General features: G+C 37.6%; 2 protein-coding genes across 2 annotated transcripts; one reads left to right on the top strand and one right to left on the bottom strand.

Moving 5' to 3' along the window:
- Positions 1 to 14605: 14605 nt before the first annotated feature.
- Positions 14606 to 19388, bottom strand: LOC113277576 (3-isopropylmalate dehydrogenase, chloroplastic-like). Its single transcript, XM_026526636.1, has 10 exons — positions 19146 to 19388; positions 18765 to 19006; positions 18519 to 18594; positions 18332 to 18420; positions 17249 to 17335; positions 16817 to 16933; positions 16438 to 16545; positions 16222 to 16275; positions 15815 to 15967; positions 14606 to 14859 (listed from the first exon to the last, which is right to left on the bottom strand). The coding sequence occupies exons 2-10, from the start codon at positions 18981 to 18983 to the stop codon at positions 14785 to 14787; spliced, it is 978 nt and encodes a 325-aa protein (XP_026382421.1). The 5' UTR covers positions 18984 to 19006; positions 19146 to 19388; the 3' UTR covers positions 14606 to 14784.
- A 22105-nt stretch (positions 19389 to 41493) lies between these two features.
- LOC113277575 lies at positions 41494 to 71115 on the top strand. Its single transcript, XM_026526635.1, has 4 exons — positions 41494 to 42270; positions 70127 to 70194; positions 70280 to 70343; positions 70420 to 71115. The coding sequence occupies exons 1-4, from the start codon at positions 42172 to 42174 to the stop codon at positions 70660 to 70662; spliced, it is 474 nt and encodes a 157-aa protein (XP_026382420.1). The 5' UTR covers positions 41494 to 42171; the 3' UTR covers positions 70663 to 71115.
- The last annotated feature ends 974 nt before the right edge of the window (positions 71116 to 72089 follow it).

Here is a 72089-nt window from a genome sequence, read left to right as displayed (position 1 = left end):
TGTGATTTTGGTGAAAACAAAATTTCATATTTAATATGAAAGTGGCCTACTTAAGCATTCCATCTCTCCACTCTTCCTGATCTTTTAGAATTCTTCATCACTGATTCAATCGGTACTTTTGTTAATCCCTTTACCTTGTGTGCTTGAAAGTATATGCGAAGCTTAAACGATGCGTAAACTAATGCTAAGATTAATTTTTCAATCTTTGAGTAATTCTTCTCAGCAGTATTAAAAGTTTTGCTAATGTAATAAATGGGTTTTTCCACTGCTGCGTCTACTCGCTGTAATACATCACTTAATGCATGCGACGTCGTCGCAAGATAGATCAATAATTCTTCTCCTGATTCTGCCTTTTGTAAAATAGTTGTATTCATAAGATGTTCTTTAATTCCTTGAAAAGCTTTTTCACATTCATCAGTCCATTTAAATTTCGCACCCTTCTTGAGTATATCGAAAAAATATTTGCATTTGTCTGATGATCGTGAAATAAATCTCCCCAGCGAAGCTAGAATCCCATTCAACTTCTATACATCTTTTATTGTTGCTGGTGTTGGCATGTCACGAACTGCTTGCACTTTTTCTGGATCAACTTGTATTCCTTCTTTTGATACAATGTAGCCTAAAAATTTTCCCGATGCAACTCCAATAGTACACTTCTCTGGATTCAATTTAATGTTATATTGCCGCATTTGCTCAAAAATCTCCCTCAGGTCTTGTACATGGTCTTTAGATTCTTTACTCTTTACTAACATGTCATCCACGTATACTTTTAATGTTTTGTGTATCCATTTTGCGAACACCTTATCTACCATTCTTTGGTATGTCGCTCTTGCGTTTCGCAAACCAAATGGCATTTTCGTGTAACAATATAAACCTCTAGGAGCAAAGAAAGCAGTATGTTCTTGATCTTCTTCAGCGAGAGGGATTTGGTTATACCCTTTGTATCTATCTAAAGATGACACCCTATCATTTCCCGCTGCGGATTCCACCATTTGAGGAATATCTGGTAACGGAAAACTATCTTTGGGGCAAGCTTTGTTTAAATCAGTGAAATCTATGCAAATGCTGATTCCTTTGTTTTTCTTTGGGACAATGACCATATTCGCGATCCATTCTGGGTATTTAGATTCTCTTATAATTCCTCCCTCAAGCATTTTCTGTAGTTCTTCTTCTATTTGGGAATGGTAAGTTGTTGCAATTTTTCTTATTCTCTGTTTAAATGGTCTCACATTTTTGTTAATCTCCAATTTGTGGCATGTAATTGATGGATCTATTCCTGGTATCTCATCCATGTTTCCTGCGAAAACATCTTTATATTCTCGCAACAAGTTAACAGTTCTTTCTTCTTCTTCCATATCCATTTTGGTTCCAATTCTCAATATTAGAGGTTCTTCTATATTCCCAACGTTTATTTCTTTTGTTGGTTCTGCGGCAGTGTAAGTGGGTTTAGGTTCTCCCATTGGTGTTGGTTATTTTATTGTTTTTATGGGTCCTTTTCCTTCTTCCGAAATTTCGCTGGGTATTCCTTTGCCTTCTTTTTCCCTTATCATATATACTCTAAATTCTTCTTCCTTCTTTGCTTCCTTTGCCAACTTTCTGCGAAATTGTTTCTTTTTTGCTTGTCCTTCATAATGTTTGACTTCAATTTGATGACATAATTTCGCATTGTCAACATCTCCTATGATTTCACCTATTCCATTTGGAGTAAGGAATTTAATACATTGATGCAACGTTGATACTACAACTTTTATCTCATGTATCCATGATCTTCCTAATAACATATTATATGGCGATTCCATATCCACCACGCACAATGTTACATGTGTTTCGATTTCTCCAAGTGGAATTCGTACCACTATCTCTCCTTCAAGCTTTGTTGTGGATTTTCCAAAACCGTGAACAAAGTATGTTGAACTGGACATTTCTTCATCTTTAAATCCCATTCCCGGAATGCGTGACAAAATATTATATCAACTGAACTTCCTGTATCGATTAAAGTTCTGTTCAACATCCATTCTCTTGTGGATTTTATTGTTGTCTCATTCTCTTTTCGTTTAATTGGCACTGTGATGACCAACGGAGATGTGTGGTTCAAATTTTCTTTTGGTATTTCTTCCGCCATGAATGCAATTTTTTGATTTTCCCAATCTTTCAAGGGTGATGTTTTTTCTACCGCCATAACTTTCCTTCCTTCAAAATTTCGTTTATGTATTCTTCCTTTGATGTTTTCATGGAATTCATTAATCATCGTTTTCATATCACACTCCAATCTTTTGCAATTTTCACTAATTCTATTCATCTTTCTTCTAACTGATTCACTGATTTGTTTAATCACTTTCTTGACTTGGATATTATCAATCAACAATCTTCAACTTTCTGATCTTCAAGTCCCTGTTTCTAGCGTCATTATGTAGTTGCAGGAAATCGTACACTACACCCCTCGTATGGCATGCTTTGGCGCGGTTTGGCGTGGCCAAAATTAGGGTTTGGGGCCAAAGGTTACCATGCGTTGTTTGGCGACCTTGGACGGCTAGGATTTGCATCTAGGATTGAAGGGTGGTCGTTGGTCGTTGCACGCCTTCGTTTTTGGTAGCCGCATAGGGAAGGCCGGCATGGTATGGCGCGGCAAGGTGGTTGGCATGCCATTGGCACATGCAGCATGGCATGCCTTGGCGCGGTTTGGTGTGGCCAAAACTAGGGTTTTGGTCCAAAGGTTACCATGCGTTGTTTAGCGACCTTGGACGGCTAGGATTTGCATCTAGGATTGAAGGATGGCCGTTGATCGTCGTACTCCTTCGTTTTTGGTAGCCGCATAGGGAAGGACGGCATGGTATAGCGCGGCAAGGTGGTGGGAATGCCATTGGTACATGTGGCATGGCATGCGCGGTTTGGCGTGGCCAAAACTAGGGTTTTGGGCCAAAGGTTACCATGCGTTGTTTGGCGACCTTGGACGGCTAGGATTTGCATCTAGGATTGAAGGGTGGTCGTTGATCGTCGCACGCCTTCATTTTGGTAGCCGCATAGGGAAGGCCGGCATGGCGGGGCCAAGGCAAATGGCGCGGACGGCTTGGCATAATGGGGCCAAGGGTGTGGCACGGGCGGCTTGGCATGGTGGGGCCAAGGGTTTGGCATGCCATTGGCGTCTGGTGCGGCTAGCATGGTTGGGGCCAAGGAAAGGTGCGGTTGGCTTGGCATGGTGGGGCCTGTAGTTGCAGGAAATCCTACACTACACCCCACGTATGATTTCATTGTTGTTCAACTCATTTTTAGGTTTACACTCTTAATTTTATTGATAAATCTTTGAATGTTCTTACAAGAAAGATAAAGAAGTCAAGAATGATCTCTGCTCTCAACTTTCTCTCTCCTATTTACTTGTTTCTTACTCAAAAAAGATCTCTCTCCTTCCTTTACAACTGAACGACTATTTATAGGGAAGTACATAGTGGATGACAGCTAATATGTCCTTTATTTTCGAATATGACTTGCGACATTCTCGCAACCATATAAATGTTAATCTCGCAAACTCTCTAATTTTCGCAGGACCATCACGTCTTTCTCATGATTTTAGCTGACGTCATTTATTATATCATTTCTGAAATTGTTTTGCGACGCTGTTGTTGTAATGTCATTGATGATTTCGCTGAAACGTTGTCGTTGCGAGATTCTGATCCTACAGGGCCAAGGATTTGGCATGCCATTGGCGCGGTAGACGTGGCTGGCATGTCTTGGCGCGGTAGACGTGGATGGCATGGTGCGACTTAGCATGGTTGGCATGTCTTGGCGCGGTAGACGTGGCTGGCATGGTTTGCCATTGGCACAGTGGTGCGGCTGACATGTTTGGCATGCCTTGGCGCAGAGATGTGGCTGGCATGGTTTTCCATCAGCACAGTGGTGCGGCTGGCATTGGCATGCCTTGGCGCGGAGATGTGGCTGGCATGGTTTGCCATTGGCACAATGGTGCGGCTGGCATGGTCGGCATGCCTTGGCGCGGAGATGTGGCTGGCATGGTTTGCCATTGGCACAGTGGTGCGGCTGGCATGGTCGACATTCCTTGGCGCGGAGATGTGGCTGGCATGGTTTTCCATTGGCACAGTGGTGTGGCTGGCATGGTCGACATGCCTTGGCGTGGAGATGTGGCTGGCATGGTTTGCCATTGGCACAGTGGTGCGGCTGGCATGGTTGGCATGCCTTGGCGCGGTAGCTTGAGAATTATGGTTTGGCATAGATGATGTCAGTCAGTGTTAAGGGTTTTTCCGTGGAACATGACACAAAAAAAGGTACCATGGTAATTCTTACGTAGGCATGCTGATTGGTTCAATAAATGTGCTAATGGTCATAGTGACGTCATGTCAGTTGTACAGTTTTACGATTTTAACCCTAAGCTAAAAACTACCATCAACATTAAGTCCCCTGCTTAGCTCGGAACAGGAGAATTGTTGCGAGATAAGCATAAGATGGTGACGGGCAAGGACAAAAATCGAAACACCAAGTCGTGGAAAGATGGTCAGGAGAGTTCCTGATTCTCGTGTTGGAGGCCTTGCATAGATTCTACTTGTGGTGTTGCTGGATAGACCGTGAAGTGGTGGGATGTAGATTGTCAGCTTGGAATGGGAGCCGCAGGCATTGGTCGGCTTGGAATGAGAGCCGCAGGGCGTTGGTCGGCTTGGAATGGGAGCCGCAGGCGTCAGTTGGATTGGAATGGGAGCCGCAGGCGTCGGTACGCTTGGAATGGGAGTGCACGCGTTGGTCGGCTTGGAACGGGAGCCCCAGGCGTCAGTCGGCTTGGAGTGGGAGTCGCAGGCGTCGGTCGGCTTGGAATGGGAGTCGCAGGCGTAGGTCGGCTTGGAATGGGAGCCGCACGCGTTGGTCGGCTTGGAATGGGAGACGCAGGCATCGGTCGGCTTGGAATGGGAGGAAACTGGCTTCGGTCCGCGAAATGGTGGAAACTGTCTTCAGTCCACAGAATGGTGTAAAATGGTTTCAGAACTTCGTCTACCAAGCGATAGTGATGATGCTGGAACTTCGGTTATCAAATGATAGTGATGGCGCCTGGCAACTTTGTCTAAATTAGGGTTTGGGATGCCGAAACCCTAATTAGCGCTCCTTACTAAAATCGTTGTAGAATTCTCGTACGAACTCGGATTTTGATGGTCCACCCCTCCATCTGACTGGAAAAGGATCTACGAGGGAATATTTAGATTTTGAGCTCGTTTAGGAGGTGAAAACGTCCCGACAGTGAAACTCAGGAAGAATTCAGGAGGGATGTTGCGGGCTCGGGGTAACATAGTCGCGCCGAGTCATCTATTCCCGTTCATGGAGCAAGAAGGAAACTTTATTCTGTGCGAACTCTAGAAACTCCGTCCATATGAAAAGAGGTATTGACCTTCTTCTTTTTTCTGTCGCTCGTCCGGACCTGTGCTTTCGTCTGCAGTGTCTCTCTAGTGGATTCCAAAATTTACCAAACTCCATTGCATTCTTGGGACGGATGAATGTGGTTGCGTTGTCGGTCCATCCTTAATTTTTAGTTGTTCAGTCCTGAACCTTATGATCCGATGACAGTATGTTGTGGATGCTTGTATGGTCGAAATCTTCCGGAGCCACTGGATGAAATAGATGAGTTGGGAGGCGTTTCGTTACCGACGTGCTGCTATCAAGTCCTCAAGAACTTTGTTCCAAGAGACATCCTTCGAACCATCTTCTGAATCTTGGACTATCGTATGGAATGAGATGCGGTGAGCAGTCCCCAATTATATTTCTGTTAGATCCGATGGCACAGACGAACATGTGAATGTATGTCTGTGGCGTGCTTCTGGAGTCTTTGATGCATATGTACAGCTTTGTGTTGGGAAATTCCCATGGCTCGTAAAACTTCGACAGTGATAATGTTGAAATCAGAAATAATCTGGTTGAGAGGAGTGAAAGCGTCTCATGCTGGTATTCCCCATGTGTAGCCTACTTTCATTGCATCGTCTTGACTCCACGTCCACGGGGTTTCATACAAGCTTATTGTATTCTTTTGGATGCGACGCTGGGATGCTCAGAATATCACATGGACGAAATATTCTGGATAGCGAAGAGGTACAAATGAGAGATTTATGTTGTTTATCGTGGCTTCCTCTATTTCTTCAAGAAAATGTTTCAGTCGCGTCTCTGGAGTTATCTCATGAGTTTTTGATGGTCGTCGAGTGCGATGAGCAGTCCCCAGTCGCATTTTTCTTTAGTTTCTGAAGTTGTTTTCCTCTAAGCAGGCTTGGGATCCTCCGCGGCCTCGCAAAGTGTTGAAGGCGTCTTCTAGACAGAGAGGTGATGATATTATTGCGCTGCACCCTTAAAGAATAGATGACCTTGTTGTGGCTATGGCTTTTTGGTTGACTGTATCTTCTGAGCTTTGACAGTGAAGGGATTATGTGTATATCCTCAGTCCCCAAGTATGGTTTACATGTTTTTATCTTTGTAGCGATTGCTGCTGTGGTGAAGCTCTGGCTGGTATCAACAAATGAGTGGTAACAGTTCTTGGTATCATATGTAATCAGAAGAGACTACATTGTCGTGGTAATAAAGTAGGTTGGTTGGAATTGTATGGGGATCCATGGAAGTAAAAGGATTGGCTGGATGCATAAGCGAGCAAACTGTCCATGATCATGAGTTTTGGCGGGATGGATCAAAAGGAGGTCATGACTACGAAGATTGGCTGGCTACGATCATGATCCTTGACATGGGGAGCGTGGATGTACGACCCTTTGCAGGATGGAGTAGCGGCCCCGGTACGATCCTTGGCAGGAGGAACCGGTGTTGAGGCGTCTTCGGCTCTTGGAGAGGATGTTGAAACTTAAGAAGACAAACTCTGAAGCTTCGACTTCGATCCTGGAGCAGCTTATGGAGAGAATGCTGAAGCGGAGCGGCTGCTGAAGGGAACGTTGAAGCGGAGCCGCTGCTAGAGGACGTTGAAGCAGAGAGGATGCGTCAATCAGTGTGCTGTCAAACTGGACACCCTTCAAGCGAACAGTGGTTAGGAGTTCCCAGTTCCATCTATCGTGCTTTCCAAGAGAGGTATGGGTTTGGGAACGGCTTCTTGGCTGAAAATAGATGTTTTCCTGACACAGCGCGGTTGAGGGCTGCAAACATGTCTTGACGTTGCGCCTTGGTAAAATATAAAATCTCTCATAAATATTCCACCATAGACTGCACAATTTTGTGGGCGAAGTCCCCTGAAATCATGCATCTCCTGATGGGAAGAGAGTCTTTGTGAACTCACGGGGGTTGTTGATCTCCTTGCATCGATTTTGGAGAAGTCGTTCCTGATCTATACGTGTGATGAAATTGGATTGTTGATTCCCTTCTACTGAGCGTTCAAGAGCAACGCTGGAAGGATGCAAGCTGCTGGCGCTGGGAAGATGCAAGCTGCTGGCGCTGGGAAGATGCAAGCTGTTAGCGCTGGAAGGATGCAAGCTGTCAGCGCTGGAAGAGATGCAAGCTGCTGGTGCTGGAAAGATGAAAGTTATTAGCGCTGGATGGATGCAAGATGTTAGCGCTAGATCGGCTTGGAATGGGCGCTGGCTTGGCGTGGACGCTGGCTTGGCGTGGACGCTGGCTTGGCAAGGCGCTAACTTGGCATGGCGCGGTAGCAATAAAGTGGGAAAGCATATTCCAGGTATGTACTCTAGCGTTTCTCTTTCAATTTGTTTTCTTGTTTTTCTTGTGTTGGTGCAAACCTTAGCCATAAGTATGCCTTCCATAAATCTGTAGAAATATTGTTCTTCTGAACTGGTGTAAACCCTAGCCGTAGGGATGCCTTTCATAAACTTGTAGAAATAATTCATCGTAAACAATTCCTCTTTGAATATCACTATAGTAGCGTCGGCTACCTCATGAATAGTGACGGGTAATCAGTATTATGCAAAGTGGGTACGTATGGACTGATTCCACGAAGAACCGAGCGTTAGGGTTTTCCTCTTCTTCTTTTTTGTTGTAAGTCAAACAAAGCGCCTGGTTTATGGTTTGATTTTCTGGATTTTGGGTTGATAGACAAGTGTTACCTATGAGGGTTTTGGATTAATATTCGGGATGAACTGTTTTAGGATGATGCCGTTTTTGGTTATGATTGTAACTAACACAAACATCACAGGGAAGACATGGAACTGTGAACGTTGTGTGTCGGTAGATGACATGGGATGAAATATAACAGGCTATCGATTTTATCATTCCCGTGAAAACTTGAAATAGTAAACCATGTATTTTGTCTAGGAAAGACTTACTCGATTTTTTGAATCTACTAACGAAAAATGAGTCAGGTGCAAGTCCGAGTTTTGTGGGAAGCACCGCGATAATGGAAAGTCCTCAGTCGTCCCTGAGTCACTTGATAATCGAGTCGTCGATCCCTAGGGATCGTTTGCTTTTAACCTCTGGGAAGTCCCCAGTCGCCCCTTGCGGTGTCATGACTGGTAATCGGGTCGTCTGGTAATTGAGTCGTCGATCCCTGAGCGGATCGTATCGGGCCGTCTGGTAGCTGAGTCGTCGATCCCTGAGCGGATCGTTTGCCTCTACCGTCCTGACGTCTAGGTTGAAGTATGAGATCGAGGATTGAAAATTGAAATTGTAACCGAAAGATCAATCTCCCACTGTGGTCGTCAATTGTTTGAGGGTGAAACGGTTTCTGCCGATTTTGGTAATTTCGGGTGTGTGGGTGAGAAACGAATTTAAACCCTAAACAATGTACTGCAAGGGAGTATTTTATATTCGAGAGATCAATCTATACAAATCCGGCCTAAACCAAGAAATGGTCGTTCCAACTTGCTTCGGTCACAAAGTGAAGAAGAAGGGTTGGTTTTGGGGAGGGAAGCGAAGTAAGTGTTGAGACCAGAATAGTTGATTCTGGAAGAGTAGTTGTTTTCTACGACTTGTATCAGAAAATGGGAAGCAAACAGATGAAAATCTAGCAAATGTTTTCTGAGTGTTGTATGCTCCTGACCTGAACATGTTGTTCGGTGGAAATAGGTAATGCCTATTTATACAAGTCGAAGTGAAACGTACTCTGGTCTCATTAAGAAATGGAAAACGGGTGAGTAAATGGGAGGAGGTGGTAACCGGTAACGCCTGGAATTGATGTTCTATAAAAGAAAGTGTTTCACCATTACTCCCTGTATTTACTAACCGCCTCATCCTTATGACACTTTCTTATAACGGGCGTAGTGTACGCCGCACGTTGTAAACCGCCAAACCAATACCCAATAAGCATCCCCCAGTTTGTGACATGCGTTGATGTCTCGAGTGTTTTCATGGAAAACATGTAGCACGTTGTTGTTGTCTGAAAAGTTGAGCTTGGGAGACTTGCCAGCTCGGTGGTGACCTTCGACGGTCGAGATTTTGCATCTTAAGAGGAAAGGTAGCTGTTGACTATTGCAACCCTTCGTTTGGTAGCCAGTGGCATGAAAGCATGATCAGTATGGCTTTAATATGGCCTAGTTTAGGCGCGGCCAAAAGTTAGGGTTTTGGATTTGTTTAGGCGCGACCAAACTAGGGCCAAAGGTTGCCATGCGTTAGTTGGTAACCTTGGACGGCTAAGATCTACACCTTAGATGAAAAAGTGGTCGTTGATTGTTGCAGGGCTTCGTTTTGGTAACCGCATAGGGAAGGCCGGTATGGCGTGGCATGGCGAGGTGGTTGGCATGTCATTGGCACATGTGGCATGATATGCCTTGGCGCGGTTTTGCGTGGCCAAAACTAGGGTTTGGGGGCAAAGGTTACCATGCGTTGTTTGGCAACCTTGGATGGATAGGATTCGCATCTAGGATGGAAGGGTGGCCGTTGATCGTCGCACGCCTTCGTTTTTGGTAGCCGCATAGGGAAAGCCGGCATGGTATGGTGCGTCAAGGTGGTTGTCATGCCATTGGCACATGTGGCATGGCATGCTTTGGCGCGGTTTGGCGTGGCCAAAACTAGGGTTTTGGACCAAAGGTTACCATGCGTTGTTTGGAGACCTTCTAGGATTTGCATCTAGGATTGAAGGGTGGCCGTTGATCGCCGCACGCCTTCGTTTTTGGTAGCCGCATAGGGAAGGCCGGCATGGTATGGCGCCGCAAGGTGGTGGGCATGCCATTGGCACATGTGGCATGGCATGCCTTGGCGCAGTTTGGCGTGGCCAAAACTAGGGTTTTGGGCCAAAGGTTACCATGCATTGTTTGGCGACCTTGGACGACTAGGATTTGCATCTAGGATTGAAGGGTGGTCGTTGATCGTCGCACGACTTCGTTTTGGTAGCCGCATAGGGAAGGCCGGCATGGTGGGGCCAAGGCAAATGGCGCGGACGGCTTGGCATAGCGGGACCAAGGGTTTGGCACGGGCGGCTTGGCATGGTGGGGCCAAGGCAAGGTGCGGTTGGCTTGGCATGGTGGGGCCAAGGGTTTGGCATGCCATTGGCGCATGGTGCAGCTAACATGGTTTGGGTCAAGGAAAGGTGTAGTTGGCTTGGCATGGTGGGGCCAAGGCAAGGTGCGGTTGGCTTGGCATGGTGAGGCCAAGGGTTTGGCATGCCATTGGCGCATGGTGCATCTAGCATGGTTGGGGTCAAGGAAAGGTGCAGTTGGCTTGGCATGGTGGGGCCAAGGGTTTGGCATGCCATTGGCGCATGGTGCGGCTTAACATGGTTGGCATGCCTTGGCGCGGAGATGTGGCTGGCATGGTTTGCCATTGGCACAGTGGTGCGGCTGGCATGGTCGGCATGCCTTGGCGCGGAGATGTGGCTGGCATGGTTTTCCATTGGCACAGTGGTGCGGCTGGCATGGTCGGCATGCCTTGGCGCGGAGATGTGGCTGGCATGGTTTGCCATTGGCACAGTGGTGCGGCTGGCATGGTCGGCATGCCTTGGCGCGGTAGCATGAGAATTAGGGTTTGGCATAGATGATGTCAGTCAGTGTTAAGGGTTCTTCCGTGGAACATGATACAAAAAAAGGATACCCTAATAATTCTTACGTAGGCATGCTGATCGGTTCAATAAATGTGCTAATGGTCATAGTGACGTCATGTCAGTTGTACAGTTTTACGATTTTAACCCTAAGCTAAAAACCACCATCAACAGTAGCTAAATAGTTTCTTCACCACATCTTAAAGTTACATGGTATTCCCTTTCAACGATGTCTGATGAGGACAAAATATTTGTCAGTCAGTTTTGGCAGGAGCTATTCAAGTCCTCGGGTACCACATTAAACCTCAACATATCTTACCATCCCCAAATTGATTACCAAACAGAAAGAACTAATTCTTTCCTTGAGTAATACTTAATATGCATGACATGTACTACTCCTAAGCTCTGGGCTAAACGATTTTCACTTTAAGAATGGTTGTTTAACACCAACTATAATATCAGTCTCAATATGACACCATTTCAAGCTTTGTACGGCTACATTCCTTCATATATAGTTTTCCTGTGCATATTACCACTTCTGTTGCTTATGTGCAAGAATATCTACAAGAGAGAGATCACATGTTGCAGCTCCTCAAGGAAACTTAGACAAAGCACAAGCCCAAATTAAAAAAAAATTGCTGATAAATTTAGGATCTTTGTCAGTTGGTGATCAAGTATTTTTGAAGTTGCAACCATATAGATAGTCTTCTGGGTTTGACAAAGAATTTCAAACTCTCCTCCGAGTACTTTGGATCTTTTGAAGTTCTACAGAAGATTGGAGTTGCGACTTATCGATTGAAACTACTTGGTGGTTCCAGGATTCACCCTGTTTTCTAGGATTCAAACTCTTAGCTGCCACGCCTTTCCCTTGGTGGGTCATAATGTGCCTTTGGTGTTGAACATGTTGTTGTTTTGGCTTCCTGAGTGGCTCTGCATGCTGATGTTTTTGTTCCTCAAGTACTCATTCAATGGGCAAGCTCTCAGCCAGAAGATGCAACTAGGAAAGATACTTCTCATGTTATAGCTCATTTTCCAAATTTCATCCTTAAGGACAAAAAAATTTAAAAGGGGAGGGTCCGGAGGGTATTGTTATCTACCTATGGCCTTGGTTCTAGGATGTTGGGAATGTTTTACTTATGTTTACTTTTAAGTGTCATTTCTTTTGTTAGTAAGGACTTTTTAGTGAGAAGAGGAAAATAACTCTACTTATGGTAGTTTTTCATCCAACGACCAAATGTGGTGCTTGGGTGGATAAGTGAGATACGAGGAGAGCTTTCCTGAAAATGGTTGTAAGGATTTAAATAGGAAAGAAAATAAATTATTAAGCTCTTCCTTATTCATGAGAGAAGGTTTATTTCTCATGAGTTAATCGATCATCTTGTCGATTCACGACAACGATACCTAATTTTATGAGAGGGTTATGAATTAAGAAGTTGTAGTTAAATAGTTGGTAAATAAGGCTATACATGCTAAGTGGGTATGGAGGTATACTAATTAATAACAAGTTTTGTGAAGAAAAATAATGAACCAGAAATTTGGTGGTGCGACTGCTGCTCTTTTTCTAATCATACTAACAGATCCGTGTGTTACAGCTTGTGGACAGGTATATTGAAGGTCAATGATTTTGGGGGAAAGATGACTGTTTTGTCCTGAAAAATGACGAGAGCATTCTTCTTCTTTTTTTTGGCATGGCACTTGGCCAGTAATCATCATTTCTTAAAATAGCTTTTCCAACTCTCTTTAACTTTTCAAAGAAAAAAATGGCACTGATGAATGATTTCTCCTAATGTTGCTTCAGATTTTGGTTTTTCAAAAAACCTGAATGAGCAAGAACTATTAGAAGTGGCTCAATTTTTTGCTGATAATCGGTGAGCCAACCATAGATAATGAAGAAAATAATATGAAACAGAGATACAAAGATAATTTTTTTGTAGCAAATACTTTAAAGATGAAAGGCTTTTTATCTTTTCCGAACAAGCAACTGTGAAACCCTAAGGTCCCATTAAGGTTTCTTTTTTGGTGTGGATAGTTTGTTATAATAGAGACGATGGGATTGGAAGTGGTCATGGTCAATATATGGTAAAGGGTGGAATTGGAGACGAAGGGGATCAAGGTGAGACGAATTTTCCAGCCAATGTTGTTTGAAGCCGTGAATACCCTTACACAACCGATTTCTTTCTTCAGCTTATTTCTCATGATAGGATAATGACGATGGATAAACTTTTAAAATAACATCCCGGCTGTTATATGGTAGTGCATATGGAAAGAGCGAAATGCAACAATCTTCAATAACAAAAATAAACTTTGGTGAGTCTCGTTAGAGATATCAAATTACAAGCGTTCTTTTGGACGGAATCGAACACAAAAATGCTAAGGCTTACGGCAAATATGGTGATTTATTTATAGAATTCCTTATACCGGAGTCCGTATTTTTTTGTTTCTTTTCTTGAGTAGCCAAATCCTCTTTTCGTTCCCCTTTTTTCTTCGGTTGTAATCATTGGATTGAGGTAGCCCTCTTAAATGCCTATTTTTAATGAATTTTCTACTTGACCGATAAAAAAAAAAGTTTGTTATAATATAGCTTCAACTCTTGATTACCTTTATAAAGATCCCAACTGTTTGTTCTTGCATTGTGCTACTTATTCTAAGGTTTGGTTGTACTTTCTAAATAGCTTTAGGATCAAGCGAAGAATGTAAGAAACACCTGATAGGAACTGGGTGTTAAGAAGGGTAAGGTCAGGATCCAAAAGGATTTGAGCTTATTGCCTTTTTCCATATGGTGGACTTTGTGGAGAGAAAGGAATGACGGGTATGGCTATCCTCCCGAGTTACATGATGGCTTTTCAAGAAGCAGTAAACAATTAAATCATATTGACTTTGTGGAAGTTGCAAGCACCTCAACTACTGAGCCCGCTATCCCCCGGGTTTCGAATCCCTTAACAAGTTTCATGGTTTTGAAGAAGAAGAAGTAGTAGAAGATGAAGGGGAAGGAGAAGAAGAAGGAGGAGATGAGGTGGTCACTTCCCAGTTAGCTCAGAAAGATCCAAAAGCAAGTACCGCAAAGCGTCTTTGCCAAGCCAATTATAGGTATTGGTATGAAGTTGAGTATGAAATCTAAAGGTACAGGTATGTTTTCAAATGATACTCTTTCAAGTTTATAAAAGAAAAAGCCTCCTCTATCTAAAGCTCCTAACAAAGTATCCGCGGATAAACTCGTGGAGTTTGGTTCTTCACGGGGATTAGAATTTCCACCTTTGAAAACTAATCGTGAAGAAATGTTTAGCGATCTTGAAAAAACCCATGATGATTTAATTATAAAAGATGTTGACATATCTGCTAAATGACTTTAAGCAATGGTCCTCATTGCGGTCTGCAGGTTGCTCTTTGTTTTTTAGGTTTCACAAGTTGTGTCTTCTTTTGTTAACACTCTTTGTTCTCTTAAAAATTTCTTTGTATTCTTAGAAATCTGTCACTCTTTTGTGGGCTTTTCCCTCTTAGTTTTTGTATTCGCCCGCACACGGCTTGTGTGCATTTTAATCTATTTTCTGATCGATCAAAAACAAAAAAAAAACAAAAAACTGTTGTACAATTGGGCTCTTAATTCTATTTTTTTTTCTGGTTTTAACTTATCAACTCTAATTTATAATTGGGATGTTCAAGTCACCTCTTTTGTAACTTGATTTGCTCAAGTCACCTCTTTTGTGACACATCTTTATGAAAATTTCCCTTTTCTTGTCAAAAAAAAATAATTAAAAGTCCTGACAACATATAACCCTTTTGCTCTTCAGACTGTTTGGCAGTTCCAAGAGGAAGATATACACCCAGAGGAAACTAGCACCAATCTACAAAAATGAGAACTAGTATTCTTATATTTTCTTCAATGACTAAACTGCAGCGAGTCGCTGAGAATCAATTGACTTCAACACTTCTTCACCCATCTCCTTGCACCCCACCAATCTCTGAGGAGAAAGAAAAAAATGGAAAAACTTCACTGCTCTATCAAACCATAAAGATACATGAACTTCAACTAGCATTTGTCATGCAAAGATGTGAAACTTCCCACATAATTATTAAACGCAAATTCTATTATCTAGTGTAGTAGATACATCAGATTAAACACGGTTCAACCAAAAAGTGCTAGTATGTCCAGAGACTAGGATCGATAACCCCAATATTAAGATCATGGCATCAATCCTACCTATTATGAAGATTTATATACATCATCACATCTAGCTCATATAGTTGTTACTAGTCCTGAAGGATTTGTATGGCTTGTAGATAGTCTGTCAGGCGGTTTTACGTTCTTAACTACCAGAGAATCTTCAGCAAGGGAATATAACATTTATGACTCTTGATTTGCGGTGAAAGCAACTAAAAGCATCATCATCTATTAACCATTATGAATTTATGAAAAAGTAAGAGCCACTAAATCAGTGTCAGATGCTAACAAGCACATGATAGGTCCAAACTAACTAGCAAAAGATTTCCTACTTCAGCACAGGGACGAAAATTGGAAATTATCTGATTATTGGTCCGGCCAATCAACATGCCTTATGTAAGGTTATAGGTTCCTTTGCAGTAATGTACAAGCTACCACAAATTATTTGGTTTGTCAATTGTCACATATATCTTGGGAGTAAGTTATTCATATTGCTTCTCAATGAAAAAGAAAAAGCTCTTTCCTTTCCTAATTAATCTGGATGATTCAGCTAGATTATTCTGACAGAATCCTTCTAGTTATTTGGAGGATTATCATGATCATATAACCAGCTAATTCTGACTGACATCAATAAGTTTCTTTCTCTCAATCACGACTTTCAATTTTTATCATCCAGAAATTGTTTTATTCTTCTAACTTATTCTACTTTTTAACATAATCCTAACGTATCGTTCCATTTAAGGTAGGATGCATACCATTCCCATCGAGAATAAATCACCCGTTCGAAACCCTTTATCCAGAGTCTCCAAAACTGCATTCTCGATTCTTTTTGCAGCAGCTTCTTCTTGTAATCCATATTTTAAAAGCATCGCAACACTCAGCACTGTCGCTAATGGATTTCCCTTGTCCTGCGAAGAGGAAAGAAGAACTAAGGTCTAAATAACCAAGTCACACTTTACACTAACATAAAGTAAGCAACAAAAACAATAGAAGGTGTCTGAAACTGTTGTTGAGCTTATCAATCTAGAAAACAAAAAGGGAATGATCCATTTCATCGTCAACCAAGTAAGCATTAGCTTGCAGAAATATCAGTTACTGTTGCACTGTACAGAAGCTTTTAGAATTAAGAGCGTGAAAGAAATCATTGTGTTTTAATCTTTACCTGCCCAGCAATATCAGGAGCAGAACCGTGGATAGGTTCATACAGTCCTGGCCCCTGCAGGAAAAAATAGAAAGGAAGCAAAAAAACAGTTATAGAAACTTATAGACACTACACACATTAGTTTAGAGGATAGATATTATAGGGGCTTGGGTGTCTTTTCCAGTTCCCAAACCAATATACAAAAAAGTTGTCACGGGATCTATGTTTTTAAAATACCGAGTCACCAATTGAAGCCGACGGAAGCATCCCTATACTTCCAGTAAGCATTGAAGCCTCATCGGACAGAATATCGCCAAAGATGTTGTTTGTCACAATAGTATCGAACTGTGCCATGCAAAATTTCAGAAATGAGTAAAACTTATAGTAAAAGAGCAAGAACCTGGAAAGATACATATCATGTAAGAAGAAAACAAATTGACATCCCCCAAAACAGTTGACAAAACTAACACTCTCTTAGATGAATCAACTGTGCTTGAATCAAAGGCAAAAGCAATTGCAAGGTTATTTATGACGAACGCTGCATTCCTTAGAGGTATACTTCACCAACGTAATAAGCAGAAAGTCATTCGGACTACGCAGTAGGGACAAAACGCACCTGCTTAGGATCACGAATAAGTTGCATTGCTGCATTGTCAACATACATGTGGGTGAGCTCGACATCAGGGTATTCTGAGGCCATCATTGTAACTCTTTTTCTCCATAACATTGATGCCTGAAAATTTTTAGAGAATGATAAAAGAATTACATTATTATGTTTAGGATGGGAAAGAATGAGCTGACCAAGTCCACATGCCAAGTACCAGAAATTACCCTGGAATTGGATGCCACAAGCACTATGAGTTTGTTAAGATATTACTTAAAAACTAATTCCCTACAGCATGTTGATACCTACTCTGCAACTAAGCATATGCAAAACATCACAATGTTTAAATGTTGGGGTTTAACACCTTTTCCACGATTTGAAGTACAACATATCAAAATAAAACTAAAATAACAAACGAGAGTATCTCAAGTAATGAAGAGGTACCTCTAGTACATTTGCTTTGTCCACAGAACATAGTTTGCCCCTACGTTTCCGAGCAGTCTCAAAAGCAACACGAGCAATACGGTCTATCTGAATAACATTTCTCACTTTGGTAAGCGAAAAGGTGTTGATGTAAAAATGACGAAAAAGTAAACAGAAGATACACAAGGTATCTGATAAATATGAAGTCAGCAACACAATGGAATGACTAAACATCCAAATTTGCATGTTCTGAGGCTGCAAAGAAATAAATCTAGCTTCTTTCTGTTGCCTTGATGTGAGCATGCAAGGTAAAGGAGATAACTAATATTTGATCTGCTAAAAACTAGGGTAAATCAAATGTCTAACCTTGGACGTTGAATAAGTTGTGGTTACAGACACTCCATGAAACACCATATTACAAAATCTAAAACTCTTTTCGATGATAATTATATGATTTGAGAAGAGAGGAAGAAAAAAAAAAGGAGAGAGAAAGAAGAGAAAGAGCTTTGAACTTCCCCTGATGGTCCTAATTCAGAATTAAGTCAAATTATGGATGACTTATTACTTATTAGCTTTTGGTTACTTGGGGCTAAAGTTCTCAATTTTGAAGAGTAACATACAGTAAATGCTTCACTCTACATCTATATATCAGTTCAATTTACAGGTTCATCTGTATCTTATGCTAAACAGTACAGATACAACCTCTTATATCTAACTTTTTCTAGTCCAAGCAATGGTGAGAACTTTCAGACTTCAGCAGGCTCACTGGATTGCCGAGTTTTTGGTGGTTCTACAAATCAACCCAAAGATTCCTACCAGAAATAAATTACACCAAAATATGTATCTATTAACTATTATAGATGCTCAGAAAATTTTGAAAGCGTCATATCTTATGATTCATTTCTCTTTTGTTGTGTAATTAGCTTCATCTAACTCCTGCAGGCCACTTCAACCGAGCATGGCAATATATAAGTAACGTAGAATCAAAATGAGAACATAAAAAGATCGCATTATAACATAATACCAATTAAGTGTCAGAGTGTGGCCACAAATTCCATTTGTATTCTAATCTGTCAAGATGATGAGAGACAGAAGTTACATTACCTCATATGTAGCATACACCTCTGTGTTAAAACCAATCTCGTCACCATTTTCATTTTTAGCAAAACCTCGTTGTTTTCCAAAATATATACCTAATCAAAAGAAGGAACATCAAGTACCAAACCAGCAAGTATGAAAATCAATACTACTGATTTTCACTCTATCAAAGGCAATGACTATGAAACCTAACCTCCGGTAAGCTCCCTTACAACCATTAGGTCAACCCCTTGAGCAACTTCTCTTTTTAGAGTGGAAGAATCAATTAACTGGTAACAGAGAACAAGAGAGAAAAAAAAAGTTACAGTCTCATCATAATCTTATATCAAATTGCTAAAACAGTAAATCAAATCCAACTGAATCGGGTCTCTTATGGCCAGTTATGTGTAAGGTGTTAATTTCAACTCTAGCCAACCAAATGGGTGAATAAATTCATTACCTGTGGCAAAACAGTAGCTGGTCTCAAATTGGCAAATACTCCAAGACCTTCCCTAAGCTGAAGCAACCCAGTTTCCGGCTTCAAATGTTTCTCATTAGCATCCCATGTGTACCCACCAATAGCTCCAAGAAGAATGGCATCAGATTGTTTAGCAACTGAAAGGGTTTCTTCAGGTAATGGAACACCAGTTAAATCCAATGCAGCTCCACCAACGGGCATCTCTTGATACTGGAATTCAATACCTAAACAATAAAAAATTCAAAAAATTGGAATAAAATCCTAAATGCAAAAACCCAAAAAATCTATTATTACTAAACAGCACAAAACCCTAAATTCCAAGATAAAAAAGGAACAAACTTTAAAAATGTTTGGTTTTTTTACCTTCAAGAGAGGCTGTTCAATTAAGAACTTGTTTGGCAACAGAGACAACCTCAGGACCAATGCCATCACCAGGAAGCAGAGTAATGTTATAACTTTTCTTTTTTGTGGAAGATGCAGAACACTGAATTTTTCCCCATTTTGGAGTAGAAGAAGAAGAAGTGTATTTAATGGGGGTTAGAATTTTGAAGGGTTTTAAGTTGAGTTGGGGAGAAGCCATTGTTATGTTTGTGTGAGAAGGTGGAGTTTGAAGTTGTTGAGGGGGACTAGTTTTTGTTATTTATTTATGGACCAAAAGAATGAAATGAATGATTCACCTACTCCTAAAACCCTATAAAAATTCTTTCCTGTTTAAAGCCTCTGATTTCTTGTTTTAATTATTTGTCTCTTAGTTTCGATCAATTAAAAGAGCGAATTTTAGCCAAAGTATAAAGTAATTAAACAATCAGGACTCAAAAGAAAATCACAAGAGAATACTTATGAACCCAGATTTTATTTATTTTTATTTTTATTTTCAGGAAAACCAGATAATCGCCCAAGCCGCACAGATACTCAGCAGTTACAGAACCAACTATTGGATTGCCATCAGCACCGAACATTGGCCAAACAAGATTTGAGTTCTCTAAAATATCAGAGTTTATCCCTACGGATTGAATTTGATTTAGCAAATACATAACATTTGTTCCTTTCCAATTGAAATTATGTAAATCTGTAGAGTTAAAAAGCTAAAACTATGAAGTATAATTGCGTTGGAATTCTGTTGTCTAGTTATTTTGATCGTCTTTCCCAGAACAAAAAAGACGGCTTCAAAATTTCCATCCCGCATTTGATGGTATTTCTGGTTAAATCTTTCTTGCACTCTTGTTTGGTATATTGCTTGAATTTTTGCTAGAGTTGTATCATCTTCTGTCTGAAAATCAACATTGGATCTCTGCAACTCTTTAGCCCAATCAATGGCTAGCTCAACTCCTCTTCTAGTTCTTCCGACTCCAAAGGTTGTGTCTTTGGCGTTCCTTTCTCCCGCGCATGTGCCTGCTAATTCATGGCAATTAGACCAAAGTTAGTATAAAAAATAATTCATGGCAATTAGAGCAAAGTTAGTATATGAGCTTGGTTAATTCTGGAATAGTGTAGTCAATTTGGTCTCTATCTTGTCTCGACAGGGACCGAGGTGCCTAGATAACTTTATCTCGGTGAAATTTTGGAGTTTTTGTTTTTAAATTTTATACCCTTTATATGTATATCGAGTAATTTGCACACTTTACATATGTTAAGATTGTGTAGATTGAAATAAACAATACCAATTTTTAGGATTATAAAATTAATAAATAACTGTTTTAGAATTGAATTGGATTTGTTTTTTATTACTAAATTTCCATACCATCAAAGAAATAATAGAAAAAAAATTAAAATGGATCAATATCTTTTTCGAAACAAACAAAAAGAAACAAACGATGATGGATAAATAATGGATTAATTAAGACATTAACACTATGCCTCATAAAATCTAAATCCTTACCGGATTATGTCAAAATGGTGATGTTTCAAAAGTATCATACGATTTTTCCCTTATTTCAGTTGTACTCCAAATCATGTATGGTTAAGACTTTTCACATCCTGACTCAACCTACAAAAAAGAGAAACTCAATTACCATGTCAAAATTCTTCGAACAAATATGTTACAAGTGATTCATGAGTCGAGGCTTACAAAATTTAGTTCTTACTTTCACTCCAGATCCTTTAATGCCTCCCGACTTGTTCAAGGTTCATTCTAAGAAAATTTAGATATGGCATAACTAGTACCTTGCAACCAAAACAGTTGACAAAAAAACTGAGCAACTGAAACTTTGAAATCTGTATTGCCATTTTCTTGCTCATTTTCATAAGAAAACTAGTAAAGGTTATTTATCAAGGCATCATACATTTTTCATGGATACTAACGGTGCATGTTTTATGCTTCTGCATCAAGTTAGTATAAAAACAAAAGACCTAGATATCTTTGAAATCAATTTCTTGACTAAAACAAAAGTACAAACGAAATATGAGGGTGGGAGAAAGTTCAGACGATCTCTTAACCGGACTCATATTTGAATCATTTGTTATGAGTACTCGCGTAGTTAGCCTAATATTCCCCTAGCATTTCTCATAGCACTTTACAATCATTCTTTGAAGTACCCATTATTGGTTATACATATGAAATTCATGGTAAATATAGTAATTTATACTACCCGTACCAAATCAAAGAATAATGAAACCTTGATTCTTAATGGTATATCCATAAAACCTCGTTTTTGGCGCCCACAATCTCTCTGAAATACACTCATTTTCTTCCTCTCCCCCGGTTTTGATTTTTTGTCTTAATACTCTTTTTCAACACCATTTATTTTTCAATGGATTCTCAATTGTTTTCATTACTCATCATCAACACCAATGATTATGTTTTCATCCCCATGTGAATCATCATCAACGAGTATTCTAGTCTCAATTGTGCTTTACCAGCATGAGTTCTGTTATTATTATCGTCGTCGGTAAAGGATGGTACCATGGAAGAAGACAACCCATCTGTTTCCTCGAACGATGAAAAGAATAACTCGTTTTTGGTTAGGGAAACACACGATGGTAACATGAGCATACATGTTTACTCAGTTACGACACACATGTTAGAGGGTGATATTATTCCAACATACCCAAGACGAATACCAGAAAAAAATAATTAAAACTCACGTATTGGGTATCTTTAATCCACTTTATCAACATTACTGGTAGAAATATGATAATCAATAAATACAGATACGAAAAACAAAATAATTATATACATCATATTGAAAAAGTGGGGGTACAACAACCACACCCAATATTTCTCTTAGCAATCTGTATGGACAAACTCCAATATACTTTTTAGAGAATCAACTAGACAATCAGACTCAATCTAGATAAAAAGTATATCAAAGAGTTTATATCTCAATCTCTCGATTTGATATATACTCAAGCAAATAGAAATCTGCGAGTCTTTATCAAATATTAGAGAGATAACTTGGATGGTACCAAAGCCCAATATCCAAGTGTCAATTAAATCAACAACCAAAAGGTCGGATATTCTAATTGATTGAACAACGCACAACCTGTGATATTTCAATTATATAACAAAACATAATGCGGAAAAGAAATAACACAAACACCATATTTTTGTTAACGAGGAAACCGCAAATGCAGAAAAACCCCGGGACCTAGTCCAGATTGAACACACACTGTATTAAGCCGCTACAGACACTAGCCTACTCCAAATTAACTTCGTTCTGGACTGTAGTTGAACCTCAATCAATCTCACACTGATCCAAGGTACAGTTATGCTCCTACGTCTCTGATCCCAGCAGGATACTACGTACTTGATTCCTTCAGCTGATCTCACCCACAACTAAGAGTTGCTACGACCCAAAGTGAAAGACTTTAATAAAGCAAATCTGTATCACACAGAAAAGTCTACGGTAATAGATAAATCCGTCTCCCATGAATATACCTACGAGTTTTGTTCCGGATTTTGATAAATCAAGGTGAACAGAAACCAATTGATAAACCGGACTTATATTCCCGAAGAACAACCTAATATTATCAATCACCTCACAATAATCCTAATCGACGCAGCGAAAAAAGATATTGTGGAATCACAAACGATGAGACGAAGTGTTTGTGATTTCTTTTATATCTTGCCTATCAGAGATATCAATCTCAAGCCAATTATTACAATTGTACTCGTACGATAGAAACAACAAGATCAGATAACACAACTACGAGAAAGTATTATCGGTCTGGCTTCACAATTCCAATGAAGTCTTTAAGTCGTTAACCTGGTTTAGAAGAAGAAACCAAAGGTTAAAGGAGAATCGACTCTAGCTCAGCACAACTAGTATCACACAAAAGGTGTGGGGATTAGGTTTCCCAGTTGCTAGAGTTCTCCCTTATATAGTCTTTCAAATTAGGGTTTGCAATCAATGTTAGCTTGGTAATAAAGCATTCAATATTCACCGTTAGATGAAAACCTGATTTAGATTCAAGCTAATATCTTTCAACTGTTAGATCGAAAACTAGCTTGTTACACACAAATGAAATGCACGTTTTTAGGCTTGTGTAACCGTACCCAAACTTTTACATTTGTTGGTTCAACGATAGTCAACCAAATGGTTATCCATATGATCACTTTCATATCAACCATATTCTTCTTCACCGTAACTAGTTCAAGTGACTAAAATGAACTAGTTAGAGAGTTGTTCAATTGCAAGGAAATCTTATGTAACTACACAAGACACAATCGGAGAAAAAATGATTTGATTCACTCGAATCGGTTCATGAACTATATAGCCACGGTTTGCATTTACATTCCTTAGTTTATATAAAAATAAGTTCACAAACATCGTTTTTAGATATAACCTACTCAAGTTCGCGGACTGGGTTCGCAGACTTAAGTTCCCGAACGGAGTTCACAAATACCAGCAGAAATTCTCGGGACAAGAACTTCCGCCAGTTCGCGTACTGAGTTCGCCGACTGAGTTCGCGGACTTGGCTCACGCCACCATGCCGGTTCTCTTGATCAACAAAGTTCGCAAACTTCGGTTCAAGGAATAAGGACTTATACATATATGTGTTTCCACAACAATGTTTATATCCTCCAATGGTTATATAATCTAAACTCTCATTTCAATCATTGGAACATTCTTAGAGGACGTTGATATTCTATAGTTGTTATTCACAAACTATTTTTCGTCAAAGTAAAGATTGAAACTTGTCATGACTTTCGTCACTAGGTAAAGATGAACTTGGTTAAAGCAAAAGCTTACCAACACATATTTCGAGAAATAGATAAGCGAGATAAACTCGGCTCGAAATAGCAAATGTGTATAATCTAAGTCTATATAGCAAAACGACTTTTGTCTCAAGATAGGAGATAAATAGACTTTTGAGTGATAGATAAGTTCAAGTCTCCACATACCTTTTAGTCGATGAAGATCCACCGGTTCCTTGAGTAGTCCTTCGTCTTGTATGATGATTGTCATGGAGTTCTTGAGCTCAACTACACTTTTTATCCTAGTCCGAGACCTTATTTATAGTAGACTAGAAATCAAGACTTATAGTTTTGATCACTAACATTGACAAACATGATTGAGATACCAACGCATGCGAGTTCGACCAAGCAACGCTCTAACACATATGATTTATGAAATAAACTAAAAAGTTAGCTCATATAAATTTAGAAGTGAACAAGAAAAGGATAAACCTAGTTTTAAAAGAATAAGCAAAAACAATACTTTATTTAAAAAAAAAAAAGTCATGATGTGGTGTGTTAATCAATGATTGGAGTTACGTGCATGAAAACATGCTACACAATGAAAAAAGGAGATAAAAGTAAAGAGGAAGAAGCAAAGAAAATCTTATCTACAAAATGACAACATGCTAAAAAATGCAGACTCATAAACATTACACTTGAAAAGTCTCACTAACAGATCCATATCTTTCGGGCATTGTTGAAGAGCACATTCATAATAACTAGCAAATAAACCCACTGCAATATTCGTCAAAAGAATAATAACAAAATTTATTAATAATCAAAGAACAAAAAGAGTTGTAACAAGTTTGATAAGATATACTCATCACAGTCAAGACTTGATAAACACACTGTAATACTTCAGGACTACTAGTCTCCATATGAAAATAGGATATGCCTTTGGTAGTAAGCACACAACAAGGTCTTGATTGAACCCTAAAACTTTTTTAGGGTTTCCCAAACTATAGAATAAAAAAAAAATAAAAAAAAAATGAAGCATTAGTTGAAAAGGTTAGGAGGTAATCAACAAGCATACATTGTGGGGAATCATTGATACGATTGGCTTTCCAACCAGGCACTCTAAAGGGTTGTCATCTTTAAGATCATAAGAAAGTATTCTTTTTTCTTGTATGAAACCGGACCGCTGAGCACCGGTCTGAATAACCTACATGATCGCAAAGTATATTGTTGTTACATGATAAAAAAAAAAAGTAAACAAAAGTAGTCACAAATAAAGAGTTAGAGTGTTATCTTACCATATTTGACGACCTTATTTACCTAAAATGAATGAGTTAATACGAAACGATGAAAATTTATTCCCAAACCTGGAAATAGAATACTAACAAATAAACATCAAATGTTACCTAGGTGAAAGTCACTTTATCCTGACTTTGTAAGATGCAAATACGAAGACCACAATAACAAAGACGGAGAACCCGAGCTTGATGAAAAAAATAGTGAATGCTCAAAATAAGAGAGTCTTTATGGGATCTTATTTTTGTAGAAAAAATAAATCATGAATATTCATAAATGCTAAAAAAAATCATCTTACTAACCTCTAGTTTCCTACGTTGCATTCTTTGATGTTGTATGTGTAAAATTGTCCCTAAATTTTTTCCACATTTTCTTATTAGCTGGAGTAATTTTTTTTTATACTTGTTCAACATACAAGCATTATAAATCGATTTTATTAGTGTAGATATTTTTCTTCCACATTCAATCTTATATTTATTACTATTTCTTAAAAGTATTACATCAACCTACTTGGTGACTTAACATTCTTATATTTTATTGCAATGTAGATTATGAGACCTTACCCGGGGTAATCATATGTGCTAAAGCAGGCTTGGTCCAGTTATACACTTGTGGTATGATATTATAATTAAAAAATCTGTTTTTTATTTTATTTTATTGTGTCATTTACATAAATTATGAAACAAAATATTGTCTCCACATACGAGGATGACTACGATGAGCCAAAGTCGAGACAAGAAAATTTAGAAAAAGTTAATAGTAAAAACAGAAGAAAGATGAGAAAGTTAAAAGAAATTAGAATTCAATGGAGGAACATAGAGATATAAGAACATCACATTCATTCACATACTACAATCTAATACTTTACTACCATACTCTAATCATAGTCCGAGACCTGACTTAAGTAGACTATAAATCAAGACATAGTTTTGTGCATCTAACATTGACAACAAGTTTGAGATAGCAAAACTTGTGAGTTCGGCCAAGCAGTGCTCTAACAACGTATGTGCACATTCTTCTTTGTACATGGAAAAATTCTCGCACGTTTAATGGTTTCCATCCTTGAAATTATTCTTTACCGATAAGTTAAAGTTTTATTGGGATTAAAGTAATCCATAAACATGGAAACTAGTTCAAGATCTTGCTTAAGATGCAAACAAAGATAATCTATTGAAACTTAAACGACATAGCCTTATTCATCACTACTAATTGAAGAATCTTTACAACTAAGTATTTTAATTCCGGCACGATTGTCCTTGTTGCTGCAAGGGTCGTCCTACATAAACCTAGGTTCTATCAAGAAACATAATTAGGTTATGAATGTGAAGTGTTCACTAAGGGATTCATGAAGCCGGCCAGACTATCTTTTACACGGTAGAACTTTGGTATGAAAAAATTTATATTAATCATCGTAGTTTTTGTATATTATAAGGTCTGTCTCTTCTGCCATACAACCATCCAAGAACTATCGACCGAGGAATAAAATTGATTGAAACTACAAGTAGTTCCTCGTCTCTGACCTTGTAGTTCCACAAGATTATTATCCAAACTTATTTTATATAAATCTTGTGAGGGAGAATAAATTAGGTATCTCCATAATTTTTGAAGAGATTAATCCCCTAGTTGTTTGCAGTACGCTTGATTTTTTTTTTACCTGGAGATTCCTTAAAGCAAACAGATCTAAAATTCCTTGTCATTCTTAAATAACACGCGGTCAGAGTTCTGCTCTGAAATTGAAAAATATTTGAAGAAGAACAAACATGTGACTTGTTGGAGTAAGAGTAACACTAGTCTTCATAAAGAACTGTTGGAGCAACTCCTAGGATAATAAAAGACGTCTACGAGAATCAAGTGCTTGGGATTTTTCGAGGTCCAAGATGCATAAGGAACACGACTAAATCTGAATTGCTTGGAGGTTATTTTCAGTCTCAACTATATTCCAAGTTGGAGTCTGATAATAGGCTAGTGTCTGTAGCGACTTAATACATCGTGGTTTCAAACTGGACAAGGTCCTGGATTTTATTGTTAGATTACAGGTCTCTTCGTTAACAAAATTTCTGAAATCTTTTGTTATTCCATTTTTGCATTATATCATTAATCCTTATAATTGAAATATGACAAGTAGTACGTTGATTAAAGCTAGATAGTTTTTAGCTCAATAGTAAAGATCTTATAAAAGTTGTTCTTGTTTTCAGATCTTAAAATATAGATGACACAAAAAAGTCTTGATTGAATTCGGATCTTGAAGGTTGAAGTACATATTAGGTTTACATTGCCATACAATCAGGAATGATGATCTTATTGGGAGATATCTAAAAGTATTGAGTGTACATAAAGGTTCAAAAGTTGGTGGTATACAAGGCACCCTCTCCTTTTAAGGTTTAATGCAATTTTCCAATGTAGATACCCAAAAATAAAGAAAAGGTTAAAAAGATGAAGATGGTTAAGGTTGGTATGAGTGTCAAAGGTAGATTACGAACAACCACCCTTCCCTAAACCAAAAAATGGTCTCCCTAAATTAATGGAAATTTAGGTTTGATTTAGTTGAGAAGTGTTGACTTGACCGTCTGTCGAATAGATGAGCAAATGCTAAGGGTGAAGTCGTTTCTACAGTTAGAGGAGAAAGACGAGCCATTGTCCAACCATAGTAGCAAGGTGAGTCGTCGTCTAATCATACGAACAAGAAAAAGGCTGACATTGAGTGTCAACCTAGCATAGACCCGTGTATGCGAAGAACGGAGGCAAGGCTGTCCACAAGAGGAGCTGAGACCTGATGTCTATCTTCGATAAAAACAAAAATTTAACATCTGTCTTTTAGGAGATCAAAAAACCTAATCGCCTTGCGTGGGTCCTATAATCGAGTTTACGATCTCCGAGAGATGAAATTGTCAGGAATACGCTTGTAAAACTCGAATGAATCTCATACGTCATGAGCTTAGTATTTTAGCTTTGGATGTGTTCAAAATTGTAGAGTCTTGAGCTTGATTATGAGTCCTAGTTGTAGAACCGACCATGTTTGAGTACCATGCTCTGACATGGCTGCTAGATTGAGATTAGGTCATGCCTTTGTTGATGTTAAGGCTCAATTATATACGAAAGCTAGCTTGAGTCTTGGATTAAGTTGACTTTGTATCTCATCCTGGGATTAAGTCTAAGTTTCATCGGAAGTATAAACTTGAGTCTTGCCTTGAGTATAGGCTCGAGAATTGTCTTGAGTTTAGGGGCTCGACTCATTAAAAACTCAAGGCATTGACATTATATGCTCATGGTTATAAGGTAATTACTCTCAACCGCATAACATAATATTTTTGTTTTTCCTTTGCAAAACTACACAAGATGTCGTTGGCCCCATTATGCTTGAACCTATAGGCAATCTAATTTGCATTCATTTACATTCACCTATAGTCGTAAGATTGAAAATTTGTATAGGTTCATTCTCAATACGTATTTATAACATTGGGTCGATTAAAATTCATTCAAATGCAGATCGATTCATTGTTTCGGTATAATCTAGAAACTTATGAGGTGGTCATTCGGAAAGGCTAAACAAGTTGTTCTATCTTCTGAAACGTTCCAAATTTCCTTTTTAAAAATTTACCAAGAAAATGAATAAACAAAATGTTTCTAAAAAAATTAAAAATTGAAAATACATCGGGTTTCGGTAAAATTCGGGTTAGGTAGGTTTGCAACCCAATGTTAACGTGGGTGCCCAAGAATGGGTTAAATGAAACTTTATAAAGTGGGGTGAAAATAATATAACTATGTTTGATTGTCTGCCTTGAGAAGGGGTGCCCGTGGGATAAGGGTTAAAAGCACGGATGGGGGGTAAGGGTAAGTTATGGCTCTATAATCCACGTGTTGCAAAAATGTCGTTGAATTCCTAAAATTACTTGTTTAACTATATATATGTGGTGACTTTCTGATGATGTACCATCATTTTAGCCCGTTCATCGGCTAAGCCTATACCAAGGAGTGTAAATTGGGCCGGGCCGGGCCGGGCTGCCCGGCCTAATTATTAAATGAGAAAGAACATGGCGGGCACGAACTTTTCTTATCCATCAAATTAAAAACGCCGGGCGGGCAGGGTTATACTACAAAATAAACTATCCATGACCTGCCAAGCCTATTAAATAATTTGGGCTAGGGCGGTCAGGGCCGGTCGGGCCTCAATTATACAATAATATTTTAATAAATAAATACTTCCTGACGTAGCCAATAAAATGATGTTCAATATCCAAAACGTCTAAATCAAAACCATAGCAATAAAATTTAAATGAAAATATCTCATAGTGTTTCAAAAAATTGATATGCATGTGTCAGTCTAAAATAAAACGAAATTATAATTATTCCAAGATTGGATAATCTTTCAAGAAGAAACCCTGTATTTTTTCACTATAATTAGCGAAACGAAATATATACATAAAGATATTCGGGAGAGATTGATATATCGAGATTGATATATCGAGTGTATTATAACGTAGAATGAAAGAGGAAAGTGGCAATTAGGTTAGGTAAACGGGTAGATTAAATGGGAAAATAAGCCGAGTAACATTGTCGGGCTAACGGGACGGTACATGACCGGGCAAGACTTTTTAACTCATGGCCTGTGACAGTCCTATTATTTAACTGGGATAGGCCGGGCTAGCATGTAAAAGGCCACGGGCAACTATGGGCTGCCATGAGACATGGCGGCTGGTACTGGGCCATGGGCCGTCGTGCAAAAATTACACCCCTACCTATACCCAACAGGGTATGTCTAAAATTAAGATAAAAGAATTAATTAAATTCGCTCTATTGAGACTGACTATGTTCATTCTCATTCTCTGCTATTTTAACTGCTCTTAAAAGCATATGTAGTTGCAGGAAATCCTACAACCACATCCATTCAAGACTAGGTAACACTCTAAGAAATCATGGTGAAAATCATTTGTTTATTCATTAAGATCTAAAGATTGAATACAAGATAATACAAAGACTTTACTTGCTCTCCAAATAAACTTTCTCTCTCCTAATTTCTTGTCTAACACACACTCCATATCTCTCCTCATTACACAGTTTCCTTCGCTTTATGTAGGGTAATACATAGTGGATGACAGCTAATATATCCCCTATTTTCGGAATCACTGTGCATTACAATCGCTCATGTACATTCACTCAACTTCGCACACTTTACACTTCGCACAGATCATCACACTTTACTCATGACTATGCTGACATCATTAAATATGTCATCTTAATTTTACTATGTGCGATGATCTTCGTTCACATTAGGTGACCTTTACTTCGCAAACATAATGAATGTGTGATATTTCACTTCTACATTTTGCCTCTTCTCATATCGTTCTTTTTATAGAGTGAGCGATATGAGAAACTTTCGATCCAAATTATCGCACATGTTTATTTCTTCATACTTTGTTTTGCTGACATTCTTCCGTAATTCCAGCCTTTTTATCTGCACATGTTGATTCTTCTACTTTTTACCGATACAACCTGTCTCTAACCGGTCATCTTTTTTCCTATTTATTGATTTATCCTTGAGAAATAACTTCTTCGTCTCTTTTGATTTCTTTTTTTTTTCCATTTCTTCGAGACTATTGTATCTTTCCACTTCTACTTCTCTGATTGATTTGTTACTGCTGCCGTTGTTTTATCACCATTATTCTCATGGATCCAAATCCAAGGTTTGTATACTCTATCAAAATCAAACCCTCGTTCTTCCGATAATCATGATTTTTGATCATAACTGTTAATCTCAATCGTGATTGTTGATCTTATGATTAACTTAGCTTCCTTACTGTTTGTAGGAAAAGCTCCTCCTCGGGCGTCCTCAAAGTAACTGTTTCCAACCCTAAATCTTCTTCAGATACCAAGGACAAAGAATCTCTCAAGAGAAAGACTTCGCACAACAAAGGAGTAAGAAATATCTTATTTTTATCAAACAATATTGTTGCCTCTATTTCTTATCTATGTTGTTTTCGCAGGATTCTGATTGTGAAATGGGTGGTAGAAAAGGATTGAAACTTAAGAGAGTTCGCAAGCCCACAACTCTTAAATCAAATATTTCTATTCCTGAATTTGGCGTCGCAAACGTCACTCCTCCATCTCCTTTCGAAACGACAGTTCAAACTAATATTCTTCCTACTCATGTGAATATTTCTGTTACTCTCGAAGAAATTTTTCCTCCCGAAGAGAAAATTGCTACTGATCAAGGTATAAAGGGTACCCCTAGTCCTGCCTCTGCGGTCGTTCCAGATACTGTTCAAATTGTTTCAACCGTTGCGAACTCTCATTTGCTCACAAGTACTGATACTATTCGGAATAATATGGATATTCCTAACTCTGCGAATTTTACTATTCCTTCCCATTCTATTTCTGTTTCCCCTTCTTTATCTTGCTCTTTTTTATTGGAACCCCTTTCTCTTGATAAGAAAGCTTTGGACAGCATAAAATTTGCTTCTCAAACTTTACTTGACATCATCAACTCTGCTCAGTCGTCCACCAATGATTCTCACAAACTTCGCATTTGCTCTGCTTTAAGTAAACTACTATGCGAATTTCCTTCTAATAAAGTTACAATGGATGAGATCCATTCTCAAATTGATCCAAGATTTCATACCGCGCTAGATGTCTTGGTAAGTACTTTTTGTATATGTTCTCTTGATTATAATATCTTAATTACTCATCCTTACCTTCTTTCTTCCTCAGAAATCTTATCGTCGAATGATTTTGGTTGAAGGGCGTTTTAAATCTAGTTGCTCTCAATTAGAACTTTCACACCAGAACACTCTTTTAGAAAAGGAAGTTAGTAGACTGAAAGGAGAACTCCAAGTTGAAATCCTTGATTCTGATGGTCTTCGCAACCAGAACCGAAAACTTAGAGGTATTTTTCTCTTTACTTATTGCTTCTTACATTTCTTCGCTTATCCATATTTTTTAAACTTCTCCATGCATTTATTAAGATTTAAACCAGAAGCGAGTTGCGGAGAGATTCACCTTTCAATTTCTTGCTGAAGATACTCGTGCGAATAATGAGACGTTACAGATTCAATTAAATCAATTGAATAACCAACACTCATAATCGCTTGACCATATTAACAATCTAACTCATGAAAATAGTCATCTTAATCAAGAGATTGAAGTATTAAATGCTCAGATTTCTCACATATCTAAATTGTTATATATTGCTGATTTAAGACATCAAACCCTGTCAGAAGAGAATCATACTCTTTCTATGGAAAAACATTCCTTTTTAAAGAAGGAAGCAATGTTTTCGCATTAGTACTTAATTCTCCAGAAAATAAATGATGATCAAGAACAAGCTCTTCGTTCACTAGAACTTCAGCACGAAGCATCATTTAAGGCATTAAACACCCAGAATGAAAAAAATCATCCAAAGTAAAATAAACTTGACTGTGAAGATGAACCAGCTTCAAGAGCAATATGATCAACTGAAGCATTCTCATGATGACCTTAAGAAAAAGAATAATTCCCTCTCTGCCGATAAAAAGAAGATTCGATCTCGTCTCAATGGTTTAGATGGTGATGATTTTGATAAAGCTTTGGAAAGTATGAAGAATAACACTCTTGCCTTTTCTAAATTCTGCGAAGGTAGTCAGCTAGAGTTGACTGCCTTAAATTTCTAATCCTTTTATTTATTTCTTAGAATTTTGCTTTCAAATTATGATTCCATACTAATCTTTGCAGAATCCGAAAAGTCGAATCAATTCACTATTTCCCAATTGAGATCTGACTTAGCTAAAGTTCACAAGGATAGTATGAACCTGGAAATAGCATATACGAATCTTGAAGTTTCTCTTACTGCTTCTCGAGACCGAGCGCGAAGAAGATTCGCATATCTTCAAAATTTCGCAGAGATCAATGCCAGAAATATTGAGAAAGAAGTTATTCGCAAGGCACATGTTAATGCTCAGACTTTAGTTAATCAAATCCTTCTGAGCAATTCTATTTCTCCAGTAACTGTCCCTCCCCTTAATATAAGCGAAGACGAGAAGTATCCAGAGACAGATAGTGACTATGAATTTGTAAGCGATGATGAAAAAAATCATGAAGACGATATTGATGCTTCCTTTTCAGAGGATCAACTTGAGAAGGACAAATCTGGCAATATGGACTTTGTTGATAAGGCTGATACTGAAGTTAAGGACCCAAATCGAAGTCACAAGATTGATGCTGAAAAGTCTTTGATTGAACAAGATGTACCTTCCAACAATGCTTAGTCTTCTCACTCATTAATTATCTAAATTCCCTTTTTATATTTTGATACATTTTGAACTTATTTCTTAATCAAGAAAGATAATATCTTTTTATTTGAACTCCCCTACTTGCCTCTTATTATATGTCTTGTACGAAACAAGTATACGAATTTTATTGATCCTGCTATTTTTCGTGAATTCCCTGCAAAACAACATTAGTTTATATATGACTTTTCTCATGAGGTCTTATGTTGCCTTCCTAAGTAAAGGTCTTATCTTGCCTTAACTTATCTTTTATTTTTGTGTGACAAGATCGCAGGCGGTCGTTACACCTAAATGTAAGGACCCTTTGATCTCGCCTTATCATATTCTTGTATTATTGCCTCTTCAGGTTTTTCTTGTGCGTAAATATGACAAGCCTTAATACTCCCGTGAGTAAAAAGCCTCATGACATTTACGTCTTTTGACACAATTCAGCTCCCTAATGGAGGGTGTCGTCCTTATATTCCCACTGGTTGCCCCTTCAAGGAAGCTTACCTCTACCGGGTTAAGGTTGGCTCCTCCCATCCGATAATACAACAACCAGTTGATTTCGCAGTCTCTTATCCCTCCACCGATAAGGTTTATGGTGACGAGACCGCACCCTAAGTGGGGTATCTTCGGACCGAGTGCATCATAGTCAGGACTTGTCAAGAGTGGCAAGGTACGCTGACTCAACTGTGTACCTCGACGCCATGATCGAGTTTCTGCACTCCTTAGGAAAGATCTTATTACCCCAATCTTTCGATTTAGGTGTCTTTCCTGGATGGGCATTTTCGTTTTTCTCACCCCAAATCTCCATGACTCAAGTTCCAGGGTTGATGTAGCTTTCCCTTGAGTCATGCTTACCAGGTTTTCCCCGATTATGACGTGCGATAGGTATTACTTTTTGCCTCTTGCATTTATGAGAACTAGGTTGCACGCCACATTCGGATGCCTAGCCTCCCTAATTAGAGTTTTTATTTTTGTTGCCTTTTATTAAGGTCTTACTTCAAGGTCTTACATTTTCTTTTTTCTGATGAAAGAATTTCTTGAGAATGAAAGAAATCTTCAAACTTGTTTATTGAATTGAATATTACATCCATGTTCAAAAATATGAACTCGCATTCTTAATTTCGCATCCTTTTCACCTGTGCGATTTATATCACATGTATTCATGGATAATATTTCTTCAAATAAAACTTATTCCAAAGACGATCTAATTTTCGTCCTACATCTCTTCCTTCAGGATCCCCCAACTCATAAGCTCCATTTCCAACTATTCTTTTTATTATATATGGTCCGTCCCACTTATTTTCTAACTTCCCATCTCCTCCTTTCTGATAAACCGGTATTTCTCGCAACACTAATTCTCCTGGTTGAAATTCTCTTATCTTAAATCGTTTGTTGTATTCTCGAGCTAATCTTCTTTGATAATTTTCCATATGTTGTAGAGCGACCTATCTAGCTTCTTCCAGATCATCAAGTTTTGTTAAAATTAAATCCGCATTTGGATTCTTCTCCCAAGCTTCTTTCTTTGTAGTAGGGATAATGACTTCTGTTGGTAACACTGCTTCTACCCCATATGTTAAACAGAAAGGTGACATTCCTGTTGCTTCCCTCCTTGTTGTTCTGTATGCCCGTACTACATTATGTACTTGTTCGCACCACCCTTTATTGTGCCCTTCCAACTTCTTCTTCAATGTGTCTGCGATTATTTTGTTGGTTGCTTCTACTTGTCCATTACACTGCGGATACAGAGGGGTAGACTTTCCACTTTGAATTTTGAACGCATTGAGTAGCATCTCTATATTCTCGCCCTCAAATTGCTTTCCATTATCAGATACTAACTGTGCAGGGATGCCAAATCTGCATATGATATTCTCAAAAATAAACGTAAATATGTCTTTATCACGAATATGTTGAACTGCTTTTACTTTTGCCCTTTTTGTGAAATAATCTGTTGCGACAATTAAATATCTTCTTTATCCTGTTCCTGGTATAAACGGACCAACAATGTCAATTCCCCATTTTCTGAATGGCCATGTGTTTGCTGACGTGTTTAGCATTGCTCCAGGCACGTGTATCTTCTTCCCATGACGTTGACACTCTTCGCATCTTCTTGATACTTGTTTTGCATCTTCATGCATGTACGACCAATAATATCCTTGTATCTTCGCTCTGTATGCGAGTGATCTTCCTCCACTATGGTTTCCAGCATCCCCATAATGTAATGCCTTTAAGATTTCATTCCTTCTTTTCGCGTGAGACATCTAAGCGAAGGTCCGAGAAATGATCTTCTATATAGAATGTCATCCCTTAATTCATAATTCGTCGCACGACTTTTAAATTTGTGTGCTTCTAATCTTTTTCTTGGTAGCTCTCCCTTGTCTAGATATAAATAAAGCTAAGTTCTCCAATCTCTGTCTTCGGTCATTTATTCTCCTTCCTTGTGTCCTACTATCATCACATCTGCTTCTGTTTCGTCTTCTTTCTTTATAGATGGTAAATAAAGCGTTTGTATCTTTATATCTCATGCAACTGGATCTATTAACATGGAGGGTGTGAAAGCCAATGCATCTGCGAGCCTATTATCCTTTCTGCCTATGTGTCTCCAGCTTATTTTTGGAATTCGCTCTGCTAACTCCATGACCAATTTCTTATATTTCTGTAAAGATGGTTCATTTGTACAATATTTACCTTCTATCTGACGAATTACCAACTGGGAGTCACTAGTTACTCGCGCTTCCTTTATCTCCATTTCAATTGCTAACTTCAATGCATGTACAACTGCCTCATACTCGGTTTCATTATTTGTGGATGCGAACTCCAACCTGAATGAGTAAGCCATTCGCGCTCCTGCTGGTGAAATAAAGACAATACCAATACCATTACCTTCTCCATTAGACGATCCATCTATTAGTATCTCCCATCTGTTTGAATTTCGATCTGTCAATAAATCTTTTGAAGATTTCCATGTTCCTCAACCGCGTCCATCATATCTTCTACATATTCATCTTCTTCCAATGGAAATTCTTCCAGGAACTCTGCGATGATTTATGACTTTGGTGAATATAATACTTCAAGACCGATTTCAAAATTTCCCAATTGTGCATTCCATCTTTCAATTCTCCCTGATCTTTTTGAATTTTTCATCGCAGGCTCAGTTGGTACCTTTGTTAATACCTTAATCTTATGAGCCTGAAAATAAATGCGAAGTTTAAATGACGGATACACGAGTGCGAGAATTAGATTTCCAATCTTTGAATAATTTTTCTCTGTGGAATTGTACGTTTTGCTTATATAATATATAGGTTTTTCTACCCCTTGATCCGAACGTAACATGACCGTGCTTAATGCATGTGGTGTTGATGCCAAATATAGCATCAATTCTTCTCCTGGCTTTGCCTTTTGCATAATGGATAAATTCATTAAGTAATTTTTTATGCTCTGTAATGCCTTGTCACATTCCTCTGTCCACTCAAATTTTGCTCCTTTCTTTAATATGTTGAAGAAATGTTTACACTTATGCGAAGAACAAGAGATAAATCTTCCCATCGAAGTTATTAATCCATTTAACTTTTGAAAATCCTTCACCATTGTTGGGAATGGCATATCTCTAATCGCTTGTACCTTTTCTGGATCAAATTATATTCCCTTCTTGGATACTATATAACCCAAAAATTTTCCTGAAGATACTCCAAAAACACATTTTTCTGGATTCACCTTGATATTGAAATTTCGCATCTGCTCGAAGATTTCTCTCAAATTATCAACATGATCTTCCGCTTCTTTGCTCTTTACTAACATGTCACCGACATAGACCTCTAATGTTGTATGTATCCATTTCTCAAACACCTTTTCTACCATTCGCTGATACGTCGCACCCGCATTCTTCAATCCAAACGGCATTTTCATATAGCAGTATAATCCTCGGGGTGCGAAAAAAGCGGTATGTTCTTGATCTTCTTCAACCAAAGGAATTTGATTATAACCTTTATATCCATCCAACAATGAGATTCTACCATTTCCTGATGCCGATTCTACCATTTGTGGAATATCTGGTAAAGGATAACTGTCTTTTGGACATGCTTTATTTAAATCACTGAAGTCTATGTAAATTCTTATCCCCTTATTTTCTTTGGCACCACCACCATGTTTGCTATCCATTCTGGATATTTTGCTGGTCTTATAATCCCTGACTCTAACATCTTTTGTAACTATGTTTCTATTTGAGGATGATATGTTGTTGCGATCTTCCTTATTCTTTGTTTAAATGGCTTTGCATTCTTTTTAATATCCAATTTATGGCATGAAACAGACGGATCTATTCCTGGCATTTCTTCCATACTCCATGCGAAGATATCACTATATTCGCGCAAGATATTTATTGTTTTTTCTTCTTTTTCTTTATCCATCTTAATTCTTATTTTCAATATTTTTGGTTCTTCTTCTGTACCAACATTTATTTCTTTTGTATGTTCTGCTGCAGTGAAATTCGCTCTTGGTTCTCCCATTGGTGTTGACTCTTTAATCTCTTGAATTGGTTCACCCTCCTTATCTGGTATCTCGCTTGGTATTCCTTTCCCTTCCTTCGCTCTAATCATGTATATCCGAAATTCTTCTTCTTTCCTTAACTCCTTCGCTTTTCTCAAGCGATATTTTCGCTTCTTTGCACGTCCTTCATAATTTTTTGCATCTACTTGATTGCAGATCTTCGCACTCGTAACATCTCCTCTAATTTCACCTATTCTACTTGGAGTTGGGAATCTAATACATTGATGTAATGTGGACGCTATGGCCTTTATCGCGTGCACCCATGATCTCCCCAGTAACATGTTCTATGGTGATTCTATATCAACCACACATAATGTTGTCTTCGTTTCTATTTCTCCCAACAGTATTCGCATTGTGATCTCTCCTTTTGGTTTTGTCACTGTTTTATTAAATCCATGTATATTGTAAGTTGGACATGTCATATCAGCATCTCTGTATCCCGTGGCTTTGAACGCACGGTAAAATAGGATATCAACAACACTTCTGGTATCCACCAACGTTCTATAAATCGCCCACTCTTCTGATTTTTTCGTCCTTTCACCGTTTTTGCTTCGCTCATCCGTTACTGTAATCACCAATGGATTTGTTCGCTTTAAATTTTCTTCCGGAATTTCATCTGCTGCAGACGTTATCTCTGTTTTCTCCCACTCCTTTAAAGGAGATTCTTTTTCCACTGTCCTCACCTTCTTTCCTTTCTAACCTCGTTTATGTATTCTTCCTATGATTCTTGCTTGAAAATCCGCATCAGAGAGTGATGTTTTAGTTATAGAATTACACTGTATACCTCTACCTCTTCCTTGTATCGCCATGATTTTTTTTTTTTTGTAGATTCTATGGATTCTTCGTTTTTCATCTTTGTCATCTCCAAAATCTCCAGATCCACTTTTCCAAGATTCTACAAACTCAGTAATAGGATTTATCACCCCAAGCTGTTTCTAGCGCCAAAATGTAGTTGCAGGAAATCCTACAACCACATCCATTCAAGACTAGGTAATACTCTAAGAAATCATGGTGAAAATCATTTGTTTATTCATTAAGATCTAAAGATTGAATACAAGATAATACAAAGACTTTACTTGCTCTCCAAATAAACTTTCTCTCTCCTAATTTCTTGTCTAACACACACTCGTCTAACACACACTCCAGATCTCTCCTCATTACACAGTTTCCTTCCCTTTATATAGGGTAATACATAGTGGATGACAGCTAATATATCCCCTATTTTCGGAATCACTGTGCATTACAATCGCTCATGTACATTCGTTCAACTTCGCACACTTTACACTTCGCACAGATCATCACACTTTACTCGTGACTATGCTGACATCATTAAATATGTCATCCTAATTTTACTATGTGCGATGATCTTCGTTTACATTAGGTGACATTTACTTCGCAAACATAATGAATGTGCGATATTTCACTCCTACAACATAGAAGCTTCTTGTGTAGTCCCTTTCTCTTTACTGCGTCTGTTTTTCACTTTAATCTTGAGAAACACCTTTTCATTTAATCGTTTTGGTTTGGTATATTTTCGAAAACTTCAGAGGATGGGAAATCACTCAATAAAAAAAAATGGTTTCAGTATTACAGGTTTCAACTTTCCAAAGGATGACGAAACAATCATCTCCTGTGAGAAGAGCAACTTCTAAGAAGAGAATTTTCAGAACTCAAACTTTACCTTTTAATGTCCCAAATGTCAAAGGTTTTACTCATGAAAATTCAATCATTGCTAGGATTCTTTCAACATCCTCTTTTAACAAGACTCATATAGCAAGAGCTTTAAAATTGGGCGTTCCTTTATATACCCCCAGAAAATGTTAATGGTACCCCATTCGTTAGTTATGTTAGTTATAATTCGGTTATAATAAAAATCATGCACTTTTTCTGAAAATTTTGATAGCCATACCCCCAACTTTTGGTAGCAATTTTTTTCCCTCTATGTTATATGATTTGTTGAAACCAGTTTAAATCTTTTCTAAGCCCTTCTGATCTATCCATTACTATTCTTCTAAAGTATGCATCTACAAATAAAGAAAAGGGTAAGACGCATAAATTTTGATTAAATAGAACAGGAATCAGAAGAAGGAAAAATGGGGGAAGATAAGACCCTTAGTCCCTTACAAGCAACATCTTTTGATTAGCCCATTCTAGGATTTCAAAAACACAAGTTTTTTAACGTATCCTCCAATACTTGGGATCCATGTCTCGCCACTCCTATCCATTTGGCCTCCTTATTTGTTGACTCCATTTATGCTTCTTCATCACCATCGCTAGGGTATTGATTTCAATATTTTTTTTCCTTAGTAATGGAGTAGCTGAAGTTGAGGTCGTTGTTGGTGTTGCAGTAGGAGAGGTACTAGTGGTGGTGGTTGAAAATAATTAATTTGAGAAATTGTCATCAGGAGAAGAGAAACATGAGATTTTTTTTGAAGAATTAACAAGGAATGAATGAAAAAAACCATCTCTATTTCCTTTTCCCTTCTCTATGATGAAACTAACAGATTACCAATGCTAGATCTAACAGATTTGTGGTTGATTCACGAAGGCCTTTTTACTCTAAATTAAGCTGTGGGTATCAATTCTATTAAACTACGTCGAATTTCTAAGTATATTCAAAACCAAAAAAAAAAATCTAGGGTTTATTTTTATTTTTCAAAGAACGATATTTACTTCTTGGCTTGTTTAATCTTCCCGCCCTCATCAAAGTAATACTCCATCTCTTAAATTTTTCGAGTTACTGAAAAATCAAAAGAAGAAATGAGTTTAATCTTTGGCAATGGTTTTCTGTTTGTATACTTGGGGTATACAAAATTAACATGTTTGATGGGGTAAGAAGAAAAGTTTTAAGGGTACAGAGATAAAAGGATATCGTTAGTATCTCTTGGGGGTATATAAAGGAACACCCTTAAAATTTAGATGGGGAAGAGTACTAGTTTCAAAATAAAACAAATTGGGGTCAATGTTTTCATCATTTCATTTGGGACATAGAGACCATGGTTGGAATCCTTACAAATGTGCCATGGCATTTATATGGAGATGCTTTTCCAATAGCAAAATGGTATCCAGGAATGAAAATTGAAAAAAATATCCTAAAAACTATTGTTGTATGGGTACAATTTTTAAACTTGCATCATTTTCATTATAATGAATACATCACTGCAAAAATAGGAACACATTTGGGTTACATTTTTAGGCTATCCCTTGTCAATGCTATTCCTTTGCCGGGTCATGATGTTTTTGCCAAAATAGACATCAGCATTGAGAAACCCCTAATTACTAATGCTAAAGTAAAAGTATAAAGCAACCCTGAATCTCGAGTATCTTTCATCTACTTGGACCTGCCATTTAGAGTTTGTAATTATTACAACCGTCTAGGCCATATTGGAGACTCGTGTGCTATCAAGCATAACTTCCCATTAGAGAGTATTTATGACGAGGGTCCGGATTCAGTATCTGAGTCGGCATCACAAAGTTGGGCTTCAGATTTCTAAGTACTCATTAATGAGCAAATAGACAAAGAAACATTTTCTGATGCAGCTTATGGTTCACCATCACAATATCTCTCACCAAACTCTATCCTTCAAGTTAATGATTATATCTCCCAACCATCATTTATCAGTCCTATTCAAATCATTTCTTTGGATGAGGCGAGAGAAGAGGTTCAACTTTCAGACTCGGTGACTTCAATTTTGGGAAAGAGACAAAGGTTTTGGGAATCCCATGCTCATCCACTTTTCTCTCCTCTCTCTTCTTATGAAGACTTTTCTGACCTTGGTTTCAAAATTCAAAACTATAGTCTGCTTTAAGATGTGGGTAATCGGATTCTTTCTCCTTCGATTAATCATGAAGATTTCATACCGATTGATGAAGGTGTAGTTCCTATTGAAGATTCAGATGGACAGTTCTTCACTCCTGAGGAAGATATCTCTAGGCACAACGATCTCCCTAAGCCGGCTTTTTGCATCACTTTCTCCGACTCTTCAATTTCAATTGATTCTCCTAAGCCAGGGTTTAGCATTTCCATTTCTGATTCACTAGTCTATTGGGATTCTCCTCATTCTTCTATTGCATCTAATGAATCTATCACTCTGCTAGTTGAAGATTCACATTTTCCTGCATCAATGAAGATTTAGAAATTAATATTGTGGATCAATTTGGTTCCTTTGATATGGGCTCATCATCACTGCTCAAGGACACACTCTCCGTAAATGAAAAGATCGAACAATTACAAGTTAAGGCTGCAGAAAAGGGGAAGGAGAAAATACAGGTATGTCTCCTTAATGATTTAATCTTTCATCAGTGCATGTTTCACAATCCAACTATTTTAACATATTTAGATTTCTTTATTACCTTCTGTCTTTACTTACATTCTAGTTAATTTGGGATTTTTGAAAATCTGAATCTTGCTTGCACTGTCTAGTCTTTTGGAGGACTAATTAGACCCATTAACAGATCTCAAATTTGTTTGGTCATTGGACTGGCCCTTGTCTTTGTTCACATTGTTGAGATTTAAAATCTTAGGTACTGCTAATATTATAGGTTATTGTCCATAATTTGAAAAACTTATAAGGCCATCATGAAAATACTGGCTTGGAACACACAAGGGTGTGGCCAGAAAAAAAAATTCAACAACATTCGAACACTTTACTAAAAACAGAAAAACCGGATATTTTATTTTTATCGAGACTAAATCTCAAAGGAATTTAGTGAGAAGGATTCTAAATTACTTTCCTAATACCTACATTGTAGACCCAGATAGTACAGCTGGGGGGTTTGCAATTGCTTGGGTTGATGGATTCCATTTTGAAGTTGTTCAATGGAATCTGAATATGATAAACATCATAGTAAAAAATAACTTACATTCAAAGGAATGGTTACTTACCTGTTTCTATGGCTCACCAAAACATGAAATGAAACTTGAAGTAATGGGATATGTATAGATTATTGCCCAAAGAGTAAACTTAAATTCAACGCCTTGGCTAGTAATAGGTGACCTTAACTTAATCTTTAATAGTGAGGAAAATGAATGTGGCCTTCCCTTCGATAGGCAGGGAATTGAACCTATAACGAGCTTAATACAAAGAACAGGTCTAGAGGAACCGGGCTTCAAAGGAAACATATTCATGTTTGTACCCTAATGTTTGGGTGTCAATATTGATTAACGGTAGCCTTATTGAAAAAACGGGGGTCTAACAACCACACCCAATATTTCGTATAGGCAATCTGTACGGACTAACTCCGATATAATTCCAAGATAATCAACTAGACAGTCAGACTCAATCAAGGAAAATATATCCAAAAGTTATATCTCAATTTCTCAAATCAATCTAAAATAGAAAAGATAGGAATCTGTGAGCCGGATCAATATGAGAAATAATTTGGATGGTACCAAAGACCAATACCCAAGCGTCAATCAATTTCAATCAACAACCAAAGGTTGGATTTACCAATTGATCGATTCAACGCACAACCTGTGATATTTCAATTATATAACAAAATATAATGCGGAAAAGAAATAACACAGACACCAGAAGTTTTGTTAACGAGGAAACCGCAAATGCAAAAAAGCCTCGCTATGTAGTCCAGATTGAACACCATACTGTATTAAGCCGCTACAGACACTAGCCTACTAAAAACTAACTTCAGGCTGGACTGTAGTTGAACCCCAATCAATCTCACACTGATTCAAGGTACAACTGCATTCCTTACGTCTCTAATCCCAGCAGGATACTACGCACTTGATTCCCTTAGCTGATCTCACCCACAACTAAGAGTTTCTACGAACCAAAGTCGAAGACTTGATAAACAAATTTGTCTCACACAGAAAAGTCTATTTGAATAGATAAATCTGTCTCCCGCAGAAATACCTACGAAGTTTTTGTTCCGTCTTTTGATAAATCAAGGTAAACAGGAACGAATTGATTATCCGCTCTTATATTCCTGAAGAACAACCTAGAAATATCAATCACCTCACAATAACTTAACTATATGGTAGTAGAACAAGTTATTGTGGAATCACAAAGAATGAGACGAAGAGCTTTGTGATTAGTTTTTATATGTTACCTATCGGAGATAAATCTCGAGCAAATCTTAGAGAAGATAATACTCAATACGATAAAACAAAGTAAGATCAGAACACACAACTATAGAGAAAATAGTTGGGTCTGTCTTCAGAATCCCAATGAAGTCTTTAAGTCGTTAACCTATAATGGTTTTAGGAAAAACCTAGGTTAAAGGAGAATCGACTCTAGTCGCAACTAGTATCACACAGTTGGTGTAGGGATCAGGTTTCCCAGTTGCTAGAGTTCTCCCTTATATTGTCTTCAAATCAGGGTTTGCAATCAATGTTACCTTGGTAACAAAGCATTCAATATTCACCGTTAGGTGAAACCTGATTTAAGATTCAAGCTAATATCTTTTCACCATTAGATGGTCTTTAGCTTGTTACAGACAAATGAAATATACCTTCATTTAGATATGGGTAACCATACCTAAACGTGTATATTGAGTTGGCTCAATAACAGTTAACCTAAGTTAGCCATATGAACACTTTTCTCTTAACCTTGTTCATCTTAACACTTCTAGATCAATAGATAACCAGATGAATCTAAATGATATAAGAGAGTTTGTTGGCTTATGCGTTTTGCCTTAGTATTTTGTTGATTCGATAATACTCCCCAATTCTGCAGGAACCTCTTGTAGTATGGGCGCGTTACTCATAGAGTTGTTCAATTGTTTGTATTCTCATAAAAGTATACAAGACACAATTGAAGCAAAATCTGATTGATTCAAAAAAATCAATTCATGAACATTTTATCCACGGTTTGCAAAGATTGCATTTCTTAATTTGTAAATGTATTTGTTCATGAGTATGAAATCATACGTAACCAATTTAAGAACTTGAACCACTTCAGTTTGCAAACGGGTACGCGAACTTAAGTTCTTGACATTGGTCACAAGCCGATAGTTTGCAAACTGGTACACAAACTTTAGCTCAGGACATAATTCAGTTGAAACCGTTTGTGAACGGGTACGCAAACTTGGTTCCCGGACTTCAACAGTTAAATTAGTTTGCAAACGGGTATGCAAACTTAAGTACCCTGACTTAAATAGTTGAATAAGTTTGCGAAGGGGTATGCAAACTTCCAGTCATGAATTCCGTCAAAACAGTTCATACACTAAGTACACAAATCGTAATGCATCCAGACATGGGTTTTAGCTCTTAACTCCCATTTAAATCATTCAAACATTCTTAGAAGACGACATTAGCTGTCTCATACAAACTATTAGCTTATAAGCAATTTTCAAGTGATCGAATGATCAATACGAAACATTCTGATCCTACATTAAATGACCGTCTCACACAAATCATGTAAGATGTTACCAGGTGATTTTCCCATGATCATCTTTTGACTTTAGTCAAGAATAATAACGTGGTTAAAGCAAAAATCTTACCAACACATATTTCGAGAAAGATATAAGCGAGTTCAACTCAGCTCGAAATATCAAATGTGTGCAATGTAAAGTTTATATAGCTATACGACTTTTGTCTCAATAGGAGATAGAATAAAATAAACGTTTGAGTGATAGATGAGTTCAAGTATCCACATACCTTTTGTTGATAAAGTTCCACAAGTTCCCCTTAGTAGTTCTCCGTCTCCAATCGATGAACGCCGTGAAGGCTAAATCTCAACTACACATTTTATCTTAATCCGAGACATAGCTATAAGTAGACTAGAAATCAAGACTTATAGTTTTGAAAACTAAACTTTACAAACAATCTTGAGATAGCAACGCTTGCGAGTTCGACCGAGCATTGCTCTAACAATCTCCCCCTTTGTCAATTTTAATGACAAAACTATCAATACATATGGATTACAAAATAAATAAACTTTGTAGCTTCTCATACAAATGCTTGATTTCCTTCAACATTACTTGAAATCTTCGTGACTTCCAAGTTCTCCAGTGATTCCGAACGTGTTCAATTCAACATCATAGTTGTTGAAGATCCGTAGCCATAACAATAAGAAAACAATTGTTCTCAATTATTGTTATACAATGTCATAGTATTATTACACAACATCAGAGTTCAATTGTATCACAACTTTGAAATTAATACTACGGTGATATGTATCACTCCCCCTTAGTCAATACTTCTTCTCACAATGAAAACCGTTCCCCCTTACATAATGATCCATAAACCATATGTATATGTAGTGTGAACTAAAAAATAATTCTCCCTCTTTTTGTCAATATAAATTGGCAAAGGTAGGAAAACTAGCGGGATCATAATGAAATTCTCAAAGAGATACTTCATGACTAAAAGAGAACATATCAACTTTGTTTTGATGATTTCACATAGTTGAAACTTAGTGTATTCATCAAGGAGTTTATAAAGATACAAGATAACTCCTACAATATTCCACAGTCGCATTCCCCATAAAGATTTGGCAATTAAGAACAAGTTCAATCAAGAACTCTTCCCCATAAAATGTCATTCCCGAAAGAACAACAAGAGCGACCTTACTTTTACAAGAAAAGAAGGATTTATTTGGACATTAACAAATCACATGAAACATGAATTTGTATCAAGATAACTCAATTAAATTAACCACAAAGGAACCTTAATGATTAATTTAATCGGAAATGCTCAACATAAAAAAAACTTACGGAGCCGTACAGTACTTTCACATAGAAGTGGATTAGGGAAAGACCAATACTGCAGAATATTCAAAGATTCATTGTATTTTTCATTAATATTTATATAATGATACCATAGACTTAATCTTTGACATATAATTCAAAAGTCCATTCTATTTTCCATCAATATTTGCATAATGACACAATAAACTTAACTTTTGACATATATATGACAATCATAGTTCACGGATGTAAACACACATATCCCATAACATTATTTGTAATATATAAAACCAATAAAGATTAATACTGCAAAATCATCTTCCAAATAACTTAGAATTTAAATAAACAAATTTAAAAACATTGCAAGATGAAAATCGTTGGCAATATCTATGTGTAATCACAATCTATGCTATTTCAAACCCTAGTTATCCTTCTTAAAATACAAGAATAAATTCTCATAAGAAGTTTCCTAGACATTAAGACCTCTGAAAAATTCTTTATCGTCCCAGAAATCCTTGTCGTCAACAGCCATTGGAACATAAGGTTCATGAAGAAAGGAGTCAATTCCAACAAACCTTCTTGACTGATGTCGAACCAGGGCCTTCTGAATTTCAAGAGTTCTTAAAACAATAGCCTTTATTTGCTAAATCTCCTTCCTTGTTTCCTTTAACTCTTCAAGAACACCAGAAAACTTCTGAAGATTAGAGGGGATAGCCATTGGTTTCTTCATATTCTTCCTTTTTCTCTTTAAAGTTGTAGAGGAATGAGATTTATCTTTTTCCTTCATGATTGATGGATTAACAATCATATTAACATCTTTTCCGTCAGAATATATAATGCTTGGAGTCTCCATACAAATATGGAATTATGAGAGAAATACACAATTAAAGCTCTACAAGCAATCTTGTGATAAAAAGAGTTTTCAGGGAAGGAAAAAGGAATGTAGGGTTACTGAACCTTTATACAGAATAAGATTCACGTACGACCAATCCATAACCCTAAAAAAATGTAGAATTGTCGATTTTAACCCGCTCGTATGAAAAGATCAACAAAATTCCGGAAAACAAAATGAAAGAAAATAAAAACAAAAAATTTCTTTTCCTAAAACCTGATATGTGCTCATCTCTTGTATCTTTTGAAGTCAGGCACGTGAGACAAGATGCACCATCAACACAATTAAACTGTGATGGGGTGAACAATAATTTGTCCACCATACACTTCTTGTACGGAATTCTTAATATTTTTTTTTTACAGAAAGTTTAGACCTTGTGCTTTTTCGTAGGGGTCTAAATTTTTCCTTAGAAATTAACTTTTTCGGAAAAGAATTGAGTTTACATATCTCGGATGAATTAGACTTCTAAAAAAGTTTGAGCTTGTTTGCTAATTGATTTGATCTCCGTTGTAGTTTGTTGACATATCTGATGTGACTCAATAATATTGTAGTAAAAAGGTTCGTTGAGACTTGTGAAAGCAAAAGAATTTAGACTTAAAAATTAAAGAAAACTTAACTCAAAATTTGATTTCAAGATATGAGAAAATAACCAAGACACTTATTCCACTATTACACATGAATGAATGATGGTAAATAACCCAAAACTCTAATTATCTTTAAGTCCCTTATTTTCTTAACTCACAAATAATCAGGCAAATTCTCAAAAATTAATTGTATCCCCTAAGCATAGATTATCTAATCAAAGCATAACCTATCTAATTGAATCACAACTAATGAAGAAAATTATGCAAACAATTAAAAACTCTGCAAAAGCAGTGATTGAGCGAATTATAATTAAATATAAGAGAAATATAATAGTTACCAAATTATTCATGCGTAAATAGCTTCCTCATTGCCCCAAGGATTGGGTTTAGCTCCTCATTATTACAAAGAAAACTAAATAGAAGAAATAAAAGAAAATTGTGAAACTGGCTACCGGCTCACCCCCCTCAACTTTGGTTGTGCTCTCTTGCTCTCTATTTATACACACAAACCCATTAATCAAATATATTCTTCCATAACTCCAAAATCTTCTTCTTTTTAATTAAAAATATCTTCAAGAGTTTTTCTTCTTCTTTATATTCTCTAAATTTCTTTATTATACCCAAATCTTCTTTAATTCGCAGAATCAAATCCAAGTGAAAATCCTCTAAGATATCTTTCATGTTTAATAGAAGATAACTTCCTTTTTTTCAAAACTCCAATAATTAATACTCATAGATTTCCTGTTTATAAGGCAGAAGATATTCTTGTCTTAAAACTTGTAAATTCTTTACTGTTGAAACCCAAATTTCTCGCCAATATTCTGTTTGAAAATGAAGAAGAAGGTGGTGCCCCTATCCAAAGTGCAGGTGCCTTTATTAATTTTCTCAGAGAGGTGCAAGCATCACTATTCGAGCAACTTTTTCCGCACAAGTGTATTTCTTCAAGAACACCTACACAAACATAAAAACACCATAATAAGTACAAAATCAAGCACTAACAATAGAGACATTGAGGACAAATTAGACACATAAATGCGTCTATCAAATACCCCCAAACTTATTATTTGCTAGTCCTCGAGCAAAACTAAAAAAATAAATAAAACTGAGTTAATCTCGGGAAGGGTTTACCAGAGGTGTACCCACAAAACCATTACTCCAGACCCTAGCTATCTACGCAGAACCTTGGAAGGCACTAAAGAATCTCCTTGGTTGGCATACCTATTGACTACAGGAGGAAGTACCCTGATGCGAAATTCCAATTGTTGTACACGAGTTTGCACTCAAGCATACTAAAATTCATATAAAGTGACAGAGCTCTACTCAGATAGTTTCTGGAAATCATAACCGGAGTCAACCAATCACATGGAAATATTAAGAAGATGGATAAAGAAAAATATGGTTTAAAGTGAACGGTGTTTCCCATATATGTCTGAAGGCCTCTGCCAGGATGAACCTATCCTAATGGACTGAGATACCGGTCTGACTAATATCAACACAATTGGCATATACAATGGGACCAGTGGTCGATAAACCTAACTCTAGGTCAACACAACTGCATATACAAGGGCACCAGTGGTCGACTTTATTGAATTTATTCCGGTTGGTCTGATGGTCTGGTCTTAATTTTTTTTTATTTTTTTTTTTGAAATCTCAATCACTCTATTTCACCCTAGCAATGGTAACAGTTTGAATCGTGTGCCCCACCAAATCACTTAAAAAATAAAAACAGAAGGATTAGGATTCAACGAGATATGGCGAAACTACCATGTTTTTTTTTAATTCTAACACCTGAGCTCTGTGCTTTTATGAATAGACTCTTTAGATGTTTCCATCTAATCAGATTGGTTCCTCAACTCCTACAACCAAGATGTTTCCATCCACTTAGATAGGTTAGTGCTATCCTTAATAGGCATAAATTTCTAGACTCTGGAGTTTATTTATACTGCAACTAAAAAGTTTCTCCCACACCCCCAAACTTAAATCTAACATTGTCCTCAATGTTCTAAAGATAAAATTAAAAGCATGAACAAGGAGAAACTGTTATCACTTGAAGCAAAAGAGTCAAGGAAAGATATTACCGTGTTGCATGAGCATGGGTTACCTCCCAAGAAGTGCTAAGTTTAAAGTCTTCAGCCAGACATTGGAAGAATTAGTCACCTCGTAGAACCATGTAGCAGTAGCCGAAATAATTGTGGGTCATCTGGATCAAAAAGTATTACCCACAAGAAGAGGAAACTGCAACAGACCAAGAAGATACCGAATATACCCTTGCTTAAGACAACTACATCTAGTTGTGGTTCAGGTTCAGGCTCTATAAAAGGGTCTAAATAAAAAGCTTTCATCGGTTGGATTTCCTCAAAGCTAAGATCCGGTTCAGGCATTAGAGTCTGGAAAAACTCAATTAAGAACTTAGAAGCACATAACAACAACCTGAATAATTGGGGATCCTCTATGTCAATTAGATTTGACTCACAAAGTTGACCATAATAATGGTCATTCTTAAGAAAATTTGTCGACCCTAATATCCTAAAGTAATTAGGTTTAGTCTCAAAACTTAAATACCGACACATCTGAAAATCATATGTTCCCACAATTAGAAGAAAAGTTTTTGGTGGGAAAACAAAGTCAATCTTGGTATCATAGCCTGGGTTAACCACATCAACCGGAGGATGGGTTTCTAACAACTGAGCTTCTTTCTGGACATCGTTAGGTTCGGTAAAACATGTATGAATATAATCTTGTAAGATGGTTGAGGCATAAATGTCAAGTCCTACACGAGGGAACTTTCTAAGAGTTAAAGAACACGGAGAATGATAATCACCCCCAAACTTAGAGTTTTCTGTGTCTCTATAAAGACTAGTCACAACTTCCCTAATTTTTAGGTCATCAGATTCCTGGAAATGGTCAATTGATTCTTCTAAGTTTGGTTCATCCTCACTCATTTCTACGAGTTTATCATCTTCTAAGACTAGTGTTTCTAAATCGCTAGATTCTAAAACAGTATTCTCAGGGTAAACTCTTTCCTCTAAATCATTATCGGCTTTGTAAACAGGAAATACTACATCGTCTAAAACGGGGGTATCTCTAGTCAAATCCTCGTCCTTTTGAATAGGTGAATAATTATTAAAATTATTTGGATTTGAACTAGAAATAGTATTATCATTAAAGAGCTCATTGGGAGTAACAGATTCCTCATCACTATGCCTATATATTTCAGATTCTTCATCAATACTATCCTCATCACAGTCCTCATTATAATAACATGAAAAAGGTCGAACCTCATCAAAACAAGTAGTGTTACCAATTCTAAACTCGTCATCTTGATTATGTGAATAAAAACTATCCTTATTTTCGAGGGTGGTATTGGGAAAACTACACTGGAAATTAAGACTATCCTGAGCAAGTTTTTCCACAATCCTATTTGTACTCTCAGTAAATTGCTTGAGGGTCTATTCTAGAGATATCTTAGTTGACCGCTCTACGGAATCTTCTGGGAGAAGAATATTATTAGTCTCTTTCATAAATAACTTCCGTGTTGACTCATTGAAACTCTTGAGAGACTCTTCTAGAGAAATATAAGGATTGTTTTGCTCGTATGACCTGTGGGTATATGGATAGTAATTGGGCTCACAATGGTATGGACCATTACCTTCAAAAGTTTCGCGTTCCCAATCACTATTCACACTATGGTCATAAAAAGGATAATTTCCAAGCTGCTCAGTCGGATACTCATTGTATTGGCTATTATAATACCAGTTCGACATCCTAACCGCAAGGGAATTATAAACAAACACAAAGAAGGCTGACTCGACCACAACAAGCCTATTTTATCTAGCAAACAAAAAGCATGATGTCTCCAATTAGATTGTTTCTAGACCAGCTTCTAATCCTTCGAAAGGGAATTCGTTACAATTTAAGCAAACCCCTCTGGAATCAATCCGAGTCAAAGTAAGTTGAATAGAGGCGAGGGAAGCTGCGCGGAGCTTTGATACCCAAGGCCTCACCGTATTACAAGGCGGCGCAGTCACGCATTCAACTCACATAAACCATCATGAACTTCGAAGTATGCTTAAAAAAGTAACCAATATTTTTCGAATGATTTTCCTATTAAGCTCGTTACCCTATCGGTCTCGTTCTAGTCAGTATTTTAAGCTTAGGTTCGCGTAGGTATCGTTTTCCTAAGGCGGGCAAGAAGAGAACGGTGATGAAATCCGAACCCTTATCTTGTATGGACAGTCCTTGCCCGTTACTAGGAAATTAAATCAGTCGTATTCAGTTCCTCGACATATATGCAAACGAAGGAATACAGTAACTCGCTAGCAGGGGATTCGCGAGTCTTTCGACAAACTTACCTCCCGTTCTAGACGTGGGATGAACCGTTGTAGTCGACTCGGGCCACGACTCCTATGTCATCTACGAACCCGAGGGGCCGAGGTGATATCGTAATCACCGTCCTTCTCTGCAAACAGTTTAATATTTAAACTACCCTTCCGTAGGGTTCAAAAATAATGTCCCAAAGTTTAAAGTCCAAAGTCCAAAAAAATAAAGTACAAGGGAAAAAAAAATCTAAAAAAATAAAATAATAATAATAATAAAAACAATTAAAAATGTCTCTCTTTTTTTATAAAAAAAAATCCTCTTCTTTCGCTCCTTTCGCTTTGCCTTTTACTCCAAGTCTTTAAGTATTCACCAAAAGCTTTGGCAAAATTTTCTTTCGCTCCAAATCCCAAATTCTGTAAGGAAAAGACAAAAACCCAAAAACGTAAAGAAGAACAAAAAAAAAAAAAAAAAAAAAAAAAAAAAAAAAGAAAAAAAAATCTAAAAACTCTAGCCTAAAGACAAGTCCGCGTCGGCGGCGCCAAAAATTGATGTGACTCAATAATGTTGTAGTAAAAAGGTTCGTTGAGACTTGTGAAAGCAAAAGAATTTAGACTTAAAAATTAAAGAAAACTTAACTCAAAATTTGATTTCAAGATATGAGAAAATAACCAAGACACTGATTCCACTATTACACATGAATGAATGATGGTAAATAACCCAAAACTCTAATTATCTTTAAGTCCCTTATTTTCTTAACTCACAAATAATCAGGCAAATTCTCAAAAATTAATTGTATCCCCTAAGCATAGATTATCTAATCAAAGCATAACCTATCTAACTGAATCACAACTAATGACGAAAATTATGCAAACAATTAAAAACTCTGCAAAAGCAGTGATTGAGCGAATTATAATTAAATATTAGAGAAAATATAATAGTTACCAAATTATTCATGCGTAAATAGCTTTCTCATTGCCCCAAGGATTGGGTTTAGCTCCTCATTATTACAAAGAAAACTAAATAGAAGAAATAAAAGAAAATTGTGAAACTGGCTACCGGCTCACCCCCCTCAACTTTGGTTGTGCTCTCTTGCTCTTTATTTATACACACAAACCCATTAATCAAATATATTCTTCCATAACTCCAAAATCTTCTTCCTTTTAATTAAAAATATCTTCAAGAATTTTTCTTCTTCTTTATATTCTCTAAATTTCTTTATTATACCCAAATCTTCTTTAATTCGCAGAATCAAATTCAAGAGAAAATCCTCTAAGATATCTTTCATGTTTAATAGAAGATAACTTCCTTTTTTTCAAAACTCCGGTAATTAATACTCATAGATTTCCTGTTTATAAGGAAGAAGATATTCTTGTCTTAAAAATTGTAAATCCTTTACTGTTGAAACCCAAATTTCTCGCCAATATTCTGTTTGAAAATGAAGAAGAAGGTGGTTCCCCTATCCAAAGTGCAGGTGCCTTTATTAATTTTCTCATAGAGGTGCAAGCATCAGTATTCGAGCAACTTTTTCCACACAAGTGTATTTCTCCAAGAACACCTACACAAACATAAAAACACCATAATAAGTACAAAATCAAGCACTAACAATAGAGAGACTGAGGACAAATTAGACACATAAATGCGTCTATCAATATCTTATTTTATGCTTGTACTTGTAACACTTAGAGAGTTCATGACCTTTAAAAGTACAATAAGAACATGTCAATGTGGAGGACGGTTCAGGCACCACAGCTGAGCACGCTGCCAAACAAAATGAGGTACCTGAAACATGTGAAATAGAATTTTCTGTAGACAGGGAAACATCCATTTTATCCTCCATAGGGGTTGACAAAGTTTCTCCAGGAAGAATATCAAGAATGATGGACGTATTGCTACATTTATCAAAATAAATATTTTCACCAAGGAGTGCAACACTTGACTTTTCATCATCGTTTGAATCATAGTTATTAGACATTTCATCAAGAGTTGCAACAAGACCTTTGTTTCCAGTGTATTTTCTACGATGTGGACACCCATTAGAAAAATGACCAAAACTTTTACACTTGAAGCACCGTGGCATATCCTCATCATCAGTATCGACAGTGTCCCTGTGTTTTCGGAGGGGCTCAATCATGAGGTTTGATTGATGACCTAGGTTTATCTCTGATGAACCGTTTACTTCTCTTCAAAAGAAGATCTCTAAATTGTCTTATGATCAGTGAAACTGAGTTATCAAGATCTTCATCTGATTAATCAGTCTCAATAGGATCAACTACAGAGTTGCCAACACCTTTACTTTTGTCAAGAAATTTAGTGTTCTTTTGTTCTTTGAAAGGGATATCCTTCCCAAATTTGGATGTATGTTCATGATAAAATATCTTTAACTTTTCAACAAGAGTATTTATGGAAAGCGCATCTAGGTTATTTCCTTCAACGATGGCATGTTTCTTAGAATCGTATCTAGATGGCAATGATCTGAAAATTTTCATGACAATGTCCTTTTCAGGAATAGTCTTACCCAATGCAAAAGATGCATTAACAATTTCAGACACTTTGTGATTAAACTCATTGAATGAATCTTCATATGCCATACGAAGGCTTTCCCAATCAGAATTTAGGTTTTGAAGCCTAATTTCTTTTTCACATGTATTCCCTTCAAATACAATTTCTAAGAATTATGCTTTGCATTCATCCTATCTTCCATCAATATTTGCATAATGACATAATAGGCTTAACTTTTGTTTGTCAAAAGTTCATTCAATCTTTTATCAATACTTGCATATCAACATATGAAAGACTTAACTTTTGACCATGCATGGGACAATAACAGTTCACGGACGCAAACACACATATCCCGTAGCAAGTTGCAATACATAAAACCATAAAGATTAATACTAAAAAATCATCTTCCAAATAAACTTTAGAATTTAAGTAAATAAATCTAAAAACATTGCAAGATGAAAATCGTTGGAAATAGCTATGTGTACTCTCACAATAAAGGTTATTCCAAACCCTAGTTATCCTTCTTAAAACATAAGAATAAATTCTCATAAGAAGTTTCCTAGATATTAAGACCTTTGAAGAATTCTTTATCGTCACATTCCTTCCTTTTCTTTTCAAAGTTGGATGTAACGGAGATTTATCTTTTTCCTTCATGATTGATAGATTAACAATCATATTAACATCTTTTCCATCAGTCGACATAATGCTTGGAGTATCCATAAAACAGAATTGTGAGAGGAAATCACAAGATAATCTCAACAAGCAGTCTTATGATGAAAAGAGTTTCTTAGAGAAGGAAAAAGGAATGTAGGGTTACGAAACCTTTATACACTTAAAGGATTCACATACACACAACTCTTACCCTAAAAAAGGCAGAATTGTCTATTTTAACCCTCTTTTATTGATTAAACAGGGAGGTCATTTCCAATATCAATTAGATATGAAAAACGGAATGAATTCCAGACTTTACAATGCTCACAGAGGAAAGAAAAACGAAAAAAGAAAATCAAAACACTCTAGAAGACTTTTCTTTTCCTAAAGCATGAGGTGTGCAAAATCTTGTCTCTTTTGATCTGGCACATGAGACAAGATGCACTAACCAACACAATTTAAGTTGTGACGGGGTGAACAATAATCTGTCCACCATATCCTTTTTGAACGGAATTCATAGACCCATGTTTCCCATAGTGTTTAGACCATAGATTTCTTTCTAATGATCTAGACTTTTTTTTGGAAACTAACTTCTTTGAAGAAGAGATGCGATTACATATTGTTTGTGGGTGAAAATTGTTTCTGCTGATTTTGGTAATTTCGGGTGTGTGGGTGAGAAACAAATCTAAACCCTAAACAATGTACTGCACGGGAGTACTTTTGACTCGAGAGATCAATATGTATAATCCTGGACTAAACCAAGAAATGGTCGTTCCAGGCTTGCTTCGGTCACAAAGTGAAGGAGAAGGGTTGGTCTTAGGGAGGGAAGCGAAGAAAGTGTTGAGACCAGAATAGTTGATTATGAAAGTGTGGGTGTTTCGTGACTTGTATCATAAAGTCGGACTGGCTAGCTGAATGAAAAGCTATCAGATAATTTCTGGATGTTGTATTTTTCTCCTGACTAAAACTTGTTGTCTGGTGGAAAATAGGTGAAACCTATTATACAAGTTGCAACAAAACATAGCCTGGTCTCGTGGGAAGTGGAAACGATTGAGTGGTGGAAGAAGGGAGTAACGGGTAACGCCTGGAATTTATGTTCCCATAATGAAGGATACGTTTACACCATTATTTCTTGCCATTACTAACCGCCCCGCTATGACACTTTCTGTAACAGGCGTATTGCACGCCGCATGCTGTAAACCGCCAGACCAATACCCTGATGAGTATCCCCCAGTTTGTGACATGTTTTGATTTCTCGAGTGTTTTTCGTGGAAAACATGTAGCACTTTGCTACGTGTGGCAAGTTTAGAATTGAGAGGCTTGCCGTAGGTAAATACCATATGTGATGCTAGGCTCTTTGTGTCTAGTCGAAGTGGCGCCAATAGTAGTGCATGGTGGCATGCCAATAGCTGTGGCATGGTGGCATGCCAGGAGCTGCGGCATGGTGGCATGCCAGTGGCTGCGTTACGGTGGCATGCCACTGGTTGTGGCACGGTGGCGTGCTAGTGGTTACGGCACGGTGGCATGGTGGCATGCCGGTGGTTGCGGCACGGTGGCATGCCAGTGGCTTGTGGCATGGTGGCATGCCGGTGGCTGCGGCACGGTGGCATGCCGGTGGCTGCGGCACGGTGGCATGCCGGTGGCTGCGGCAAGGTGGCATGCCGGTGGCTGCGGCACGGTGGCATGCCGGTGGCTTGTGGCACGGTGGCATGCCAGTGGCTTGCAAGTGGTCGCGGCATGGTGGCATGCAAGTGGTCGCGGCATGGTGGCATGCAAGTGGTTGCGGCACGGTGGCATGCCAGTGGTTGCGACAGGGTGCGTTTGGTCTTTAATGGTGGCAAGTTCAGAGAAACTTGATTGGCCCAAAAGGGGGCCAACCAAACATAGGGAGCGACTATACTTCTGGTGAGAGTATGGCGAGTTTAAAGCGACCTGATTGGTCGAGGAAATAGGGTCGGGGTGGCCAATGGCGCTAGCTGGCCTCGGGCATGGCCACGCCTCTTTTTGCTGCTGCGGCTCCCTGTTTTTTCTTATTCTGAGCGAGGTTCTGCACCTGCTGATCCATGGAGGATTAATTACTTAGTTTGCTTAGGCTTAATTTTGACAAGCAAGGTCTGGTATATTGCACGAGGCGTGAAACCCTAACTTCTGCAAGTTAGTCAGGACGATTGACTGAATTCTATGTGTCGACACATAGCTCTTTTAAGTTCGTTGCCAGAGAGCAGCATGCTTTTCTGATTGAATATCTTATGCAGAGATCTTATTCTTGATACTTGGAGATTCGTGCTACTCTGCTGCGAGTGAACACGAATCGTCATGCCATATCAACATTAAGAGTTCAGCCGGAGAACATAGCATAGAAGGCATTCAGAGGAACTTATATTAAGTGAATATACGCGAGGCGCCGAAATTTACAGAACATCTGGGATTCGCAAGTCTGGATAAATTTCATGTAAGTATATTGAGCTGCTCAATGAATATGCCATTGGAGAGGATAACACACGTGGCTCTGTTTCCTTGCAGAGTGACGTCACATCAGATGCAAGGTTTTACGATTTTAACCCCAAGCTAAAAACCATCATCAACACATACCTTAGATGATTTTTGAACAAGTTTTAGCTTGTTTGCTAATCGATTTGCTCTTCGTTGAAGTTTGTTGACATATCTGATTTTTTGTTTGGACTTGAAACACTTTGATAACTCATGACCTCTGGAGAACCGTTTACTTATCTTCAAAATAAGGTCCCTAAATTGTCTTGTGATCAACGAGACTGACTTGTGAAGATCTTCATCTGATGAATCAGCCTCAGAAAGATCATCTTCAGAGATGCAAACACTTTTACTTTTGTCAAGTAATTTAGTGTTCTTTTGTGCTTTGAAGGCAACATCCTTTTTGGATTTGGATGTATGCTCATGATCAAAGATCTTTGACTTCCCAACCAAAGTATCTCTGGAAAGAGTTGTGAGATTATTTCCTTCAACGATGGCATTCTTCTTAGAATCGTATCTAGATGGCAGAGATCTGAGAATCTTCATCACAATGTCCTTTTCAGGAATAGTCTTACCCAATGCAAAAGATGCATTAACAATTTTAGACACTTTGTGATTAAACTCATCAAATGATTTTTCATCTGCCGTACGAAGGTTTTCCCAATCAAAATTTAGGTTTTGAAGCCTAGATTCTTTTTCACAGGTATTCCCTTCAAATACGGTTTCTAAGATATCCTAGGCTTCTTTAGACTTCGTGCAAGTAGTCACATGATGCTGAAGATCTGGGGTAATGGCATGTATCATAACATTTAAGTCGTCAGAATTTTGCTTTGCAGCAAGGATTTCTTCTGGACTATATCTACCAATATCCTTAGGTATTCTGTATTAACCGGAGGATCATAGCCATTAACAACACGTACCCATGTTTGAAAATCACGAGCTTGAAGAAAAGCACGCATAGCGATTTTTCACCACAAGTAGTTTGAGCCATAGAAGACTGGTGGTACGTTTATGGAGATAGAATTTCTGTTCATAGAGTCAGATCGCTACAAACACAGACTTATGAGGTCTTTAAACGTGTTTGCCTGCTCTGATACCAATTGAAAAAGCGGGGGTCTAACAACCTCACCCAATATTTTGCTTAGCAATCTGTATGGACTAACTCCAATATACTTTCAAGAGAATCAACTAGACAGTCAGACTCAATCTTAAGAAAAGTATATCAAAGAGTTATATCTCAATCTCTCAATTCAGTCCGCAATCAAACTAATAATAATCTGCGAGCCCGATTGAATATCAGAGAGATAACTTGAACGGTACCAAAGACCAATGTTCAAGGATCAATCAATTTCAATAAACAACCAAAGGTTGGATTTACCAATTGATCGATTCAACGCACAACCTATGATATTTCAATTATATAAAAAAATATAACGCGAAAAGTAAATAACACGGACACCAGAAATTTTGTTAACGAGGAAACCGAAAATGCAGAAAAACCTCGGGACCTAGTCCAGATTGAACACCACACTATATTAAGCCGCTACTGACATTAGCCTACTACAAACTAACTTCGGCCTCACACTTATTCAAGGTACAATTGTGTTCCTCACGTCTCTGATACCAGCAGGATACTACGCACTTGATTCCCTTAGCTGATCTCACCCATAACTAAGAGTTGCTATGACCTAAAGTCGAAGACTTGATAAACAAATCTGTCTCACATAGAAAAGTCTATAGGAATAGATAAATCTGTCTCTCACAGAAATACCTACGAGTTTTATTCCGTCTTTTGATAAATCAAGGTGAGCAGGAGCCAATTGATATACCAGACTTATATTCCCGAAGAACATCCTAGAAATATCAATCACATCACAATAATCTTTATCGACTAGCGAAACAAGATATTGTGGAATCACAAACGATGGGACGAAGGTGTTTGTGACTACTTTTCTATCTTGCCTATCTGAGATATAAATCTCAAGCCAATCTTACGATTGCAATCAATCACGATAGAAGCAACAAGATCGGATCACGCAACTATAGAGAAAATAGTTGGGTCTGGCTTCACAATCCCAATGAAGTCTTCAAGTCGTAACCTACAGGGTTTCGTGAAAAACCTAGTTTAAAGGAGAATCGACTCTAGTTTATGCAGCTAGTATCACACAGGAGGTGTGGGGATTAGGTTTCCCAGTTTCTAGAGTTCTCCTTTATATAGTCACCAAATTAGGGTTTGCAATCTAAGTTACCTTGGTAACAAAGCATACAAAATTCACCGTTAGATGAAAACCTGATTAGATTCAAGCTAATATCTTTCAACCGTTAGATCGAACTTAGCTTGTTATACACAAATGAAATTTAACTTCATTTAGGTTTTAGTAACCGTACCTAAGTATGTACACTTAGTTGGTTCAACAATAGTTAACCAATGGTTAGACATATGAGCACTTTCATATCAACCTTATTCATCTTCACCATAACTAGTTCAAATGAACTAGTTAGAGAGTTGTTAAATTGCTTAGATCTCATAGAAGTATACAAGACACAATCGAAGCAAAATCGGTTTTGATTCATTTGAGTCGATTCATGAACATTATAGCCACGGTTTGCAAAGATTGCATTCCTTATTATATAAATGTTTTAGTTCATGAACAAACCGATTTTAGAAAGTAACCTACCTAAGTATGCAAACGGGTAAGCGTACTTAAGTAACCGGATTGAGTTTGTTTTTACTTTCAAACTCCAGCAGAAATTCACAGACGTGAACTTTCCGCCAGTATGCGACGGGTACGCATACTTACCCGGATTTCCAACAACCGCCAGTACTCGTACGGGTACGCATACTTTGGGTTCCCGGTTTTGTACTTTTACACAAGTGTGAAAACACACTATGTTTATATCCAAAGATGGTTACATGTTCTAAACTCTCATTTCAATCATTGAAACTTTCTTAGAGGATGTTATATAGTTGCTATTCACAAACTATTTTTCATCAAAGCGATTTTCAAGTTATTGAAATAATCATCATGACTTTCGTCACGAGTAAAGATGAACTTGGACAAAGCGAAAGCTTACCAACACATATTTTGAGAAATAGATAAGCGAGATAAACTCGGCTCGAAATAGCAAATGTGTATAATTGAAGTCTATATAGCAATACGACTTTTATCTCAAGATAGGAGATAAAATACATAGACTTTTGAGTGATATATAAGTTCAAGTCTCCACATACCTTTTTGTCGATGAAGTTCACAAGTTCCTTGAGTAGTTCTTCTTCTTCGCATGATGAACGCCGTGGAGTCTAGAGCTCAACTACACTTACTATCCTAGTCCGAGACTTAGCTATAAGTAGACTAGAAATAAAGACTTATAGTTTTGGCAATTAAACTTGATAAATAAGCTTGAGATAGCAACGCTTGCGAGTTCGACCGAGCAGTGTTCTAACAGAAAGGCTCGCATAGCAATTTTCCACCATAAGTAATTCGAGACATCGAAGACTGGTGTTACGTTTATAGAGATACCATTTCTGTCCATAGAGTCAAATTGCTAGAAACACAGACTTATAAGGTCTTAAACGTGTTTGCTTGCTATGATACCAATTGAAAAAACGGGGGTCTAACAACCACACCCGATATTTCGTTTAGGCAATCTGTATGGACTAACTCCAATATAACTCTAAGAGAATCAACTAGACAGTCAGACTCAATCAAGGAAAATATATCAAAGAGTTATATCGCAATTTATCAAATCAATCTGCAATCGAACAGATAGGAATCTGTGAGCCGGATCAATATGAGAAATAAATTGGATGGTACCAAAGACCAATATCCAAGTGTCAATCAATTTCAATCAACAACCAAAGGTTGGATTTACCAATTGATTGAACTATGCACAACCTTTTATATTTCAATTATATAGAAAATATAATGCGTAAAATAAATAACACAAACACCAGAAGTTTTGTTAACGAGGAAACCGCAAATGTAGAAAAACCCCGAGACCTTGTACAGATTTGAACACCACACTGTATTAAGCTGCTACAAACTCTAGCCTACTACAAGTTAACTTCGGACTAGAATGTTGTTGATCCCTAACGAATCTCACACTGATTAAGGTACATTCGCGTTCCTTACGCCTCTGAATCCCAACAAGACTCTACGCACTTGATTCCCCTAGCTGATCTTACCCACAACTAAGAGTTGCTACGAACCAAATTCATAGACTTGATAAACAAATCTGTCTCACACAGAAAAGTCTATTTGAATAGATAAATCTGTCTCCCACAGAAATACCTACGAAGTTTTTGTTCCGTCTTTTGATAAATCAAGGTAAATAAGAACCCATTGATAATCCGGTCTTATATTCCCGAAGAACAACCTAGAAATAACAATCACCTCACAATAACTTAACTATATGGTAGTAGAACAAGTTATTGTGGAATAACAAATAATGAGACGAAGAGATTTGTGATTAGTTTTTATACCTATCGGAGATAAATCTCGAGCAAATCTTAGAGAAGACAGTACTCAATACGATAGAACAAAGTAGGATCAGAATACGCAACTATAGAAAAAATAGTTGGGTCTGGCTTCAGAATCCCAATGAAGTCTTTAAGTCGTTAACCTATAATGGTTTTAGGAAAAACCTAGGTTAAAGGAGAATCGACTCTAGTCGCAACTAGTATCACACATGAGGTGTGGGTATTAGGTTTCCCAGTTGCTATAGTTCTCCTTATATAGTCTTCAAATCATGGTTTGCAATCAATGTTACCTTGGTAGCAAAGCATTCAATATTCACCGTTAGGTGAAACCTGATTTAAGATTCAAGCTAATATCTTTCCACCATTAGATGGTCTTTAGCTTGTTACATACAAATGAAATATACCCTCATTTAGATATAGGTAACCATACCTAGACGTGTATATTGAGTTGGCTCAATAGCAGTTAAGCGAAGTTAGCCATATGAACACTTTTCTCTTAAACTTGTTCATATTAACACTTCTAGATCAATTGATAATCAAATGAATCTAATTGTGTTACTCATAGAGTTGTTCAATTGTTTATATTCTCATAGAAGTATACAAGACATAATTGAAGCAAAATCGGATTGATTCAAAGGAATCAGTTCATGAACATTTTAGCCACGGTTTTCAAAGATTGCATTCCTTAATTTATAAATGTATTTGTTCATGAGTATGAAATCATACTTAACCAATTTAAGAACTTGAACCACTTAAGTTCCGGACATTGGTCACAAGCCGACAGTTTGCAAACGGGTACGCAAACTTTAGCTCCGGACCTAATTCAGTTGAAACCGTTTGCGAACGGGTATGCAAACTTGGTTCCCGGACTTCAACAGTTAAATCAGTTTTCGAACGGGTATGCAAACTTAAGTACCCTGACTTAAACAGTTGAATAAGTTTGCAAACGCGTATGCAAACTTTCGGTCCTGAATTCCGTCAAAACAGTTCGTACACTAAGTACACAAACCGTAATGTATCCAGACATGGGTTTTAGCTCTTAACTCCCATTTCAATCATTGAAACATTCTTAGAAGACGACAATAGCTGTATCACACAAACTATTAGCTTATAAGCAACTTTCAAGTGATCGAATGATCAATACGAAACATTCTGAGCCTACATCAAATGATTGTCTCACAAATCATGTAAGATGTTACCAGGTAATTTTCACATGATTATATTTTGATTTTTGTCAAGAATAATGATGAACGTGGTTAAAACGAAAATCTTACCAACACATATTTCAAGAAAGATATAAGCGAGTTAAACTCAGCTCGAAATATCAAATATGTATAATGTAAAGTCTATATAGGTATGCGACTTTTGTCTCAATAGGAGATAGAATATAATAGACCTATGAGTAATAGATGAGTTCAAGTCTCCACATACCTTTTGTTGATGAAGTTCCACAAGCTCCCCTTAGTAGTTATTCGTCTTTAATCGATGAACGTCGTGAAGTCTAAAGCTCAACTACACATTCTATCCTAATCCGAGACATAACTATAAGTAGACTAGAAATCAAGACTTACAGTTTTGACAACTAAACTTGACAAACAAGATTGAGATAGCAACGCTTGCGATTTCGACCGAGCAGTGCTCTAACACTTATTAGTAAGAACATTTTAGTCCTATGCCCGGCAACCCGTTTCCAACGATCCGTATCCGCCAATCCATCTTCATGGTCCAAGAAGAAAGTTCAAGAACATTCCAGATTACTTGATATACAAGTCTATGTGACTATATATATATACATGAGTCTAAACCCTAAGAGGGGAACAGATTCTAGGTTTTCATACCCAGAGAAAACCATTGTAATTCTTATTAATAAAATATCTCCCCCAAGGGGATTCATCCGTGGATGTAGGAACAACTTGCCTAACCACGTCAAATTTGTGCCTCTTTTATTCATCTTATATTTATTTTCTAACCCTAGTTTATATCATGATCATCAAATTAATTGTGTTTGTGCCTAAAAGTAATTTTTGGTACAAACAATTCACATGGAGTAATAAAAAGAGAGGGTTTGGCTAATATAAAGCAGAGGCTAGACAGAGCCTTCGCCAATGCGCAATGGAATATAGAATTACAAGAAGCATCTCTTGAAAATTTAGTGGAAGTTGACTCAGATCATGGGCCAATTTGTCTTTCTCTGAAATCTTCTTGTACTTTTTTGTCTCAAACTTTCAAGTTTTACGATACATGGCTTAAAGAACCTGCTTGTATTGAGGTTATAAAAAAATCCTGGATAGTAAATTCAGGGAACCATGTCTTAGATCTTATTGAGAATGTCTCCACATTAGGCGAAAACCTTAGCACTTGGAAAAGAGATGTCTTTGGAAAACCAAATAAAAAGATCACAATTATCTTTAAAACATAGAAAGATTAATAGCAAAACCAACCAGTGACACTAATAAAAACCTCATAAATAGTAAGCTATTAGAACTGGAAGCATTATATGATTTCACAAGAGTAAATTGCTAAACAACAATCCAAAAACAACACTATAGATTTGGGGGAAAGAAACACAACTTTCTTTCATGTTACAACTTTAAAAAAAGAAAAAAAAACAACATAGACTGTATACAAGGTAAAAATGATAAGGTGATATCTTCTAGAATAGAAATTGAAGAAGTCCCGACTTCTTATTTTTTGGATTTGTTCACTGAGACATCTACTAACTCTGATGAACAAATCTTTTCCCATATTACACGTTGTATACCCCCTAATGAAAATAGTGCCCCAACAAAAGTACCATCTCAAGAGGAAATATGGGAGGTGGTAAAAAAAACTTATACCAAACAAAGCTCTAAGGCCAGATGGCTTCTGGTGAGTTTTTTAAACATAACTTCGGCATAGTAGGTCCACAAGTAGTAGTTGTAAAACAATTTTTTTTCAAAACAAAAAACTGAACAGTAAGCTAAATAAAACCTTTCTATTTCTAATCCCAAAGATAAAAAATCCCAAATCACCTATTGATTTCAGACCAATTGGTATGTGCAATACACCTTATAAAATTATAGCCAAGCTCATAGCTAATAGATTCAAAAAATCACTGGAAAACATAATTTTACCTTTACAGTCAGCCTTTCTTTCCTCTAGGGAACTTTCAGACAACATTATTATTGCTCATGAAATGGTGCATTTTATGAAAAAAAAGTAAAAAGAAAACGGGTAACATTGACCTTAAAATTGATATGTCAAAGGCTTTTGATAGGGTAAACTGGAAATTTCTGATTAAAACTCTACAAGCTTTTGGTTTCTCTGAACATTGGTGTACATTAATCTATCAATGCCTATCTACTTCTTCAATTGCAGTTCTTCTTAATGGCAACCCTTGTAGTGAGTTCAAACCATCAATGGGTATTAAACAAGGAGTTTCACTTTCTCCATACTTGTTCATCCTGTGCACGAAAGTTTTTTCGAGACCGTTAAGCCACTTAGAAAATACAAAAAAGTTCAAGGGATTAAGCTAACCCCTAAATAAACTCTAGTGTCATACCTTTTTTTTGCAGATGATCTGCTTACGTTCACTAGAGATGATCTAGGTAGTTGTAAAAATCTACTAGAAGTTATTCAAATATTTAGTGTTGCATCAGGACAGGTAATAAACTTTGCAAAATCTGGTCTGTTTTCAACAAAAAAGTACATAGCAAACATCAAGGTCTAATTTGCAGACTAATGAAGATAAAAAAGATAAACATAAAAGACACACACTTAGGGGTACCTCTGTTTATAGATAGATCAAAACTTAAAGCTTATGATAACATAATTGAAAAAATGGAACAAAGAATAAAAACTTGGCTGGGAAAGGTCCTGTCACATCCAAATAAAATAGTTTTAAACAAAGAAGTTATGTATAGCATGCCAATCTTCAGCATAGGTTGTTTTATATTACAAAATAAATATTACAAAACGTATCAATAATATTCAGAGATACTTTTGGTGGGGGAAACACTCAAATTCAAAAGGTATTTCCATAAAATATTTTGATTTTCTATGTAAACCAATAGAACAAGGAGGTTTAGGTTTTAAGGAGGCAAACAAAGGCAACCAAGTTGTGATCAGCAGAATAATTTGGAGGTTAGTGAGTAACCCAGATGATCTATGGGCACAAATTCTAAAATGGAAATACTTTAAGAAAACATGAGCCTTACATTCCAAGAAGAAATCAAAAGCTTCTTGGGTATGGAAGTGCATCTTACAGGGCATATAACAAATTAAAAAATACAACATATGGGAAGTGGGTGATGATAATTCTACTAACATTTGGGATGATAAATGGTTACCGTCAAGGGAAGAGACTCTGACAGAGTCTGTTCACCAAAGAAAACACAAACATATCACTTGTGTCTGAGTTAATAGACTCAACACGAAAAAGTGGAATTTGGAACTGCTACAATTACTGTTTGACAAGTAAAAAATTGAAGAAAAAAATTGCTCTTACATGTGGAATGGTATTCCTAAAGGGCTCCAAGGCATTCAAAAAAACTATTTCATGGAGATAAACAATGGCAGGAAAACAAAAAATCTTGATAGATAAGTGGATTTCAGGCATTAATCACCCTCATCTGCCAATTAATGATTTGCACAGATTCTACCAAGATGTTGCTGAGCTTATTATTCCTGAAACAAGCAATTGGAATATCCCTCTTTTAGACCAGTTGTTTGATGCTAATGCCTCTAGAAGAATTCATAACATGTTTCTTGACACTGCAAAGGAAGATGTCATGATTTGGACTCCAGCTAAGGATGGTAAGTTTTCAGTCAAAAGTGCTTACAATCATTTAACCAAATGTTCCAGGGAAACCCAGGTCAACGGAAGGATCATTCAACCAAAAGTCTGGAAAAATTTGTGGAGATACAATGCAGCTCACAGGATAAAACTTTTTGCTTGGAAATGTATACATGAGTGTCATTCCATTAGAAGCAAGCTAGTAGTACACAACAATGAGGTGAAAGATATTCTCTATGGATCTTGTGGTAATGAAGAATAGACTACTGAACACCTCCTCTTTGATTGCAGACATGCTAGGGCTGTTTGGAGAGGAATTTATATTAATATTGATGTTGTTAGAGATCAATGTCATTCTGTATCAGAATGGGTTGTGTTTTGGGGTAAAAACAGATTCTGCTGCTTTTGGTAAATTTGGGTGTGTTGATGAGAAACAAATTCAAACCCTAAACAAATGCACTGCACGGGAGTACTTTTAGATTCGAGAGATCAATCTGTAAGACTCTGGCCTAAACCAAGAAATGGTCGTTCCAGATTCAATTCGGTCACAAGGTGAATGAGAAGGGTTAATCTTAGGGAGGGAAGCGAAGAAGGTGTTTGAGATCAGAATGTTGAATTATGAAGGTGTCGTTGTTTTATGACTTGTATCAGAAAAATGGTTTCTGGCTACTTGTGTTGATAACACTTGTGTTGTTTGAGGGTGGTGTGATTCGAACCCATCACGTTATATGCGTTAGGTGAATGCTCCACCATTATACTGCATCCCCAAGCTTGTGACATGTTTGATGTCTCGATTAAGTTGGTCGAGTCATCAGACTCGTTGCTGAAAGCAGCACACAGTGATTTTAGGTCAAATATAAAATTATTTGTGAAACCAGTATTTATAAAACATCGCTTATAATCGATGTGTATGAAGCATCGCTTTTAAACAAGCAGTTGAAAATAATCGATGAAGCATCATTGTTTTAGAGCTCGATTGAATTAGTCGCGGATTGAGCGTCTTAAAAAGGTAGCATGACCGACCACCTTTGGGTGATCGTTTAGTATCTCTAGGGATGAGCTATTGCTTGGTCGATCGCTCCCTGTGAAGGAGGGGTGGCCGGTGATCACAATGCTCCCCTGTTGGTTTTCTGAAAATAAATAGACACCATCCAAGTGGGCTAGAAAAGTTGGATGTAAGAGATGATTTGCGGCAGTTACATATTGCCGTTGATGTAATTTAGGGTTTAGGGGCCGCGCGGCCAACCCTCTTTTGGGCGAGCAATTCAAAGCATCGAGCGCTAGTTTGAGCAGGCCGGTCGTCCACGTGTAAAGACAAGCTGTTGGTGTGCACGCTAATATCTATTGAGCCGTCTAAAATTAGATCTAAGCCATTCAATTTAGCCGGCGACGACGGGCGGTCATGATCGACTTGCGGCAGTAACATACTGCCGCAAACACCAATTAGGGTTTCAAAGCAGCCGCGTCCGCCCTAGTTCGATCGAATGGTTTGATGCGTCATTGACTTTCCATGAGAAAGTCGATCGACTGGGAAGAAAATTGGGCCGCCGGTAAACACATTGGCACCTATTTGATTGTTCTGGATGCGATCTAAGCCGTCCAACTAGGCCGGCCAAGTTGGACGGATGCAATGGGTTTTGAGACCGTTTTTGTCGGTCTTAGCTCGTTTGAGATTTTTTCGCCAATAGCGCGATCACCCACATTAGGGTTAATCGTTCGAAGCATTGCAGATATATTAGATGAAATCTGTTCGGCTAGGGCGTTAGTAGGCCCGCTGGTGGTCATCGGGATGATTGTGTAATTCCGCCAGGAGTAGGCTAGGCCTATTGAATTGTGTGGCCAAATCATGTGGCCATGATCGTTTCTTAAGACTGATATGGACAATCTAGATTTCCCTTAAGGAATTTAAACGCGTTCGATCGCGCTAACTTTTAACTAAAAGGTGTATAAACACGCTGAGCTCTTTGTCAGAGGGTGATGTAGCCTATGCGAGTGTTTTCATGCAGGTCTCAATACCGACACTTCGGGAGATTTATGTTACTCCGCTGGGAGTGAACATTAATCGTCATGTCATGCCAACATTGAGAGTTCGGCTGGGAACACAGCATAGGAAAATACTAGGCAGGCCATGCATTAGCGAATAATGTAATATGTTAAAATTTACAAAATATCTGGGATTGTTGCACCATTCTGGATAAATTTCGTAAATATGTTGAATTGATCAATACATATGTAAGTGAAAAGGTTTATGCACTCATCACTTTCAAATGGCTTTTGTTCCTTTGCAGGATGACAACGTATTAAAATACAGGGTTTCACGATTTTAGCCCTAAACCGAAAACCACCATCAACATTAAGTCCCCTTCTTAGCACGTAATAGCAATGCTATTGCGGGGTAAGCACTAGATGGTGACAATCAAGCAATAGAATGATCAAGTTAAAGTAAATAAATATTACCAGGGAAGTGGTTGTTGCCCTGAATTTGGAACAACGACTGCCTTGCATGTTTCAGATATGTCGGTTATGTCATGCTAAAACCTGGAGCTGGGCTGAATGCATTCTTTCTTCGACTATCCAACAGTATTTTTCTGGTTCTTAATTAGGTTTTCAACAAGAAGCATGACTTGTTTGGCGTTGAATCCTCGTTTATCGGATAAATCTTGTTGCAGTCGTTCAGTTTTTTTTTAGAGTTTCCGCCGTGTATATACATATACAGGGGAAACTGAAAAAACTTTCATCGTTTTGGAATAAAGACTCTCTTGACGATCCCACCTGCTTTCATCATGTCAGACAGAAGTGGATCATCTTCTTCGACTCAGCCATATCCTTCTACCAAACGCAAGAGGCTTGTATCCAAAGTATGACCTTAAATATTTTCTGATTTTGAAGTAGTAATCCTTATTTTTTATTTTGGCATCTAATCATACTTTTCTTTTAGAGCAGTCGAATTCCCGAGCCTTGTGATGATTCTCTTGTCCGAATCATTCGAGTCAAGAAGATCATACCGGTATATTTTTCACTGGTGAATATGTATTCGTTTGTCATGGAAAGTAAGTAACGAGATCTTCTTTTTTTTTTTGTAGAGGTATCCTTCTGGAACATGTGTAACAGTGGTTGACGACGACGATTTAACCACTCCTCTCCCTTCAAGCTCAAACACGCCTGCTGCTGACCTGGAATACGCTGATTTGGGTATCTCCTCCTACGAGTACCCTAATGCAAGCTTGCCTTTCTATGTTCACATGAGATGTTTATCTTCTAGTTACCGGGCTGTTGGCGGTTTTCTAGTGAGGAAGGAGTTTGTTCCTTTGAACACAAAAATATAGAGATGGTACGACCAGATTGCAACCAGGAACCTGGTGCGGCATTGCTCGTCTGCTTTAGTTACCACGGTGAACTGTCTCCTACCCATGGTTGCCGAGATGGAAGGTATATCCATACGTGATGTTACTGAATCAACTGTTGAAAGGTGGGAAGAAATGATATCTTCCTGTGAATCCATTGAGTTCAACGTGGGCTGGTTGCGGCAACCCCTTGACATTGTCAAAGTTGATCGAGATGGTATCATCTCCAATGTCGTTCCTGCTGCTAAATATATCTTAGAAGAGGAAAAGGCCCTATCTGCAGAATCTGAGAAGGTGGAACAGGCGATCCAAAACTTGAAGAGTAGGACTGAAAGGTATCAGGAGAGGTTGGAAATGATGCTTTCAAGGAACTATAACTTGTTGGATGGCCTTTTCTGAGCTGTACTTACATTTTATTGTTTTAAATAGGTAGGCATAACGACGTTTTGATCGTCTTTTTTTTTGGGTTTTGAACTTTGCTTTGGAAAATGAATTGCATTGGGTTTTGTTAAGGGAATGGAGTTTACATTAATATGCTTTAACTAATGAAGAATTTGGTAACTAAGATATGAGAAGAATGAAAATGTTTGATTGTTGCATCGTGAGGCAACGAGGAATAGAATAATGATCAGGCGTAGTATGCCTTGAGCCACTTTCTGTTGATGACTGCTTCCCATTTACCTCCATTCTCTTTGACAATCTTGTAGTAGCCACTGTTTTAAGCCTTGGTGATCACGTAGGGACCTACCCATTTTGGAGAAAACTTTGGTGCGGGCATCTCTTGCATAATGTGCTTAGCAATCTTCAACACCAGATCTCCTAATTTAAAAATTTGTGGCTTTACAGCTTTATCGTAGGCTCTCGAGATCCTTCTCCTGTATGCTTGAGCATGTTCTTCTGCTTTAACTCTCCTGGAGTCTAAAGTATCCAATTCCGCAATTCTGGAACTCGATGCTTCGACCTCATTCCATTGCACTCCACTCGCTGCTGGAATTCTAGCTGACGGGATTTTAATCTCTGCTGGGAGGATTGCGTCCGTGCCATATACAAGTGAATAAGGAGAGACGCCCGTAGAGCTCCTAGGCGCAGCTCGATACCCCCACAATGCCATTGGAAGTTGTTCGTGCCATGTCTTGGGATTATTGTGCACTGTTCGAATGAGAATTCGAATCAGAGTTTTGTTTGTGCTTTCGGCTTGTCCATTCCCTTGAAGGTAGTAAGGAGTAGAGAAAATCTGTTTAACTCCATATTCTTCAAGCAACTCTTATACTTGCTTGTTGGTGAAGGGGGTACCGTTATCAGTAATGATGTGCTTAGCTACGGCAAACCGACAAATGATGCGTTCCTTAATAAATGTTGCAATTGTCGCTCCAGTGGTTCCTCAAAGAGGAATGGCTTCAACCCATTTG

This window comes from Papaver somniferum, chromosome 5 (genome assembly GCF_003573695.1).
Source record: "Papaver somniferum cultivar HN1 chromosome 5, ASM357369v1, whole genome shotgun sequence".
Classification (NCBI taxonomy): domain Eukaryota; kingdom Viridiplantae; phylum Streptophyta; class Magnoliopsida; order Ranunculales; family Papaveraceae; genus Papaver; species Papaver somniferum.
Note: the sequence above shows the minus strand (reverse complement) of the source record. Positions and strands in the feature narration are given on the sequence as shown.

Coding starts and splice junctions, on each gene's coding strand:
- LOC113277576 (XM_026526636.1), bottom strand. CDS start 18,983: ATGCCCGTTGGTGGAGCTGCATTGGATTTAACTGGTGTTCCATTACCT. Junction 16,934..17,248: donor ACAAAGCAAATGTACTAGAG/GTACCTCTTCAT, acceptor AAAAATTTTCAG/GCATCAATGTTATGGAGAAA. Junction 14,860..15,814: donor ATTTATTCTCGATGGGAATG/GTATGCATCCTA, acceptor CTTTCTCCTCAG/AGATTGGTGGGGTGCAAGGA.
- LOC113277575 (XM_026526635.1), top strand. CDS start 42,172: ATGGGCTCATCATCACTGCTCAAGGACACACTCTCCGTAAATGAAAAG. Junction 42,271..70,126: donor AGGGGAAGGAGAAAATACAG/GTATGTCTCCTT, acceptor TCATCATGTCAG/ACAGAAGTGGATCATCTTCT. Junction 70,195..70,279: donor GCAAGAGGCTTGTATCCAAA/GTATGACCTTAA, acceptor CTTTTAGAGCAG/TCGAATTCCCGAGCCTTGTG.